The 72089-nt window shown below is 44.5% G+C and overlaps 1 protein-coding gene across 2 annotated transcripts; it reads left to right on the forward strand.

Annotated features, from left to right (window-relative positions):
- Positions 1-9646: 9646 nt before the first annotated feature.
- On the forward strand, positions 9647-47800 carry smfn (small fragment nuclease). 2 transcript variants are annotated; one of them, XM_080483469.1, is made up of 7 exons: positions 9647-10078; positions 12611-12694; positions 14660-14737; positions 14813-14924; positions 20252-20360; positions 20526-20579; positions 38797-39083. In XM_080483469.1, the coding sequence occupies exons 1-7, from the start codon at positions 9830-9832 to the stop codon at positions 38894-38896; spliced, it is 786 nt and encodes a 261-aa protein (XP_080339595.1). In that variant the 5' UTR covers positions 9647-9829; the 3' UTR covers positions 38897-39083. The 2 variants fall into 2 exon arrangements, with proteins under 2 accessions (XP_080339595.1, XP_080339596.1); XM_080483470.1 differs by lacking the exon at positions 38797-39083 and adding an exon at positions 47707-47800 and having other exon boundaries at positions 9817-10078.
- Positions 47801-72089: the final 24289 nt, after the last annotated feature.

A 72089-nucleotide genomic window follows, 5' to 3' on the forward strand; every position in this document is an offset into this window, starting at 1 on the left:
TGTATGCTGCATATTAACACACACTGAACAAAGTGTATATCGCACATTAACACACTAAACAAAGTGTATACTGCACAACACACTAAACAAAGTGTGTACTGCACATTAACACACACTAAACAAAGTGTATACTGCGCATTAACACACTAAACAAAGTGTATACTGCACATTAACACACTAAACAAAGTGTATACTGCACATTAACACACACTGAACAAAGTGTATACTGCACAGCTATGCACACAAATTAAGTGTATACTGCATATTAACACACACTAAACAAAGTGAATACCGCACATTAACACACTAAACAAAGTGTATACTGCACATTAACACACTAAACAAAGTGTATACTGCACATTAACACATACTAAAAAAAGTGTATACTGCACATCAAGACACACTAAACAAAGTCTATACTGCACATTAACATACTAAACAAAGTCTATACTGCACATTAACACACACTAAACAAAGTGTACACTGCACATTAACATACTAAACAACGTCTATACTGAACATTAACACACTAAACAAAGTGTATACTGCACATTAACACACACTAAACAAAGTGTATACTGCACATTAACACACTAAACAAAGTGTATACTGTACATTAACACACACTAAACAAAGTGTATACTGCACATTAACACACACTAAACAAAGTGTATACTGCGCATTAACACACTAAACAAAGTGTATACTGCACATTATAATACACGAAAAAAAAGGGTATACTGCACATTAACACACACTAAACAAAGTGTATACTGCACATTAACACACTAAACAAAGTGTATACTGCACATCTATGCACACAAATTAAGTGTATTCTGCATATTAACACACACTAAACAAAGTGTATACTGCGCATTAACACACTAAACAAAGTGTATACTGCACATTAACACACTAAACAAAGTGTATACTGCACATCTATGCACAAAAATTAAGTGTATTCTGCATATTAACACACACTAAACAAAGTGTATACTGCGCATTAACACACTAAACAAAGCGTATACTGCACATTAACACATACTAAAAAAAAGTGTATACTGCACATCAAGACACACTAAACAAAGTGTATACTGCACATTAACACACTTAACAAAGTGTATACTGCACATTAACATACTAAACATAGTCTATACTGCACATCAAGACACACTAAACAAAATGTATACTGCACATTAACACACTAAACAAAGTGTATACTGCACATTAACATACTAAACAACGTCTATACTGAACATTAACACACTAAACAAAGTGTATACTGCACATTAACACACACTAAACAAAGTGTATACTGCACATTAACACACTAAAAAAAGTGTATACTGTACATTACCACACACTAAACAAAGTGTATACTGCACATTAACACACACTAAACAAAGTGTATACTGCATATTAACACACACTAAACAAAGTGTATACTGCGCATTAACACACACTAAACAAAGTGAATACTGCACATTAACACACTAAACAAAGTGTAAACTGCACATTAACACACTAAACAAAGTGTATACTGCACATTAACACACACTAAACAAAGTGTATACTGCACATTAACACACACAAAACAAAGTGTATAGTGCACATTAACACACACTGAACAAAGTGTAAACTGGACATTAACACACACTAAACAAAGTGTATACTGCACATTAACACACAAAAAACAAAGTGTAAAGTGCACATTAACACACACTGAACAAAGTGTAAACTGGACATTAACACACACTAAACAAAGTGTATACTGCACATTAACACACTAAACAAAGTGTATACTGCGCATTAACACACTAAACAAAGTCTACACTGCAAATTAACACACATTAAACAAAGTGTATACTGCACATTAACACACACTAAACAAAGTCTATACTGCACATTAACACACACTAAACAAAGTGTACACTGCACATTAACATACTAAACAACGTCTATACTGAACATTAACACACTAAACAAAGTGTATACTGCACATTAACACACACTAAACAAAGTGTATACTGCACATTGACACACTAAACAAAGTGTATACTGTACATTAACACACACTAAACAAAGTGTATACTGCACATTAACACACTAAACAAAGTGTATACTGTACATTAACACACACTAAACAAAGTGTATACTGCGCATTAACACACTAAACAAAGTGTATACTGCACATTATAATACACGAAACAAAGTGTATACTGCACATTAACACACATTAAACAAAGTGTATACTGCACATTAACACACTAAACAAAGTGTATACTGCACATCAATGCACACAAATTAAGTGTATTCTGCATATTAACACACACTAAACAAAGTGTATACTGCGCATTAACACACGAAACAAAGTGTATACTGCACATTAACACACACTGAACAAAGTGTATACTGCACAGCTATGCACACAAATTAAGTGTATACTGCATATTAACACACACTAAACAAAGTGAATACCGCACATTAACACACTAAACAAAGCGTATACTGCACATTAACACATACTAAAAAAAAGTGTATACTGCACATCAAGACACACTAAACAAAGTGTATACTGCACATTAACACACTTAACAAAGTGTATACTGCACATTAACATACTAAACAAAGTCTATACTGCACATCAAGACACACTAAACAAAATGTATACTGCACATTAACACACTAAACAAAGTGTATACTGCACATTAACATACTAAACAACGTCTATACTGAACATTAACACACTAAACAAAGTGTATACTGCTCATTAACACACACTAAACAAAGTGTATACTGCACATTAACACACTAAAAAAAGTGTATACTGTACATTACCACACACTAAACAAAGTGTATACTGCACATTAACACACACTAAACAAAGTGTATACTGCATATTAACACACACTAAACAAAGTGTATACTGCGCATTAACACACACTAAACAAAGTGAATACTGCACATCAACACACTAAACAAAGTGTAAACTGCACATTAACACACTAAACAAAGTGTATACTGCACATTAACACACACAAAACAAAGTGTATAGTGCACATTAACACACACTGAACAAAGTGTAAACTGGACATTAACACACACTAAACAAAGTGTATACTGCACATTAACACACTAAACAAAGTGTATACTGCGCATTAACACACTAAACAAAGTCTACACTGCACATTAACACACATTAAACAAAGTGTATACTGCACATTAACACACACTAAACAAAGTCTATACTGCACATTAACACACACTAAACAAAGTGTACACTGCACATTAACATACTAAACAACGTCTATACTGAACATTAACACACTAAACAAAGTGTATACTGCACATTAACACACACTAAACAAAGTGTATACTGTACATTAACACACACTAAACAAAGTGTATACTGCACATTAACACACACTAAACAAAGTGTATACTGCGCATTAACACACTAAACAAAGTGTATACTGCACATCTATGCACACAAATGAAGTGTATTCTGCATATTAACACACACTAAACAAAGTGTATACTGCGCATTAACACACGAAACAAAGTGTATACTGCACATTAACACACTAAACAAAGTGTATACTGCACATTAACACACACTGAACAAAGTGTATACTGCACAGCTATGCACACAAATTAAGTGTATACTGCATATTAACACACACTAAACAAAGTGAATACCGCACATTAACACACTAAACAAAGCGTATACTGCACATTAACACATACTAAAAAAAAGTGTATACTGCACATCAAGACACACTAAACAAAGTGTATACTGCACATTAACACACTAAACAAAGTGTATACTGCACATTAACATACTAAACAAAGTCTATACTGCACATCAAGACACACTAAACAAAATGTATACTGCACATTAACACACTAAACAAAGTGTATACTGCACATTAACATACTAAACAACGTCTATACTGAACATTAACACACTAAACAAAGTGTATACTGCACATTAACACACACTAAACAAAGTGTATACTGCACATTAACACACTAAACAAAGTGTATACTGTACATTAACACACACTAAACAAAGTGTATACTGCACATTAACACACACTAAACAAAGTGTATACTGCACATTAACACACTAAACAAAGTGTATACTGTACATTAACACACACTAAACAAAGTGTATACTGCGCATTAACACACTAAACAAAGTGTATACTGCACATTATAATACACGAAACAAAGTGTATACTGCACATTAACACACATTAAACAAAGTGTATACTGCACATTAACACACTAAACAAAGTGTATACTGCACATCAATGCACACAAATTAAGTGTATTCTGCATATTAACACACACTAAACAAAGTGTATACTGCGCATTAACACACGAAACAAAGTGTATACTGCATATTAACACACACTGAACAAAGTGTATACTGCACAGCTATGCACACAAATTAAGTGTATACTGCATATTAACACACACTAAACAAAGTGAATACCGCACATTAACACACTAAACAAAGCGTATACTGCACATTAACACATACTAAAAAAAAGTGTATACTGCACATCAAGACACACTAAACAAAGTGTATACTGCACATTAACACACTTAACAAAGTGTATACTGCACATTAACATACTAAACAAAGTCTATACTGCACATCAAGACACACTAAACAAAATGTATACTGCACATTAACACACTAAACAAAGTGTATACTGCACATTAACATACTAAACAACGTCTATACTGAACATTAACACACTAAACAAAGTGTATACTGCTCATTAACACACACTAAACAAAGTGTATACTGCACATTAACACACTAAAAAAAGTGTATACTGTACATTACCACACACTAAACAAAGTGTATACTGCACATTAACACACACTAAACAAAGTGTATACTGCATATTAACACACACTAAACAAAGTGTATACTGCGCATTAACACACACTAAACAAAGTGAATACTGCACATCAACACACTAAACAAAGTGTAAACTGCACATTAACACACTAAACAAAGTGTATACTGCACATTAACACACACAAAACAAAGTGTATAGTGCACATTAACACACACTGAACAAAGTGTAAACTGGACATTAACACACACTAAACAAAGTGTATACTGCACATTAACACACTAAATAAAGTGTATACTGCGCATTAACACACTAAACAAAGTCTACACTGCACATTAACACACATTAAACAAAGTGTATACTGCACATTAACACACACTAAACAAAGTCTATACTGCACATTAACACACACTAAACAAAGTGTACACTGCACATTAACATACTAAACAACGTCTATACTGAACATTAACACACTAAACAAAGTGTATACTGCACATTAACACACACTAAACAAAGTGTATACTGTACATTAACACACACTAAACAAAGTGTATACTGCACATTAACACACACTAAACAAAGTGTATACTGCGCATTAACACACTAAACAAAGTGTATACTGCACATTATAATACACGAAACAAAGTGTATACTGCACATTAACACACATTAAACAAAGTGTATACTGCACATTAACACACTAAACAAAGTGTATACTGCACATCTATGCACACAAATTAAGTGTATTCTGCATATTAACACACACTAAACAAAGTGTATACTGCGCATTAACACACGAAACAAAGTGTATACTGCACATTAACACACTAAACAAAGTGTATACTGCACATTAACACACACTGAACAAAGTGTATACTGCACAGCTATGCACACAAATTAAGTGTATACTGCATATTAACACACACTAAACAAAGTGAATACCGCACATTAACACACTAAACAAAGCGTATACTGCACATTAACACATACTAAAAAAAAGTGTATACTGCACATCAAGACACACTAAACAAAGTGTATACTGCACATTAACACACTAAACAAAGTGTATACTGCACATTAACATACTAAACAAAGTCTATACTGCACATCAAGACACACTAAACAAAATGTATACTGCACATTAACACACTAAACAAAGTGTATACTGCACATTAACATACTAAACAACGTCTATACTGAACATTAACACACTAAACAAAGTGTATACTGCACATTAACACACACTAAACAAAGTGTATACTGCACATTAACACACTAAACAAAGTGTATACTGTACATTAACACACACTAAACAAAGTGTATACTGCACATTAACACACACTAAACAAAGTGTATACTGCATATTAACACACACTAAACAAAGTGTATACTGCGCATTAACACACACTAAACAAAGTGAATACTGCACATTAACACACTAAACAAAGTGTAAACTGCACATCAAGACACACTAAACAAAGTGTATACTGCACATTAACACACACTAAACAAAGTGTATACTGCACATTAACACACACAAAACAAAGTGTATAGTGCACATTAACACACACTGAACAAAGTGTAAACTGGACATTAACACACACTAAACAAAGTGTATACTGCACATTAACACACACAAAACAAAGTGTAAAGTGCACATTAACACACACTGAACAAAGTGTAAACTGGACATTAACACACACTAAACAAAGTGTATACTGCACATTAACACACTAAACAAAGTGTATACTGCGCATTAACACACTAAACAAAGTCTACACTGCACATTAACACACATTAAACAAAGTGTATACTGCACATTAACACACACTAAACAAAGTGTATACTGCTCATTAACACACACTGAACAAAGTGTATACTGCACATCTATACACACAAATTAAGTTTATACTGCATATTAACACACACTAAACAAAGTGTATACCGCACATTAACACACACTAAACAAAGTGTATACTGCACATTAACACACACTAAACAAAGTGTATACTGCACATTAACACACTAAACAAAGTGTATACTGTGCATTAACACACTAAACAAAGTGTATACTGCACATTAACACACACTGAACAAAGTGTATACTGCACATCTATGCACACAAATTAAGTGTATGCTGCATATTAACACACACTGAACAAAGTGTATATCGCACATTAACACACTAAACAAAGTGTATACTGCACATTAACACACACTTAACAAAGTGTATACCGCACATTAACACACTAAACAAAGTGTATGCTGCATATTAACACACACTGAACAAAGTGTATATCGCACATTAACACACTAAACAAAGTGTATACTGCACATTAATACACACTTAACAAAGTGTATACTGCACATTAACACACACTGAACAAAGTGTATACTGCACATCTATGCACACAAATTAAGTGTATGCTGCATATTAACACACACTAAACAAAGTGTATACCGCACATTAACACACTAAACAAAGTGTATACTGCACATCAACACACTAAACAAAGTGTATACTGCACATTAACACACTAAATAAAGTGTATACTGCACATCAACACACTAAACAAAGTGTATTCTGCATATTAACATACACGAAACAAAGTGTATACTGCACATTAACACACTAAACAAAGTGTATACTGCACATTGAAGGAAAAGCAGTCATTAATGTGTTCTTAAAATTGATGAAGGAACAGAAACGATATTCATCACAATGGGTTTATTAATATTTACCTTCAGGCAGTGTACAGGAAATACGGCGAGATCTCGGGCTCAAACATCAGATAGTCTGGGAGAATCAGGCGTCAGAGTGCAAGAGCCCCGAGTTCCCCAAAACATTGGTTTTTAAAGCATTTTCTTTCACCCCTCCTTTCATATATGATGTGGATGATGTCAGAGTTGTTTTTACCGAAGCTGAACACATCTCTATTGTTCTGTCCCGGGAAGATTTGTGATCTTATAATGGTACCAGGCTTTACCTCTTCCCGGCTTTAAACTAGCGACTTCTTGATTTACGACCTTCTCCAGCTGGTTTTCTTCTAACAGTCCCTAACTCCCCATTTCCAGCATGGCGTTATCTGCCTGTGAACCAAGGTCAGTTGTCTGCTTATTCCTAAGACTCAATAGTTCAATTATTCTGCCTCACACACCAAATGGTTCTTACATATATATAACAGTTCTAAACAGAAGAGATACAAACAGATTATACTGCTATACAAACTAATGTGTTGATCACTCATAACACTGGTTTCTTCCTTTAGCATTAACACACTAAACAAAGTGTATACTGCACATTAACACACACTAAACAAAGTGTATACTGCACATTAACACACACTGAAAAAAGTGTATACTGCACATCAGTGACGTGCGGTGAGGTTCATGGCTGGTGAGGCACTGACTTCATCACAGTCAGATTTACAAACATATGAACCCTAAAGAGGATCTTATTCACCATTTGATTGGCAGCAGTTAACGGGTTCTGTTTAAAAGCTCATACCAGCATTCTTTACACATACAACCTGGAGCACACAAAAAAGCACATTTAATAAAACAAAACGTTATTATGGTCTTACCTTTACTTATAAATGAAGTCGAGAGGAAAAAATAAACGATCGCTGCCGCTGCACTTGACTTGCTAACTGTAGCTTGTTGTCACTTATTCTGCAGCCGAGGAGTCGCAAGAAGGATCCCTGGGATCACTAGCGCCCTCTACCATGAGGCAGGAGAACTGTGTGCCTCACCCAGTGCGTCTTCGGAGCCGTTTTATGATTGCTCAGCACAAGAAACACGTTACACACATACAGTTGTTGACAAAATACACTGTACATTGTATACCTCAGTTAACTAAACTATGGAAATTTATAATATAATTCATATAGCAAAAGTGTTTGAACATTTTAACAGCGACATACAGAGAGATAGCAATCCGGTCTCACTGCACAGTAGGCCAGCAGTTAGCCGAGCCATTGGTAATCCATGGTGAGGCTCAGCTGGCTGCTACCTCACCGCAAGTCTCTTCTCAGTATTTGAACGGTAAATGTGAAAATTCAGCGATTTTGAATGAAAATAATCTAAAACTGGTGAAGTTAAATGGAAAATAACTTTATAGTATAATCACTGGATACATACGTATAACAATTAAAAAAAATTTTCTTTTTACATTTTTTTTCTTTCCATGATGGCAGGTGAGGCACTGCCTCCCCTGACTGCACGTCACTGCTGCACATCTATGCACACAAATTAAGTGTATACTGCATATTAACACACTAAACAAAGTGTATACTGCACATTAACACACACTAAACAAAGTCTATACTGCACATTAACATACTAAACAAAGTGTATACTGCACATTAACACACACTAAACAAAGTCTATACTGCACATTAACACACTAAACAAAGTGTATACTGCACATTAACATACTAAACAAAGTGTATACTGCGCATTAACATACACGAAACAAAGTGTATACTGCACATTAACATACTAAACAAAGTGTATACTGCACATTAACACACACTAAACAAAGTGTATACTGCACATTAACATACACGAAACAAAGTGTATACTGCACATTAACATACACTAAACAAAGTGTATACTGCACATTAAGACACACTGAACAAAGTGTATACCGCACATTACCACTACCGGTTCAAGATGGCGGCGCTATTGACGTGTCCCTGCCCAGTATGAGGCGTCTACTCCTTAGTATGTCTATGTTTAAGATACTGCCAGATTTACGTCTTTTATTCTACCAGCTTTTCGGATTAAATTCAACCAACTTTACAGCTATTATTCTTCCAGCTTCAAGGCATGATTCTACCAGCTTCATGTCAATGAATGTTCTAGATAGTTTATGATTCTATTTGGTATACGTCTATGATTAGACGTGCCTTACGTTAACGTAAGCGTCTTTACGGCAGCCACCCTGCAGCATGCCGGTGTGTTGGCACGGCTGTGTCCGCTCTGTCTGCACCTCTCTGCGGCTCTCCAGGACGAAACTGTCCGTGGTTCCGTTCTGGCCTCTCGGTGGAGCTGTGCAGCCCGCCTCCAAGCTTCGGTCAGCGGGGAACTTTGGAGATATCGGCCCGGGACCGGGTCCAGGGAGGGACGTCCGGAGGCGCAGAGCGAGCAGCATGTGTTCCTCCGAGCTGAACGGCAGGATGGTGTGGGTGGACCTGGAGGCGAGTCCGGCTGACATTTCTCTGTTTGGAGGTTCTCTTCGTGTGGAGGTTCTCTCTGTGTGGAGGTTCTGTCCCTCTGGAGGTTCTCTCTGTGTGGAGGTTCTCTCTGTGTGGAGGTTCTGTCCCTCTGGAGGTTCTCTCTGTGTGGAGGTTCTGTCCCTCTGGAGGTTCTCTCTGTGTGGAGGTTCTCTCTGTGTGGAGGTTCTCTCTGTGTGGAGGTTCTGTCCCTCTGGAGGTTCTCTCTGTGTGGAGGTTCTCTCTGTGTGGAGGTTCTCTCTGTGTGGAGGTTCGGTCTGTCTCGTTTTTCTCTCGGTGTGGAGGTTCTCTCTGTGTGGAGGTTCTCTCCGTGTGGAGGTTCTCTTTAGCTCCGTTTCCACAGTGCCCCTTGGTACCGGTGCCGGTCAGGTGGGGGTTGACTATCCGTAACCAGACCCGTATCAGTGCCGCGTTTCCATTACACGGGGAACGGTTTGAAATGTAGGCGGGGTTATGAAAGGTGGTGTAATCATGCAGGATGTGACGCCATAACGGGACATTTTCAAAAAAGTTTCCTGATTGCTGCAGAAGAAGTGATTGGAAATGGCTGCTTGCTGGGAGAACAGGTCGTCACGGACCAATGAGCAGACGGCAGTGTTGAAGCTCCTCCCACTCATATCCGGCACATTGTCCCTGGTACCCCAAGTGGAGGGGTAGCGAGAAATGGTTACCAATGGTACCGGTTGGGAACGGTTCTGAGTCAGTGGAAACGCACAACAACCGGTTCTGACCTGACCCGTACCGGCACCAAGGGGCACTGTGGAAATGGGGCTTTAGTGTGGAGGTTCTCTTTGTGTGGAGGTTCTTTCCGAGTGGAGGTTCTCTCCGTGTGGAGGTTCTCTCGGTCTAGAAGTATTTATGTCTCAAATAAATACCTCTAATACTTTAGCAGAGTAGATGAGGCTTCTTAGTCACCATGTTTATCTTCATCATATGTTGTAGCTAGCGCCGCGGTTAGCTCGCTGGACTAGGTCTTTCCTTACCTTGTTAGCGGTGGAGGTATTCTTCATGGAAGAACTTCTACTCCTGTTCAAGTGTATTTGTTCGTGTATTCGCCACTGCGATGGCCTCCGCATCAGCCAATGAAAAAGCTGGAGAGTTCAGGAGCGTTGGTGAAAAGATTGGGTCCATTATAATGAGACACAAACAGGAAGTGACCTGCTCCAGGAGACGCTACTTCCTGTTGTCATGAAAAAGGTCTATAGAGGTGGAAATTTGAAATGTTTTTTTTATCCGATTAATCGATTAATCGAAAAAAATAATCGACCGATTAATTCATTATTAAAATAGTCGTCAGTCGCAGTCCGAACATGCACACAACAAAATACACACATCATACTAAATGTAGTGTATTGTTGTTTTGTTAATGTCATTTTGTTGTGTCGACAGGTGCTGTGTGATATAACTTCCTGTGTCAGGGAAGTTATATCCTCCCCCACTCTGCTCACCCCACATGACCCCGTCCCCCGTTGTGCTCACCCCACATGACCCTCTCCCCCGCTCTGCTCACCCCACATGACCCTCTCCCCTGCTCTGCTCACCCCACATGACCCTCTCCCCTAACTTTGTTCACCCCACATGACCCTCTCCCCCGCTCTGCTAACCCCACATGACCCTCTCCCCCGCTCTGCTCACCCCACATGACCCTTTCCCCTGCTCTGCTCACCCCACATGATCTCCTCACCCTCCCCCACTCTGCTCACCCCACATGATCCTGTCTCCCACTCTGCTCACCCCACATGACCCCCTCCCCCACTCTGCTCACCCCACATGTTCCCTCCCCCACTCTGCTCACCCCACATGACCCTCTCAACCACTCTGCTCACCCCGCATGTTCCCCTCCCCCTCCCCCACTCTGCTCACCCCACATGACCCTCTCAACCACTCTGCTCACCCCGCATGTTCCCCTCCCCCTCCCCCACTCTGCTCACCCCACATGACCCTCTCAACCACTCTGCTCACCCCGCATGTTCCCCTCCCCCTCCCCCACTCTGCTCACCCCGCATGTTCCCCTCCCCCTCCCCCACTCTGCTCACCCCGCATGTTCCCCTCCCCCTCCCCCACTCTACTCACCCCGCATGTTCCCCTCCCCCGCTCTGCTCACCCCACATGTTCCCCTCCCCCTCCCCCGCTCTGCTCACCCCACATGTTCCCCTCCCCCTCCCCCGCTCTGCTCACCCCGCATGTTCCCCTCCCCCACTCTGCTCACCCCACATCTTCCCGTCCCCCGCTCTGCTCACCCCACATGTTCCCCTCCCCCTCCCCCGCTCTGCTTGCCCCACATGGCCCTAGAGGAGCTGCCTCACAGGAGCTCTACAAATGTCACATGACACACCAGAGGTGTGACATCACTGCAGTTCAATATTACATCTACTTGTTAATGAGCCCTGATTCGTCACTCCATCCCTCCGTTCCTCTATCCCACCATCACTCAATCAATGCATTCCCTATCATCCATCCCTCCATTCACCCCCTCTGTGTTCTCTTCTTTTCTAGATGACCGGTCTGGACATTGACAAGGACCAGATCATTGAAATGGCCTGTATCATCACAGACGCTAAGCTGAATGTAGTGGCTGAGGTAATGGATGAATGAATGTAGTGGCTGAGGTAATGGATGATTGAATGTAGTGGCTGAGGTAATGAATGTAGTGGCTGAGGTAATGGATGAATGAATGTAGTGGCTGAGGTAATGGATGATTGAATGTAGTGGCTGAGGTAATGAATGTAGTGGCTGAGGTAATGGATGAATGAATGTAGTGGCTGAGGTAATGGATGATTGAATGTAGTGGCTGAGGTAATGGATGAATGAATGTAGTGGCTGAGGTAATGGATAAATGATTGTAGTGGCTGAGGTAATGAATGTAGTGGCTGAGGTAAAGGATGAATGAATGTAGTGGCTGAGGTAATGAATGTTGTGGCTGAGGTAATGAATGTAGTGCCTGAGGTAATGAGTGAATGAATGTAGTGGCTGAGGTAATGAATGAAGGAATGTAGTGGCTGAGGTAATGGATGAATAAATGTAATGGATGAATGAATGTAATGGATGAATGAATGTAGTGGCTGAGGTAATGAATCTAGTGGCTGAGGTAATGAATGTTGTGGCTGAGGTAATGGATGAATGAATGTAGTGGCTGAGGTAATGAATGTAGTGGCTGAGGTAATGAGTGAATAAATGTAGTGGCTGAGGTAATGGATGAATGAATGTAGTGGCTGAGGTAATGAATGTTGTGGCTGAGGTAATGAGTGAATGAATGTAGTGGCTGAGGTAATGAATGTAGTGCCTGAGGTAATGAGTGAATGAATGTTGTGGCTGAGGTAATGAGTGAATGAATGTAGTGGCTGAGGTAATGAATGTAGTGGCTGAGGTAATGAGTGAATGAATGTAGTGGCTGAGGTAATGAATGTAGTGCCTGAGGTAATGAATATATGAATGTAATGCCTGAGGTAATGAATGTAGTGCCTGAGGTAATGAGTGAATGAATGTAGTGGCTGAGGTAATGAATGTAGTGCCTGAGGTAATGAGTGAATGAATGTAGTGGCTGAGGTAATGAATGAAGGAATGTAGTGGCTGAGGTAATGAGTGAATGAATGTAGTGCCTGAGGTAATGAATGTAGTGCCTGAGGTAATGAATGTAGTGGCTGAGGTAATGAATGAATGAATGTAGTGCCCGAGGTCATGAATGTTGTGCCCGAGGTAATGAGTGAATGAATGTAGTGCCTGAGGTAATGAATGTAGTGGCTGAGGTAATGAATGTAGTGCCTTAGGTAATGAATGTAGTGGCTGAGGTAATGAATGTAGTGCCCGAGGTAATGAATGTTGTGCCCGAGGTAATGAGTGAATGAATGTAGTGGCTGAGGTAATGAGTGAATGAATGTAGTGGCTGAGGTAATGAATGTAGTGCCTGAGGTAATGAATATATGAATGTAATGCCTGAGGTAATGAATGTAGTGCCTGAGGTAATGAGTGAATGAATGTAGTGGCTGAGGTAATGAATGTAGTGCCTGAGGTAATGAGTGAATGAATGTAGTGGCTGAGGTAATGAATGTAGTGCCTGAGGTAATGAGTGAATGAATGTAGTGGCTGAGGTAATGAATGAAGGAATGTAGTGGCTGAGGTAATGAGTGAATGAATGTAGTGCCTGAGGTAATGAATGTAGTGCCTGAGGTAATGAATGTAGTGGCTGAGGTAATGAATGAATGAATGTAGTGCCTGAGGTCATGAATGTTGTGCCCGAGGTAATGAGGTAATGAATGTAGTGGCTGAGGTAATGAATGTAGTGGCTGAGGTAATGAATGTAGTGCCTGAGGTAATGAATGTAGTGGCTGAGGTAATGAATGTAGTGCCCGAGGTAATGAATGTTGTGCCCGAGGTAATGAGTGAATGAATGTAGTGGCTGAGGTAATGAGTGAATGAATGTAGTGCCTGAGGTAATGAATGTAGTCACTGAGGTAATGAATGTAGTGGCTGAGGTAATGAATGTAGTCACTGAGGTAATGAATGTAGTGGCTGAGGTAATGAGTGAATGAATGTGCTCGTCACCAGGGACCCAACCTAGTCATCAAGCAGCCGGACCAGCTGCTGGACGGGATGTCGGACTGGTGTAAAGAGCATCACGGACAGGTGTGTATGTGGCTGACTGGTTCGTTGATTGATTGGTTGGTTGATTGGTTGATTGATTGATTGATTGGGTTCCAGTCAGGACTGGTCCAGGCTGTGAGGGACAGTCTTATCACGCTGGACCAAGCGGAGTACGAGTTCCTGTCCTTCGTCAGACAGCACACTGCTCCTGGACAGTGTCCGCTGGCCGGTGAGCTTCTGCATTCAACACATTTCTACCAGCATCAATTTCTTTCTTGTTTATTTTCTTTAATTTGGCACCACTTAACAACAAATACAACTTTTATATTAAATACAAACATTAGAAGTGAATGAATAAAATGAATAGAGCAAAAGCAGAACATGGGGTGTTTCACACTAAATAGAAAATCAAAGGAGGGTTGCACATCGCACACTTACACATCAAGCAAGTAGAACAAAAGAGCAATCACAATTAGAAGTGTTGCAACAACAAAGAAAGTTAAGCAGTGATGGTGGTGTTCACCAGAGCCCCGGCCAACAGGCTGCCAGTGGGGAATCCAAAATGGCCGACTATATGGCTGCTTTCTAGCGATTGCCGCCATATTGTTCTGCCATTTTTGTTCTGAATCACCACCACAGCGCCACCCTCGGTGGGAGGCGGTAGTACATGAGATATGGCCACTTCCTGCAAGTTGCCGGCATTTTGTTCCAAAGCACAATCACAGCGCCACTGTCGGTGGGAGGCGGTAGTACATGATCCGCAGTGCGACCTTGCTTCTCCAGAATTGAAACCCCGCCAGTGCGGTATGGTGGCTGGCGGGCGCTGACATACTTGTTAGCAGTCGCTGCCATAATGGCACACGGTCAGCGCCATACTACTCTCAAAATTGAAACCCCGCCAGTGCGTTATCAAATAATGGCGGCGTCTGGGCGCCGTCATACTTGTTTGTGGTTTCCGACTTGCTTGTTTACGGTCACCGCCATACTTGTATGTGGTCGCCGCCATATTTAAAAGACAGAATGACGTCAGTGGCTAAAGTTACGTCATGGCTTATGTTCAGTTCTGGGAAGCAGAAGTACACTGGAAGGTACATCCAAGTAGATTTTATCTGAATAAAGCTCAGAGAGTATTTCTAAGGTCCAGAGCCAAGTGGATTGAGGAAGAACAAACCATCATATTCCACATTTAATTTATAAAAACAGCCTAGAAAGAAAAGATTCACTCTCATGATGAAGAGGGAAGAATACTTAGAACCAAAAAGTATAGTGAAGGAGATCCTGAATTTCTTTAGATACTGTATGATTCTTCTTATTCTAAACAAAATGCTGAATTACTTTAAATCATTTATTACTGTAAATGATGAAACCTTTATGTGAGGAGGATTTAAATTGAAGAATCATGATGAAAACAGCCTCTGACTGATCTCCAGGCTCAGATAGAATCACTACAAACTTTCTGAAAAGAAATGAAAACGTTGCTTTTTGAGGCAATAATGTTTTAATGGAAATGAATTATTGTTAAAGAAACAAGGTAGAATTAGTTCAGGATGTCTATTTGTCATATTTCCTTACCTTCAGGACAAAATAAGAAAAGTGTCTCATCTGACTCCTCTCTGCTCGATTCTAAATTCTGCTTTACATTTACATTTCACTTCACTGACCCTGCGTCATTTTATATCCCAAAATATCAGTGAGCCATGTAACAGAAGTTTATTCCGTTTTACACCTGCTGCCTACATGATTGACTAAGTTGTCTAACTCTGCTGCAGCTGTAACCACAGTGAAGCTCAGGGTCAGAGGTCAGAGGTCAGCTGTAACCACAGTGAGGGTCAGAGGTCAGAGGTCAGCTGTAACCACAGTGAGGCTCAGGGTCAGAGGTCAGTCAGCTGTAACCACAGTGAAGCTCAGGGTCAGAGGTCAGCTGTAACCACAGTGAGGCTCTGGGTCAGAGGTCAGAGGTCAGCTGTAACCACAGTGAGGCTCAGGGTCAGAGGTCAGCTCTAAGCACAGTGAGGCTCAGGGTCAGAGGTCAGCTGTAACCACAGTGAAGCTCAGGGTCAGAGGTCAGCTGTAACCACAGTGAAGCTCAGGGTCAGAGGTCAGCTATAACCACAGTGAAGCTCAGGGTCAGAGGTCAGCTATAACCACAGTGAAGCTCAGGGTCAGAGGTCAGCTCTAACCACAGTGAAGCTCAGGATCAGAGGTCAGCTGTAACCACAGTGAAGCTCAGGGTCAGAGGTCAGAGGTCAGCTATAACCACAGTGAAGCTCAGGGTCAGAGGTCAGAGGTCAGCTGTAACCACAGTGAAGCTCAGGGTCAGAGGTCAGCTGTAACCACAGTGAAGCTCAGGGTCAGAGGTCAGAGGTCAGCTGTAACCACAGTGAAGCTCAGGGTCAGAGGTCAGAGGTCAGCTGTAACCACAGTGAAGCTCAGGGTCAGAGGTCAGAGGTCAGCTACTAAACTGATCTGCCTCCTTCATTCATCCAGTGACAATGTGGCTGCATGAAGCAAAACATAGGACCAGGATGGAGAATAACTGTAGTTTCTTCAGCAGGAAGGAGGAAATGTCCATGACAAACCTTCAACCAATACCTATGACAACTTTAAAAGAATCAAACCATCATAAATCATGTCATTGTTCTTTATTATATAAACAATCACAGGGTACTTTAATAGAGAAAACCCAACTAATCCACATGAGCGACGGTGGAAAGGAAGAAGTCCCTCTAACAGGAAGAGACCTGCAGAAAGCAGACTCAGAGGTGGAGGCTTCCTGCTGGCCGGGTGGGGGGAGAGGACAGAGGACAGAAGACAGAAGAGAGGACAGACAGATAGATAAGAGAGAGATCCACTCTGTGAAGACTGATCAGGACAGGAGGCTTCAATCCACCTTCAGCTCCACTGTCAGACATCCAGCAGGGAGGTTGAGAGACAGACTACAGGAGAGAAAGGTAAATGTTAGTGACATGTAATAGTGACATGTAATAGTGACATGTAATAGTGACATGTAACAGTGACATGTAACAGTGACATGTAATAGTGACATGTAACAGTGACATGTAACAGTGACATGTAACAGTGACATGTAACGGTGACATGTAATAGTGACGTGTAATAGTGACGTGTAATAGTGACATGTAATAGTGACATGTAATAGTGACGTGTAATAGTGACGTGTAATAGTGACGTGTAATAGTGACGTGTAATAGTGACATGTAATAGTGACATGTAATAGTGACGTGTAATAGTGACGTGTAATAGTGACATGTAATAGAGGTGAATAAAAAGGACAGAAGCTCAGTTTCGGTCCTCCAGCAGTCTGAACCTCTGGCAGCTTCACTAGAAAATGGTCTCAGGTGTCCTGAAGCAGCTCTCACTGGAAACTTTAATAGAAAAGTCTTCATCCTAACCTGAACATGAGAGGCTGTGTCAGACTCTTTAACTGAAACTGGATCTGGTTCCACATCAGAGGAACCTGAAAGCTGAAAGCTCTGCCTCCATTCTACTTTTAGAAAAGCTAGGAACCTCCAGTAAGCCAGCACTCTGAGAACCAAGAGTTCTTCTGGGGAGATCTGGGACCAGCAGGTCTTTAAGATCTTTAGATTTAGTTGAAGACTTTTTAAGCAGTGACTTGGACCCCCTGATAATAGGGAGGTACAATAGTTACTCTGGAAGTAAATACATGGATTAACTTCTCAGTGTCACTCTATCAATATATTCTGGATTTTAGAGACATTATGTAAATATAATGTACAGATTCCAATAGATAAGATAGTGATGAGCAACAGCAGTGCAGCTTCACTCTACTATCAGATGAACACAGGAAGATATAGGATTACTACTACATCACCGGATGTAGTAGGAAGATATAGGATTACTACTACATCACCAGATGTAGTAGGAAGATATAGGATTACTACTACATCACTGGATGTAGTAGGAAGATATAGGATTACTACTACATCACCGGAGGTAGTAGGAAGATATAGGATGACTACTACATCCGGTGATGTAGTAGGAAGATATAGGATTACTACTACCTCCCCTGAGGCCTTCAGACTCTCTTCATCATGTCCGGTCGGTTCCCCTGTGAGAACATGTTAGAACGTTCTCCCTCTGGCTATGATGACCTCTGCCTCAGGCCTTGTAGGACCTTCATCAGGATGATGATGAGGATCTGAAAGACCTTGACAAGGTGCAGGTAGAGAGGTTTACAAAGACTCACAGTATTGAGTACTCTACTTCTCTGATGTCCTCCATTCCATTGATCATCTTACTTCTGGGAGCAAAACATCAAAAGGTAACGGACGAGTCTCTGGTCCTCCTTCGGATTCCTGGGACTTCCTCCATCTCCTTCAGCATCTCCAACATCTGCTGCAACACAGAGGAAGACAAGTAGACAAATCCAGCTTATGTTAGGTAGAAACTGAAAGGAAACCTCCTCAGTTTGAGCTGCTGCTTCAGGGAAAGTGATGCTGACGACATCTTCCAGAGGTTTATTCTGTCTGAACAGACCCTCGACTCCATGACATCATCATGGAAGATCTGAAGACAAAGAGCAAAGACAGAACATAGAGCAGCTCTAGAGAATAGAACCACTAACAGCACAGTTAGTTTCACTCTCCTTGATCTGCTCTCTGGAGAATCCAGTCAGGATCTCCACCCTTCTACACCTCAATCATCCTGCAGATTAAAATGAGTTAAAATGAGATAAAAAGCAGCTCCAACTGTGACATTTACACTTTGATTAAAGTCAAAACTACTGGAGTTTATTTGTTCCTGTCATTTAACAACAGGAATCAGCTGACATGTTGAATCAGCTGACATGTTGTTTTCACAAGGTGATCATCAAACTGTTCTAGTCAACATAAAGGAGAGCAGCTCAATATGTCACCAGGTGTTTCTCTCATTCTGCCGTACCTCCTGCATCTATTGAAGTACTGAACCAACTACTGGAGGACCTGGACTCTCTGTTTGGGGGTTGATCCACAGCTGAATGATGCTTTGGGAACATTGGTGGATTTTCCAGCACAATGGACATGAAGCCAGCCTCTGCAAACTGTGACCTCCACCCATTCTCCACCCAATCTCCACCCATTCCACAATGTCAACATGTGGATATAAAATCCTGCAAAACAAAAGACGTGTTCACGTAATTTAAATTTTTTTTTTTCTTTATGACTTATAAATAAAGAAATAGACAAAATATGAATGGATGAAAAGGAGAGAAGAACAATTTTATAATTATCTGAACCCCCCCCCCCCCCCCCCCCCCAACACACACACACACACACACACACACACACACACACACACACACAGTCATTATGAACCAATGGCTGGAGACAAAGCAACACTCTAACTTTTTGATTGACCCTGATGTTTTGATTGACCCTGATGTTTTGATTGATCCTGATGTTTTGATTGATCCTGATGTTTTGATTGACCCTGATGTTTTGATTAATCCTGATGTTTTGATTGATCCTGATGTTTTGATTGATCCTGATGTTTTGATTGATCCTGATGTTTTCATTGACCCTGATGTTTTACCTGCAGGTAACTCTGTGCACGCAGACAAGAGGTTCCTGGATAAATACATGCCACAGTTCATGTTCCATCTTCACTACAGAATCATCGACGTCAGCACCATCAAGGAGCTCAGCAGGTCAGTGTGAGAACCTGGATCATTTCAGTCTGCTTGGCTCTGGTTCTGTTCTCAGCTCAGGTTCATGCTGACGAGGTTCTAGTTCTGCTCTGTGGAAAAGCTTAGAGAGAGATGGAGAGGGATAGATAGAGGGATTATTAATAATCAATCACTGTGCTTATTCAGACGGTGGTTTCCAGAAGAATACAAGATGGTTCCTCACAAGAAGACAAGCCACAGGTACACGACATGAACCCTCCACCTCCTGTGGTTCTTTACTGGCCAAACCTTCGTGCTTGAGAACGGTTCCACTCTTGTTTCATATTTATTCAGAACCACCATAAACAACGTGCTGATGGGGACAAAAGAGAAAAGCACTCTATTCATTTCCCCGGAGCGTGACAGATTGATAACCAAACAGGAAATAAGACACGAACTCCACACTTGTGACTTAACGTGGCGCCACCGAGTCAGACGGAGGCTAATAAAGAAAAGCTATTGTGCAGTGCTTTATTAGTTTATCATTTCCTTGTGTTGCTTTGTATATAAACCCTCTCCAGACCGAAGAACCACAGATTGTTCCCTTCAAAATAAAAGCCCTTCCCCATAACACAGGAAATAAGGTCAAAGCTCCATCTTAAAGGCATTAAAAACATCAGCGATATCAATTAAGATATTTTGTGAAAGGTGAATCATAAACTGGGTTCTTTACACGTCGCTCGTCTACATGAAGGAAGCCGGTAAAAATTTAGTACAATTTTCAGTTTAGAGTGTTTTCACATTATCCCTGAAGTCTATTGTGTGTATTCAGATATAATCTCCTTTAATCCCAATCTTCAACAACTATTAGCGGTACAGTACGGTAAGGCAAAGCGCACCCAGAACCAACTGAATTGCATCGGTCCACTACAGAGAGTACGGCAAAATGTAGTGAGCGACACAGGGATGTAACGTCATCATGCAACAATAATGAGGTGAGGAGTGAGGAGTGAGGAGTGCAGCTCATAGCAGCTCAGCGGTCATCCGAAGCCGTGAGCTTCTTTATCTGTGACACAACCTGAACTGCAGTGTCCATCTCCTGCTGGATCTCCTCTCCTGCTACTGAGAGGAGCGTCTGAACCTCGTCAGGAGACCGCGATGCTGTGGAGCATCGACGTTTCAATAAACCCAGTCAGCAGAACCATCAGCGTGCAAAGAGATGCATGTGAACAATAACAGGAGGGTTTAAGGCAGATGAGATTTTGATATTGCAGAGTGACTTTTTGAGAGTGACAGTCATCACTACCAGTCAGCAGAGTGTGGAGCAACAACGCTTCATGCTCACTGCCTCAGATAGCGGCGATATTCACTTAATGATAAATAATCCTGAATGACATTGAAAGCCACACCACTCAGTCATGGTTCTAAAGCTCTGGTCTCAAGTATATACAGTGCCTTGCGAAAGTATTCGGCCCCCTTGAACCTTTCAACCTTTCGCCACATTTCAGGCTTCAAACATAAAGATATAAAATTAAAATTTTTTGTCAAGAATCAACAAGTGGGACACAATCGTGAAGTGGAACGAAATTTATTGGATAATTTAAACTTTTTTAACAAATAAAAAACTGAAAAATGGGGCGTGCAATATTATTCGGCCCCTTTACTTTCGGTGCAGCAAACTCAGTCCAGAAGTTCAGTGAGGATCTCTGAATGATCCAATGTTGTCCTAAATGACTGACGATGATAAATAGAATCCACCTGTGTGTAGTCAAGTCTCCGTATAAATGCAGCTGTTCTTTGATAGTCTCAGGGTTCTGTTTAAAGCGCAGAGAGCATCATGAAGACCAAGGAACACACCAGGCAGGTCCGAGACACTGTTGTGGAAAAGTTTAAAGCCGGATTTGGATACAAAAAGATTTCCCAAGCTTTAAACATCTCAAGGAGCACTGTGCAAGCAATCATATTGAAATGGAAGGAGTATGAAATTTCCCCGAGGGGCGCATACCAAGATGGCAGCATAGAGCGGCGCTCCCAAGTCAATTAGGTGAATAATCCCCCAAAACTTAGATAAAACTTGAAAAACACGAATATTTGATCAGCGCGAAATGAGCGGGGGACGAGGAAAGAAAGGTTCAAGAAAGAAAACCATGTCCAATGACCCAGAAGAACCCGACCACGAGGTCGAACCAATGGAAGGGGAAAACGTGAGTGTCGAACAGCCTCATTTATTAATGGAGAGTCTCGGTGTTATTACAACAGAAATACGAAACTTGAAGAAAGAGCTGAAAGAGGACCTTACGAAATTCGGAGATGATTTCAAAGCAGAAGTCAGACAAGAATTCGCCGGGTTCAAAGAGGAAATTAATAAAAAAATTGAACGAAACGCCGAAGAAATTAAACAGCAGCGGAAGGATCTTAATGAGATGCAGGAGCGGGTAATTGAGTCTGAAGAGTGGAGCGTGTAGGCGAAATATACAATCCTCACGTTACTACAACAAAAGAAACTACAGGAAAAGTTGACCGAGGTGGAGGGACACGGAAGACGCTGCAACTTGAGGATTTATAATGTCGCTGAAAAGGACGGTGAATCCATGCCTGGGCTGGTTGACGCGCTCCTTCACCGGGAACTCGAGTTACCAGAAAGTTCAGAGTTACATATTCAACGAGCGCACAGGAGCTTTGGCAAAAAACCACCAGCGGGAGCGACTCCGAGATCTGTTGTGGTCAATTTCCTGAAATACCAGACAAAAGAGGATATTCTGGCCAAAGCATGGAAAAAGAAGATTGAAATCGACAGGAGACGCATATTTTTTGACCACGATTATCCGACGGAGGTGATGAAGAGACGCAAATCATACGCAGCGATTAAAAAGATCCTCTACGGAAAGAAGATCCGCTTCCAAACACCGCTGGACAAGATGAGGGTCCACTGGCCTGAAGGACCAAAGACGTATAACAACGCCGAGGACGTGCTACAAGACATGAGGAAACGAGGGATGGAGACACCTGAAAGACGTGATGGCGCGGCCCACACCGGAGCGCCGCTCGAGGAGCGCCATCTCGAGGAGCGCCATCTCGAGGAGCGCCTGGAGGCGCTTCAATGGCGACGCGTCGGAGAGAAACGGGGGCAGAGCGGATCCGCTGCAGCATTAGAGGATCTGAGTCAGGACGCGGGAAACCGAGCAAAGGAAAGACTAGAAGAGTTTAAAAGATAAAGCAGTGATATCTACCTGGTAAACAGAGAAAAGGTTTGGTTTCTTTTCTCTTGTTTGTGTTTTATTCACTGAACCTTTTGTGTTTTGGACAATAATCGACAGAGAGAGTTACTAAATTAATAACTGTTGGACTTTTCTGGTGACATGGGAAGACCTACATCAGGTCTTCCCCCGAACACTAGGGGGGGCCCTTTTTTGTTTCCAGAAGGTTATCCCCCACTCCTACCAACGGGGAGATGGGGTCGGTGTTGTGAGCGGCCCCTGTTTGCTGTGGAGTTCAGGTTCTGTGTTTGACCTCTTTGTGTTCTCAGGGCTGTGTTTTTTGATTTTGTTGATGAAGTTACAGTTGAGGGGCCGAGGATCATTTCAAGGGATTTAAATGATGCAACATAGAGATATAAAGGTGGTGTCATTAAATGTTAACGGCTTGAAGAATGTCAAAAAAAGAGATAAAACTCTAACCAAGCTCAGAAAGGAAAAGATGCAGGTCATCTTCCTTCAGGAGACGCGTCCGTCACGGGAGGAGCAGGCTGAGTTTAAAAAGTTCGGCTATAAGAACTCGTTTGCCAGCTCATTTGGAGAAAATCATAGAAGAGGAGTGGCAATATTGATTTCTAACGCTCTGGGGTTTGAGATGATCAAAGAAATAAACGACAAGGAAGGGAGATATGTCATGGTCAAGGGTACTCTGGAAAACGAACTGGTTCCACTGTTTAATGTGTACGCACCCCCAGGATGTGGGAAAAGATTCTATAAAACAATATTCGATCTTTTGAACTCAGAAACAGAAGGGACATTGATATGTGGAGGGGATTTTAATGTGGTACTGGATTATAGGTTGGATACGACAAGTACAAAAGGAAGCAAAAAGAAAATGAGTAGTTATGTAAACATGTTGGTGTCAGAGATGGACATGTTGGATGTATGGAGGGAACTCCACCCACTTGATCGAGATTATACCCACTATTCAGTCCCTCATGCCATGTACTCCAGGATTGATTATTTCTTGTTGAATAAGAGTGACATACACAGAATAAAGGAGTGTCGGATAGGGGTAGCTGATATATCAGATCACAGTGCAGTTTATCTAAAAATTTATTTGAATAATAAGAGGAAAAATACAATATGGAGACTCAACGAAGGTATTCTAAACAATAAGGGGCTGATTACAGAATTGAAGGGAGAAATTATGAGATACAGAGAAGAAACTGATAATGGGGAAGTAGATCTGACAATTTTATGGGACGCCCTGAAGGCCGTGATGAGAGGGAAGCTGATATCATACACAGCTTTTGCCAAAAAAAACAGATTAGAGACGTATCAAAAGCAAATTGGTAAATTAAAAGAATTGGAACAGTCAAAGGACTCGGAGGTATATACTCAGATTCAGGAAGTAAGGAAAGAAATAGATGATATACTGTTAGAAGAGGTGGAAAGGAAGGCAAGATTTTGTAAACAAACGTACTATGAGGGAGGAGCAAGAGCCACAAAAAACATTGCCAGACGTATAAGGAAACAGCAAGCCTCAACAAACGTACATAAAATAAGGGACCCCATCACAAATGTAACTCTATATAAACCGGAAGAAATAGAGAAGGCTTTTGAGGAATATTATAGTAAACTGTATTCACGGCTTGCTTCTGTAGGAGGAGAACATCTGACAGAGTTCTTAGAAGGATTGGATTTGTCATCTATAGGCGCAAAACAAAATAAGATGCTGACCTCAGAAATCACACTAAAAGAGATAGAAGAAGCAATTAGCCGGGCAAAACCGGGGAAATCACCTGGAGCAGATGGATTTGGGGTCTCATTTTATAAAACCTTCAAGGGGGAGTTAACTCAGTATTTATGTGACTCATTCAATTGTACCCTCAGGTCAGGTAGGACCCCTCCCTCATGGAAGGAGACCATCATCTCCATAATCCCAAAGGAGGGCAAGGATAGAGAATGCTGCAGTAACTACAGACCCATATCACTCTGAAATGTGGATTATAAGCTGAACACCTCCATTATAGCCAAAAGATTAGAGACATTTATGCAGGACCTGATCGATGAAGACCAATGTGGGTTTATCAAAGAAAGGCAAACACAAGATAATATCAGACGGTCTGCATATTGTGGATTATGTCCAAAGAAAGGGGGAAAATGCAATTTTGGTTAGTATTGATGCCGAAAAGGCTTTTTATAGTGTAGATTGGGAATTTTTATATACGGTACTGGCAAAATTTGGATTCAATGAACAATCAGTCAATTGTATTAAATCACTATATCAGCAGCCTAAAGCAAGGGTCCAAATAAATGGAAGCCTGACAAAACAATTCAGATTAGAGAGGGGGACCAGACAGGGATGTAGTCTCTCTCCCACTCTTTTTGCACTGTTTATGGAGCCACTGGCCCAGATGATCCGGCAGGAGGACGGAGTAGAAGGAGTGAGATTAGGAGGGCTAGAACATAAAATAGGATTGTTTGCCGACGATAGATTGTTTTTCCTAAAGCATCCTGACAAAAGTTTTCCAAAAGCAATGAGACTATTGGAATGTTATGGTGGATATTCAGGATTCAAAATTAATGTTAAAAAAAACACAGATTTTGACGATAAATTACTCGGCATCGTAAGAACTAAAGGACGTATATAAACTCAAATGGGATGCTAAAATAATCAAATACCTGGGAGTCAACATTACGAACAGAATAGACAAGCTATATGAAGCAAATTACACCAAAGGGAACCATGATATTAGGAGGGACCTGGACATATGGTCGGCTATTTGTTTGGATTTCAGCTCAAGAATAGAGATAATCAAGTTTAACATTTTACCAAGACTTCTGTACCCGTTCCAATCTCTGCCGGTGAAAATCCCACAAAAACAGTTGATGGAATGGGATAAGTGGATATCAAGGTTCATATGGGAGGGAAGAAACCTGGGGTTCCTTATAAAACCCTGCAGCTGCCTAAAGAGAAAGGAGGTCTTGCTTTGCCAAACCTGAAAGAATATTTCTATGCAGCACAAATCCGACCTCTGGTGTTTTGGTGCAACAATGCTTTTGTCGCAAGATGGAAAGATCTAGAACTGGGCACAATGGACACAGAGGTACGGAACTTAATAGCAGACAAAGGACTGTTGAGAAAACTGGATATAATAACTAAAACTACAGTAGAAATTTGGAATGTAGTGGTGGAAAAGTATAAATTGGAGGAGGAGATAAAGACGCAGAGTTGGTTTGCATTTGACCTCAGGTTTAAACCAGGGACGATTGATCGAGGATTTGAGCAATGGACAAACAAAGGAATCACAGCAGTATGCACCATAATGGAATGGGGGAAGCTGCAGGGTTTGGAGAGACTCAAGGAAACATTTGGACTAAAGGAAAATGAACGCTATCGATATCTACAACTAAAACACTATTTGGAGAAGGAGATTAAGATTGACAGAGATGATGGAATAGTGGAGATATTCCAGAAAGCTTATGAAGGGAAAAAGTGTAGAGTGATCTCAGCTTTATACCAGAACCTGGTGTGGAACAGGGACGATTCCTCTCTATATATTAAAGAAAAATGTGAAGGAGAGCTAAATGAACAAATAACAGAAGAAGAATGGTTTGTTCTGTGTAAATCACAGTGCACGGCCACCAGCTCCAGGGTTTGGCGGGAATTTAGCTGGAAAAATAGTTAGATTTTTCATAACTCCAAAAATAAGGACAAAAGTGGTGTCGGCACAACAGCCATGTTGGAGATTGTGTGGACACGTTGATGCAGATCACACACACATATTTTGGTCCTGTCACAAATTGCAGGTGTATTGGGAACAAATATGGCAGAGTTTACAAAAAGTAAGAGGATATCAGTTCCCCAAAACTTGTAAGATGCTGTATTTGGGAAACATAACTCATAATGTGATACAAAGAGATGACGTATATCTGTTTAAGATATTACTAACAGCAAGCAAGAAAGTGATGACCAGATTGTGGTACAAAGTGGAGCCGCCGACCCGGGAGCGGTGGTTACGTGTTGAGGGATTATTAGTAATGGAGAGACTCACTCACAAACTAAGATTACAGGAGTCTCAATATGAAGAAAAGTGGGAAAAATGGACTGACTTCAGGAGGACAGAAGAGGACACCGCCACCACTGGACAATAGACACTTTGGTTGATGAAAGATGGATAGATTTTGTATATTTGTTTTGCCCCGACACTGGAACTGTGAAAACTGAAAACATTTCAATAAAAATTAAGTTAAAAAAAAAAAAAAAAAAAAAGAAATGGAAGGAGTATCAGACCACTGCAAATCTACCAAGACCCGGCCGTCCCTCCAAACTTTCATCTGGAGGAAGGAGAAGACTGATCAGAGATGCAGCCAAGAGGCCCATGTTCACTCTGGATGAACTGCAGAGATCTACAGCTGAGGTGGGAGAGTCTGTTCATAGGACAACAATCAGTCGTGCACTGCACAAATCTGGCCTTTATGGAAGAGTGGCAAGAAGAAAGCCATTTCTCAAAGATATCCATAAAAAGTCTGGTTTAAAGTTTGCCACAAGCCACCTGGGAGACTCACCAAACGTGTGGAGGAAGGTGCTCTGGTCAGATGAAACCAAAATCGAACTTTTTGGCCACAATGCAAAATGATATGTTTGCCCAGAACACTCCATCCCCACTGTCAAACATGGTGGTGGCAGCATCATGGTTTGGGCCTGCTTTTCTTCAGCAGGGACAGGGAAGATGGTTAAAATTGATGGGAAGATGGATGGAGCCAAATACAGGACCGTTCTGGAAGAAAACCTGTTGGAGTCTGCAAAAGACCTGAGACTGGGACGGAGATTTATCTTCCAACAGGACAATGATCCAAAACATAAAGCCAAATCTACAATGGAATGGTTCATAAAGAAACGGATCCAGGTGTTAGACTGGCCCAGTCAAAGTCCAGACCTGAATCCAATCCAGAATATGTGGAAAGAGCTGAAAATTGCTGTTCACAAACGCTCTCCATCCAACCTCACTGAGCTCCAGCTGTTTTCCAAGGAACAATGGGCAAGGATTCCAGTCTCTCCATGTGCAAAACTGATAGACATACCCCGAGCCACTTGCAGCTGTAATTGCAGCAAAAGGTGGCGCTACGAAGTATTAACGCAAGGGGGCCGAATAATATTGCACGCCCCACTTTTCAGTTTTTTATTTGTTAAAAAAGTTTAAATTATCCAATAAATTTCGTTCCACTTCACAATTGTGTCCCACTTGTTGTTGATCTTTGACAACATTTTTGAATTTTATATCTTTATGTTTGAAGCCTGAAAGGTTGAAAGGTTCAAGGGGCCCGAATACTTTCGCAAGGCACTGTATGTGCTGATTTATTAATATTATAGCGACAATGTGGAGGACGGTGTGTGTTGTGTTGTGTTCAGTGGGAAAGGACTCCAAATGGCTCCCTGAGTGAAGGTTGCCGACCCCTGCTCAGTGGTTCGGAATCAAACCTCCATGAAAGAGGTCTGGGTTCAATCCCAGGTGGCATCACTTTTTTTTTTTTTTTTTTCAATGCGTCATGTCATCCAGACGTCTTGTTTGGACGTTTATATGACGTCCAGACAGGACGTCCACGCGGTGTCCAGGAAAGACATACAAAAACTTTCATTCTGGCCTCCCTGAAGACGTCTTAAAGACGTCCTCTGGACCACAACTCTTTGCTCAGTGGGAAGTTGGCATCTTCTGTATTTTAAAACTGTTTGTAAATTATATGAAGAGGCACTGGTGAGCCCCCCCCCCCCACACACACACACAAACACACACAGACACAGACACCTGTACTGATCACATGTATTGATCTGTTAACACCTTACTGTTTTTTCCATAACATATTTGGTGTTTGGCTTGTTCAATATCAACTGGTACGACAATTTATTACAATGTAGTATTTAGTAGTCCACAACATTGTACTTAGTAGTCCACAAGGTAGTATTAAAAAGTCCAGAATGCACCATTTGTCTACCCCCCCCCCCCCCCCCCCCCCGCCCCCCCAACCCAAGGCTGAATTGAAATGAATGAAATTTTCAATTTAGTTATTTGTTTTAGGTAAAAAGGCAGATCACTACGCCTTTGGACTAACTGTGCTATGCTAAATGCTAAAGGTACGTTCACAGTGCATTAGTGAATTGATACAACACGGCTACGCTCTCTAGCTAATTAGCGGGTTAACAGGCAGGATGGCAGCTCTAGAGATGATGAGGACATTTTCACTACTTTCTTTAGAGGACAAACAACAGCTTTAAAAGATGAGAGACCAACACCTGAGCTCCAGACCTCCAGCAACGGACAGATCAGAACATTCTTCTACTTTCATGTCAATCTGGGGAGCAAACCTGCACTGTGTAAGGGACTTGCGGAGGCGGGACTTGCGGGGGCGGGACTTGCAGAGGCAGGGTGTGGCAGTCGAGCATGCCACCGCCGGGTTCCCCCACAGAGACGCAGAGTCAAGGCTCTCTAAAATCATACTTCTTTTATTAAATCAGATTGCCAACAAACAAAAACCTCCAACTCACACACAGGCTTTTCAGCCTGTCCTCCTCCATCCTTCCCGAGTGTCTGGTGGCTCCTCCTTTATGGGCAGAGAGGTGGGGCAGCGCACCTGGTTCCTATCAGGTTAACCACCTGTCTGCCACACGGTGGTTGAACAAAGGATATGGGGAAGACGCCTCTCCTCTCTGGCTGCCCCTCTATATCCACTCTGCTCCCAAAGCTCTGAAAGAAGAGCTGTCATGTTTCCAAATCATCTAAAACCAACAAAAGAAAACTGAAACTTTAAAAAAATATCTATTACTTGTGAAAAACAGTGTTTAAATGGTTCACATTAGCAGAATGTCATTACAATAAAATACATGTAAAACAATTTAACATAATAAAAAATCTACAGTATATATAAGGCCAGAGACAGAGAGTCAGGACTGGAACCCCTGGCAGTGGGTTCAAAACCTGGGCCTCCTCTCTGACGGAGCTGGATTTGATTCCCCACATTAAGAACAGTACAAAAACAGGATTTTTTTGGTCCACCCATTCCTCTCTCTTGCCAGCAGGAGGTGCTGATGCTTCTATTTCCATTGGCTTAGATGATTGTAATGCCTTGCTGTCTGGTCTGGTTCTCCAGAAAACTCCCAGCAGCCTTCAGCTGCTCCAGAACTCAGCAGTACGAGTGACGAGGACCAGAAGACGAGCTATTACATCTGTTTTAAAGTCACTGCATCGGCTCCCTGGTTCAGGATTGATTTTAACATCTTATTAGTAGTTTTTAAATTTCTTGGGCCTTCTGGTTTTTCTGACTTGCTTTTATGATACGAGCCCCTGCGGTCCTCTGGCTCCGGCCTGTTGAGGGTTCCTAGTGTGGGCCCGGCCACCATGCTCACCCCTCCAGACAAAGGAGGGGGAGGGGGGGGGGGGTGGCCACGTTTCTTTGAGAACAAAGAAACATGTGGTCACCACTGGAAAAATTCACCATTGGTCACGTGACCCCCACCAGGGGCCCCCCACCTCTGAAGCTGCATCCCTGCAGCTCACCACTAGGGGGATCCAACAACTCCGCCACACCTCATGGAAACCTGAGACCAGACCAAGGAGATTAGCTGAGACGCACCCTGACCACAGCAGGGGTCCAACCATGACGCACAAGTATTAAAAGTCCAACACACTGTAGGGCTGAAGATTCCATTGAACTCCTCCAGAGCATTCTCCCCCGAAGGAGAATCACCAGGGACAATGAACAGGCCATAAAACAGCAGGGGAGCGAGCCAGTTTTACGACCCCCCCGGTTGATAACCAATGAGGATGATCGAACTCGACCCAAACACCACAGGGGTCCAAAATTCAAGCCTTGGTGAAACTTTCCAACCAAAACTCTCTGCTTCTCAATCTGACCATCGAGGGAGACACAAGTCTCTGCTTGCCTCAGGATGGTAAAGAGAGCAAAAGAACAGAAGAAACATCCAGACCAGTCCGCTGGACAAGCAGGACCCAGTTTGGACTACCTCCTCTGTTTCCTCTATTTTTCCTGTTTTTGTGGGATTCTGGAGACCAGAGCCATCGTCTCCTTTCCAAAATCATCCCCTCAGCTGTCCACTCCTGCAGCTGAAGCACCCGGTAACAACCAGTTACCAACGCCTCACAGAACCAACAGAACCGGACGGTGAGAGAGCTTTTGTCTGGGCAGAGAATAGTTAGAATTCTATTGTATTTGTACTTATCTGGCCTGTCTGCCACTCTCTCTCTCCCTCTTCTATTCCTCTCTCTCTCCCTCTTCTATTCCTCTCTCTCTCTCCCTCTTCTATTCCTCTCTCTCTCCCTCTTCTATTCCTCTCTCTCTCCCTCTTCTATTCCTCTCTCTCTCCCTCTTCTATTCCTCTCTCTCTCTCCCTCTTCTATTCCTCTCTCTCTCCCTCTTCTTTTCCTCTCTCTCTCCCTCTTCTATTCCTCTCTCTCTCCCTCTTCTATTCCTCTCTCTCCCTCTTCTATTCCTCTCTCTCCCTCTTCTATTCCTCTCTCTCCCTCTTCTATTCCTCTCTCTCCCTCTTCTATTCCTCTCTCTCTCCCTCTTCTATTCCTCTCTCTCTCTCTCTCTCTCTCTTCTATTCCTCTCTCTCTCCCTCTTCTATTCCTCTCTCTCTCCCTCTTCTATTCCTCTCTCTCCCTCTTCTATTCTTCTCTCTCCCTGTCCTATCCCATGTACTTCTCCCCCCAACCGGTCAAGGTGGATGCCCCCCCCCCCCCCTTCCAGAGTCTAGGCTCCGCCCCCTTTCTTCCTGAAGAGGGACTTCTTATGAACTGTTCTTCCTGAGAGGGAGTTCTTCCTGGTTTCCACTGTTGCTTGTTCCATCTGCTGCTCTGGAAGGTTTAGTTGGGTTCTGTTGTTCTCTATCATTGTAAGAGGTTCTGGAAGGTTTAGTTGGGTTCTGTTGTTCTCTATCATTGTAAGAGGTTCTGGAAGGTTTAGTTGGGTTCTGTTGTTCTCTATCATTGTAAGAGGTTCTGGAAGGTTTAGTTGGGTTCTGTTGTTCTCTATCATTGTAAGAGGCTCCGGAAGGTTTAGTTGGGTTCTGTTGTTCTCTATCATTCTAAGAGGTTCTGGAACGTTTAGTTGGGTTCTGTTGTTCTCTATCATTGTAAGAGGTTCTGGAACGTTTAGTTGGGTTCTGTTGTTCTCTATCATTGTAAGAGGTTCTGGAAGGTTTAGTTGGGTTCTGTTGTTCTCTATCATTGTAAGAGGTTCTGGAAGGTTTAGTTGGGTTCTGTTGTTCTCTATCATTGTAAGAGGTTCTGGAAGGTTTAGTTGGGTTCTGTTGTTCTCTATCATTGTAAGAGGTTCTGGAAGGTTTAGTTGGGTTCTGTTGTTCTCTATCATTGTAAGAGGCTTTGAGATGTTTGTTGATGTGATTTAGCGCTTTACAAATAAAATTGAATTGAATTGAATTAGAATGATGTTCTGTTGAAAATGCAATGTGTTTCAATGTGCCGCTCAGAAGGCCGCAGCATCTCATATGTTTCTGTACGCGCGTTCACGTGCACCAACCAAGTCCAGGACTCTGGTTTTCCACCTCAGAACCAGAGGTCCAAGTGAGCTCCAGGCCCACTGGGAGGTCTGTGTGGAGGAACCAGGGTTCAGAACCAAGCGTCGTCAGAATTCTCTGTCGTTCTTTTCTCTCTCCCTCTTCCACTAACCCGCAGCTACGCGCCCCCCCTTAACCGATCAAGATAAGCTCACACACAACTGCATGTAACACCCATGTGTTATCTGCTGCAGAGCAGATCTCCACTTAGGACTTCGGTGCTCAGAAACAGGCCAACAGAACCGCCCGTTCGTTACGCCCTCGGTAGACTGCCTCGCTCCGAGACCGCCCTCGCGCAAGTGCGCTCGACGGACGTCTTGTTTATCTGGCCGCTAAGCAACCGCCGCGTCCCCAGAAAGAGCGAGTCAAACACCTCTAGTGGTCACGTGGGTCATCACACCCACTCACACTCACACTCATCACTCCAGACCACACACACACACACACACACACACACACACACACACACACACACACACACACACACACACACACACACATGTTTAATAGATTAGATCTCCATGTTAGATGTCGTTTGCTACTTGAATGTGTTGATTTATGAGATGATTTCAGAATTATTTATGAATTAATACATTTTTATTAATAAACGCCTGTTAGCTGAATTGAATGCTTCTTGGTGATTATTGTGTATTTATTGTTGACAATTCACTGGTTTGTAACAGTCGGTGCTCGGATCTGTCCCCCCCACCTTCTGACCAAGTAGGAGGCTGTGTCTGGGCAGAAGAGGTAGAATAACCTGCTGCTGAGATCGCTGGGTGTTGATTTAGTGCTTGTGAGACTCTGGGATGCTGATTGCACGAGCACCCAGGAGTTATCCCGCGGCTATCAGAAGCTGTGACGGTCTGAGCCGCTGACCCAGCTCCTGTTGATAACTACCGGACTCTCGTGTTAGCAGAACCTCGCCAGAACTCTTCTCTCCTTCTCTTTCTCTCTCTGTCATTAACCCCGTTCACGCGCGTCCGCTGCCGCTCGTCTTATCTGCTCCAGATAAGCTCACACACACATAGCCACATTTAGCAGCCAAACCGCTAACTGCTGCCGCTAAACCACATCCACACGCTCACTGGGAGCTCTGACTGGGAGCTCTGTCACCTAATAACCACAACGTCACCTAATAACCACAACGTCCCCTAATAACCACTACGTCACCTAATAACCACAACGTCACCTAATAACCACAACGTCCCCTAATAACCACTACGTCACCTAATAACCACTACGTCCCCTAATAACCACAACGTCCCCTAATAACCACTATGTCCCCTAATAACCACAACGTCCCCTAATAACCACTACGTCACCTAATAACCACAACGTCACCTAATAACCACTACGTCCCCTAATAACCACTACGTCCCCTAATAACCACAACGTCCCCTAATAACCACTACGTCCCCTAATAACCACTACGTCCCCTAATAACCACAACGTCCCCTAATAACCACTACGTCACCTAATAACCACAACGTCCCCTAATAACCACTACGTCACCTAATAACCACTACGTCCCCTAATAACCACTACGTCCCCTAATAACCACAACGTCCCCTAATAACCACTACGTCACCTAATAACCACAACGTCCCCTAATAACCACTACGTCCCCTAATAACCACTACGTCCCCTAATAACCACTACGTCCCCTAATAACCACTACGTCCCCTAATAACCACAATGTCCCCTAATAACCACAACGTCCCCTAATAACCACTACGTCCCCTAATAACCACTACGTCCCCGAATAACCACTACGTCCCCTAATAACCACTACGTCACCTAATAACCACAACGTCCCCTAATAACCACTACGTCCCCTAATAACCACTACGTCCCCTAATAACCACAACGTCACCTAATAACCACAACGTCCCCTAATAACCACTACGTCCCCTAATAACCACTACGTCCCCTAATAACCACTACGTCACCTAATAACCACAACGTCACCTAATAACCACAACGTCACCTAATAACCACTACGTCACCTAATAACCACTACGTCACCTAATAACCACTACGTCACCTAATAACCACTACGTCACCTAATAACCACTACGTCCCCTAATAACCACTACGTCACCTAATAACCACTACGTCCCCTAATAACCACTACGTCACCTAATAACCACTACGTCCCCTAATAACCACTACGTCACCTAATAACCACTACGTCACCTAATAACCACAACGTCCCCTAATAACCACTACGTCACCTAATAACCAGAACAATCAGGGACTAGAAGCTCGGGTGGAGCTGCAGAAGCTAGAAGCAGGCGGAGCGGGGCCATAGACCTATAAAACTAGAGTGATATATAGTGGTTTATGTGTTTATGTGCAGAAGTCTACTTCTAAATTTCTATGTGGTCTGTCTTCTTCTGTGTTTTTGTTGTGTTTGGTGAGTCACAGCGCCCCTAAAGGCCTGGCATGTGTACTACATGCCCTGAAGCCTGGTGTTGAGCCGTGTTCATAGTGAGGTGAGGACGGAGGTTTGGGAGAAGGTCAGGGAGGACAAAGATCGTGGTGTGGATGTTCCTCAGTTTACAACAACAACTAAAGAGAGAGAGAAGAATTTTGATTCAATAAGTGAGTTTTACAATAAGTTCTAGGTAAACAAAGCTTCTGCCAGTAGTACTTTTAGCTTCAGACATCTTAGTTGATCCAAAAATACACTATTGAGTATCTTTGCAGTAGCAATGTGAGTATTGGATGGGGAAAGTATCGGTATCGGCCGATACTCAATTCTGAAAAATCGGATCGGTATCGGGGACAAAAAAGTGTGATCGGGACGTCCCTAATATATATATATATATTAGTGCTGTCAGTCGATTGGAAAAAATTAAGGAATTGCACAATTTTCTGTAATTAATTGCAATTAATCACATTGTTTTTCTACTGAAGGCTGAAGCTTGTAATGGATATTTATTCAGGGAAACCACAGTATTAATGTTGACTCAACACACAGAGACTATATTTAAATTCAAAGACTATTTTTATAGCTTCATTTTAGCATTAAGAATTACTTCTGTGGTAGTTAAATTCGGCTTATCAAAGTAAAACTAATGACTTTCACTTTCACAATCAGCCGTCAGGAAACTTTTAAAGTGAAACTTTCTACCTTAATATTATTCCACTGGGTACTATGCTGCTCTGGAGTCACGGTTCTACGCCCGGAGACGCTGCAGCTGCTCCGGTGAGGGAGGAAAAAAACAAAACAAAAACAAAATGGAAGTAAACAAAACTATATATATATATATATAGATTGATTGATTTGACATATATTTTAATATCTGGCATATTCGTGTGCAGCTGTCTTCACACCAATAGACAAAATACATAACTGAGCTGTTGCATCACGCATCAGCATGACGAGACGACAAAGTACTGCTTGAACAGTCTCCTGCGTATCTGCAGAGTCCGCGTCCACCCTGTGTGCCACGGTTTCCCAGCGCTCCGACTGCGCATAGTCCACATTGCTCCGACTGCGCATAGTCCACATTGCTCCGACTGCGCATAGTCCACAGAGCTCCGACTGCACGTAGTCCACATTGCTCCGACTGCACGTAGTCCACAGAGCTCCGACTGCACGTAGTTTACAGAGCTCCGACTGCACGTAGTACACATTGCTCCAACTGCACGTAGTGTACAGAGCTCCGACTGCACGTAGTCCACAGAGCTCCGACTGCACGTAGTCCACATTGCTCCGACTGCACGTAGTCCACATTGCTCCGACTGCACGTAGTCCACAGAGCTCCGACTGCACGTGGTCCACAGAGCTCCGACTGCACGTAGTCCACATTGCTCCGACTGCACGTAGTCCACAGAGCTCCGACTGCACGTAGTCCACAGAGCTCCGACTGCACGTAGTCCACATTGCTCCGACTGCACGTAGTCCACGGAGCTCCGACTGCACGTAGTCCACAGAGCTCCGACTGCACGTAGTCCACATTGCTCCGACTGCACGTAGTCCACAGAGCTCCGACTGCACGTAGTACACATTGCTCCGACTGCACGTAGTACACATTGCTCCGACTGCACGTAGTACACATTGCTCCGACTGCACGTAGTCCACATTGCTCCGACTGCACGTAGTACACATTGCTCCGACTGCACGTAGTCCACATTGCTCCGACTGCACGTAGTCCACATTGCTCCGACTGCACGTAGTCCACAGAGCTCCGACTGCACGTGGTCCACAGAGCTCCGACTGCACGTAGTCCACATTGCTCCGACTGCACGTAGTCCACATTGCTCCGACTGCACGTAGTCCACAGAGCTCCGACTGCACGTAGTCCACAGAGCTCCGACTGCACGTAGTCCACATTGCTCCGACTGCACGTAGTCCACGGAGCTCCGACTGCACGTAGTCCACAGAGCTCCGACTGCACGTAGTCCACATTGCTCCGACTGCACGTAGTCCACAGAGCTCCGACTGCACGTAGTCCACATTGCTCCGACTGCACGTAGTCCACATTGCTCCGACTGCACGTAGTCCACATTGCTCCGACTGCACGTAGTAAACATTGCTCCGACTGCACGTAGTCCACATTGCTCCGACTGCACGTAGTCCACATTGCTCCGACTGCACGTAGTCCACAGAGCTCCGACTGCACGTAGTCCACATTGCTCCGACTGCACGTAGTCCACAGAGCTCCGACTGCACGTAGTCCACATTGCTCAGACTGCACGTAGTCCACAGAGCTCCGACTGCACGTAGTCCACAGAGCTCCGACTGCACGTAGTCCACATTGCTCCGACTGCACGTAGTCCACAGAGCTCCGACTGCACGTGGTCCACAGAGCTCCGACTGCACGTAGTCCACATTGCTCCGACTGCACGTAGTCCACAGAGCTCCGACTGCACGTAGTCCACAGAGCTCCGACTGCACGTAGTCCACATTGCTCCGACTGCACGTAGTCCACGGAGCTCCGACTGCACGTAGTCCACAGAGCTCCGACTGCACGTAGTCCACATTGCTCCGACTGCAAGTAGTCCACAGAGCTCCGACTGCACGTAGTACACATTGCTCCGACTGCACGTAGTACACATTGTTCCGACTGCACGTAGTACACATTGCTCCAACTGCTCGTAGTCCACATTGCTCCGACTGCACGTAGTACACATTGCTCCGACTGCACGTAGTCCACATTGCTCCGACTGCACGTAGTCCACATTGCTCCGACTGCACGTAGTCCACAGAGCTCCGACTGCACGTGGTCCACAGAGCTCCGACTGCACGTAGTCCACATTGCTCCGACTGCACGTAGTCCACATTGCTCCGACTGCACGTAGTCCACAGAGCTCCGACTGCACGTAGTCCACAGAGCTCCGACTGCACGTAGTCCACAGAGCTCCGACTGCACGTAGTACACATTGCTCCGACTGCACGTAGTCCACATTGCTCCGACTGCACGTAGTCCACAGAGCTCCGACTGCACGTAGTACACATTGCTCCGACTGCACGTAGTACACATTGCTCCGACTGCACGTAGTCCACATTGCTCCGACTGCACGTAGTAGTCCACAGTCTGTCTGATGCCCAGAAAGAGTAAGAGTCCACCTCTGCTGATGAAGCACCATACGTCATACTTTCATCAACATTGTGATCTGTTTTGTCTGCTCAGGTGTGACATTTAAAGGCTGAACCTTTTACTTTGTCCTGCAGAGCCTTGGATGACATCCGGGAGAGCATCAAGGAGCTGCAGTACTACAGAGCCGCCGTCTTCAAAGCATCGACACTCTGCAATAAGAACTCAAATGCATGAGGCAACATCTGCACCTTTGTTGTGCACAGTTTGATTCTTTCTGTCAATCGTGGCTCTGGCCTTAGTTTTGTCATATTTGATTGTTTGACCATAGACAGTGTTCAGTTTTAATGTCTTCATTCTGGATCAATACTGGTCTTTTGTTTTGAAAGTGAATCCAACTAAAGAAATAAAGGGCTTGCCTTTAGTGTGAAGTGTCCGTCTGTCCGACAGGCCACACCCATAATTAACTACTTTTGCTACAACAACAACTGATGCTCCATGCAGATGGTGAGTCACAGCGCCCCTAAATGCCACACCTCTAATTACAGCTTAACTGTAGACCGAGCCAGTTGACCTTGTTATGCTCCGCCCACTTTCAATTCTCCGTTCTTCCTTGTTTTGGATCAGTAATTCTGGTTACAAATGACATTGTGTTGGACGGCAGCGCAGTGTTTCTATCTGCTCTGTAGAACCTCCATAAAACAAACTACGCTGCTACCAGGATGAAGCAGCCAAAGACCTTGTGAAAAGAGGATGCGTGATTACAACGAAGCCAGCACCGCCACCGGCATCACTGACGGAGCGGATAAAGCAGCTGTCCTGGACCCCAGTGAACCGGCCCACTACGAGGGCGACTCCAGACCCCAGCTACAAAGAGAGGCTCCGCACGTTCCGGAGGAATACCCCAGGCACAACAGCGGACGAAGTTGGAGGGAAGTGAAGTGGAAAACTTCCAAGTGATTTTTGTTTCTATGAAGACGGTGTGGTGAGCAGAAAGTGAACTTAGAGTAGACGGGTTCTGTAGGTAGAACTTTCAAGATGCTGTGAACCAACAAGGACCCCCTTCACTGACGCCAGTTGAAGGGTTGTGCCTTAGAGCGCCCCCTTGGGCCTATTAGGGTCTAAAGCATAGACCCCTACATAGGAAGTCACCTTTTTGTACCATGTCTATTTCTTTGGTCAAATATTGATCAAGTCACATGTTAAAGCTGGGAGCTGACTTGGAGCAGAGAAATGGCGGCGAGTGCTGCGGCTTTAGGCTCTCGCTTTAGGCTCTCGCTTTAGGCTCTCGTTCTTGCTTTAGGCTCTCACTCTCGCTTTAGGCTCTCGCTCTTGCTTTAGGCTCTCGCTTTAGGCTCTCGCTTTAGGCTCTCGTTCTTGCTTTAGGCTCTCGCTCTCGCTTTAGGCTCTCGCTCTCGCTTTAGGCTCTCGCTTTTTGTGCTTTTCTCCTTGTCTTGCCTTTTTAACGAGTCAATATAGCCGATCTGTCCTAATCGATATTGGATTCCGATATAAACTGACCATCTCCAGCAACTTTCCCCGCACTTTCAACATCCCGGACGGGATAGAGTGACCAGCGGGATCTCCAGGGATTGTTGTCAGGTCTGGCCAGGAGGAACAGAGCTGCCCCGGCTGCCCTCTACCTCAACGGAGAATGTGTAGAGAGGGTGGAGTCTTTCAGGTGTCTCGGCGTTCCACATCGCAGCAGACCTTTCTTGGACTATGAACACTGCCGCAGTGGTGAAGAAGGCCCAGCAGCGGCTCCACTTCCTGAGAGTTCTCAGGAGGGAGAACCTGAACACTCAGCTGCTGGTAACCTTCTACCGCTCCAGCATAGAGTGTGCTGACCTACACCATCAGGGTGTAGTACTCCAGCTGCACCGAGGCAGAGAGGGTAGTGAGGACAGCTGCCCTCTGCGCTCCCTCCTAGATATCTACAACTCCCGCTGCCTCAGTAGAGGCAGTAGAGAATATTGTCAAGGACTCCTCTCACCCCGGCCATCATCTCTTTGACTTGTTGCCCTCTGGCAGGCGCTACAGGTCACTAGGAACCAGAACTAATAGACTGAGGGACAGCTTCTATCCAAGAGCTGTCACTGCACTCAACTCAAACTAATCCTGGATTCAGAAACACTCCCTTCCTCTATGCACTTCATTGGTGACTTTCTCTACAGCCACAGATCTCCCTCTTTTAATCTTTTATCTTTTTAAATTTGCATTTATTCTGTGTTTTGGTTTTGTATTTATTCTGTGTTTGTCACCAGGGAGCTGCCACTCAATCTCATTGTTCATTTTTTATGACAATGACAATAAAGGCTTTTAACTTTGACTTTGAACTTTTGAATTAATAGACTTGTAAAACTTGTATCGCTTAATATAAATGTCATACTTAATCCTTTTTTTTTTGTTTGTTCATTTTTTTCCCTTGTCCTGTTGGGCAGCTTGACCAAACAATATGATGTGATGAGAACCTTTTTGCTCTTGACCTGTAGACAACATACAATACCCTAGGTAGTGCTCCAAATATTATTTGCAGTTATCATACTGATCCAAATACTTTCCAACTGTTATTAGATTAAACCAGCCTGAGCAGCTCTATCTAGAGCAGCTCTATCTAGACAGTAACATGATCCAAAACACTTCCCAATAAAGAAAACACTCCCCAGGAGAGAAAACACTTCCCAATAGAGAAAACACTCCCAATAAAGAAAACACTCCCCAGGAGAGAAAACACTTCCCAATAGAGAAAACACTCCCCAGGAGAGAAAACACTTCCCAATAGAGAAAACACTTCCCAATAAAGAAAACACTCCCCAGGAGAGAAAACACTTCCCAATAGAGAAAACACTCCCAATAAAGAAAACACTCCCCAGGAGAGAAAACACTCCCCAATAGAGAAAACACTCCCAATAGAGAAAACACTCCCCAATAGAGAAAACACTCCTCAATAGAGAAAACACTCCTCTAGTTTTATTTCACTGAGGCTTTACTGAAGTCTCACTCTGTGAAGGCTTCGTCTGGGATCTTGCCCTCCGTCTGTTAAGAAAGGATCAAGTGTTTCAGAGTTTTGGCACTACAACAATGTTTATAAAACAAGTTAAGAGGAAACAATGGAGATATTAATGTCACCTTTAAATGAGTGAAGTCCTGTGCTGCCCTGTGGAAGTCCCACTGGTTTTCCTGCAGACACCTGCCAGAGGAAACAAGTGGGGAGATATTCACAGCTCATCTTGCCTCATCCAGGCCAAGTGGGCAAAAAAAGAGGACCTACTGTTGGGACCACTCCAGTTTCATCCCCGCCTTCTGTGAGAAGACGGCGAGCATCTCCTGCTGCAGGGCAGTGAGGGTGGGGACGGAAGTGGAAGATGGAGTCGGGGCAGGAGCCACAGACGCTCGGGGGATCTCCTCAGTGGCCATTGGAATGGAAAGCTGGTCATTGGTGATGCGCAGACTGTCAGGAGGAACACAGAAGACCATCAATGAGGAGGATTTGAAGGGTTTTTTAACCACTTGTCCGCTAGAAGTTTACAAATTCCACAAACTGCCTCATTGTTGGGTCACAATGTCCTGCTCTGTCAGGGTGACTTGGATTAGGGCAAAAGGAAGTGTGGAGTACAATCACACCTCATTTAGCTGCTGGAGTTACTGAGCAGTGACTGATGGTAAAGTCAAGGAGATCAAATGTCTTTTCACTGCAGTTCAAAACATGAACACTGTAGCAAATATAAAACTATCAGTTCTATTTGGAGTCACACAAGCTAAAATAATAACACAAATATGTTTCTATCTGGAACCAAATGAAAGAACTTTGGGCCCGAGTCTTTGAGTGAATAGTTGATCGTTGCCATCACTGTTAGCTGATGTTAAATGTGTATTAAATGCATTTTACAGAGCTATTTTGCTTAAATTGACTTGAATCAAATATATTTCTCCATCCGACTGCAGACATTCTATGAAGCCACAAAGCTGTGTTCTCTGTATTTCAGAGACTAGACCCTTCCTGCATTGGTTTGATGAAGAAAAACAAATAAATTACAAGTCTCATCACTGTATGTTCACTACAAAGAGCTTCTTGTTCAAAGCTGAAACAGAGAAAATGAGTTTGTCCTTCACAGTTAAATTGACGGAGGACAATGCAAGCAGGTGGGAGCTCTGTACTTACCCAGAATTCTCAGCTGGGACTGTGATGAAAGCTCGAGAAAAGGCCATGGTGGTATCCCGAGCTTTACCATCAACAGCAACTGAAATACAGACATGAGCAACAATGATGAAGTGAAACAGCCCCAGAGGGAGAGAATGGAAATGACTCCTGATAAATGGGTTGAAATGACGCACCTTCTTTGAAGACTCCACTGACAGTGAACGATAGTAAGGTGTTCTGTGGGTAGAAAAGATGGAAGCAGAGTAAGAACAAAGACATCAAAGAGTGACAGGGACACGTGGCGCTCTGCAGAATGAAGCGTGGACTCACCGTGCAGGTGTTCACGGCCACGGTGAAAGAAGCCATGTCATGTTGAGTTTTGGGCAACTCATTGAGGAAGGCCACCACGTTCTGCCGTGTGTGTTTCAGCACCTGCTGCTGCATCACTAAAGGCAGGCGCAGTTCAAAGAGGGAAACATTCGAGATCTTCTCACACAGAATGACTGAACAAAGACATGATGAAGGCAAACTCACTCTGGGTGGAGTACGGCGTGGTGAGGGAGAAGGATGCTCCATCATGGTAGGCACCCAGGAGAGGCTGTCTGTCCCCCGAGTCGTAAATACTGTAGTACCTGTGACACACATCACAAAGTACTGAGTAACTGCTGTTCACTCCTATCATTCCTATTTAGTGTGGGATGCTTTTCTACACTTTAAAGTGCATTCAAATTGACGCAAACACAATAAAACACTATTTTCTACATGAAAGAGGCAGAAACGTACTGCTGCAGGAACTGCTGGATGAACTCTTTGATTCCATCGGTGCAGACGTCGCTGTCCTGGAAGTTCACAGTGGAAAGATTTGTCAGGTGTTAGAGAGAAAAGAGAAATGTCTTCCTCTAACCAGGAAGAAGTCAACACAGCTTAAAGCGTTGCAGAAAAAGCTCAGCAGGAGTGGAAAGAACACACCCAGTCAAAATACTTAGGGAACAGTGCGTCAGTTCTAAAGTACAAACACTACTACAACTACATTCAAAATGGCCGATGGATTTCACTTAGAAAGAGCTTTTCCAAACTTTAGTCAACTGACCTTGCATTGGGGGATGGTGGTGGGCGTTTCCACGTCAGAGCCGGTGGGTGGAGGAAGGTCATTACCATCCTGAAAACAAACATCACAGAGAAACAACATAAGAAAAACGTATTCTGGGGATTTGTGTTTTACTCATGTATGTGTATGTTACTGCATTTACTTTGTCATCCTTTATTGTTTCATTTACTTTTCCTTACTTTCATCAACAGACAAACCAAATGAAATCTGTCAGCTGAAAGTGGAAACGTCTTTGTGGGATCTGAGAGTTTTTCCTGAACATTCAGTCACAGTAGAATATTTCCAGACTTTGTCAAACTCACCTTCAGATGCTCCAAGTCGTCAGGCTTCAGGTCAGAGCGCAGAAATGAGCGGGGAGCGCCGGGGTTCAGGTGCATTTTCAGCTGGAAGAACCAAACAAAGACAGATCAGGCACTCATGATACAGCTCAGTCGTTTCAGTCAAAAGGGATTCATAGCAGTGAGTTCAATATAGAGAAACGAGAGGCCAAACTGCAGCTGCAGGAGTTTGTGATGCATTAAAGTACCAAAACACCCCAACGAAAACCTTCATATCATCATATTGAAAAGGCAAATTTGTTGCTCTTATATTCAAACTCACCTTACAACGTCGGTGGTTGCTGCCTCCTCCACCTCCTCCGCCTCTGGCACCTCCACCTCCTCCCACCTTGCCTCTCCGGCCTCTCCGGCCTCTTCGGCCACCACCTTTCTGCGCTCGTCTTACATCTGGGTCGCTACAGAAGACAAAGAGAATTCACCTTAAAACCTAGAAGCCAAGACGACAAGTCAAGTGTCGAAGCGCTTTTCATACTTTCAGCTGCTTCAGAGCTCTTGACATGCAAGGTGAGCAACTGATGCTTTTCCTCAAATAGACTTCAAGCTTTTGTTGCGTTTCACATGTCCGATTACACGACAACGGCGCTGGAAGCCACTGAAATCACAACTTTTTGAAGATGGCTTCCAAGGTGGAAGATTTCAAAACGTCTTGGACTCCATTGCTGTGTACAAGGGGGAACCATACCTATCTGTGAATGTGTGTCGTTTCATTAGAAACATAATAGCAGCCACTAGCGGCCCAACAGGAATGTTGAATGAAGTAAAGGGACGTCATTTTCAGAACCACGCCGTGTAAATGTGAAACTTTTCTGAAACAAAAACCTGAAAACTCTGAGTTTTCACTTGACACTTGTCATGTAACCAGGGCCTTGTTCTGTGTTCAAGGGAGGAGTATTCAATAGTTTTCCAGTGAGTTCTTAGCATCTGGTCCAGAAAAACATCTACAGAAAAGCATATATTTATCCTTTCTTCAGCTCAGAGCTCATTTCTCATGTAAATCCACAGCTTTTGGTTTGCTTAGCGTTTGTTAAAGGAAAATAAGTTCTACATGTCTTCAGTCAGCAAGTAAGCAAACAAGACCTTTGGTAGAAAGGTTCCACTTTTGGAAATCTTGAAGCAAAAAGATGTCTGTGGTAACCTGTGATGAAACCTGTAAGAGATGGTGAGGTGTGAAGGAATTCTAATTGGTCTTGTTATCATGGGGCAGAGCAATGACACAAACACAAAGGAGTTCAAACCACATGAAACTGTTGTTAGTCAAATCACAAACGACAGCAACTGTTTACATACAAGAAGGATAATCAAGGTTTCTGGAAGTATAAACAGGATTTATGGAGGACTAAAACAATCGTAGTTGTGTAGATGTTTACACTGCAATAAAGTGAGGCCTTAAGGCTGAAGGTACCTCAGGGCTTTAATCATTAGGTCACCTATTTAGAGACAAAAGACACTTTTCTTTCAACAGTAACCATGGTGACTTGGCTGGTTGCCATTTCTGAAGTACATCCTGGACTCAAAGAAACCAAAGGCAAAATACTAAATGTCAGGATCTTTTGAAATTGAGGCTGTATTCAAAGTCTTTGTCACAAAGTCAAAGTTTCTCTGAACATGTCGTCACACATCTGATGTCTTGAAGAAAAGTCAATGTGATTATATCTCCAGTTTCCTCGTCCTTTTCTTGAAACTGGGAACTGTTCCAATAACACACATTTCACACCTCATGTCATTACACAACATTTAGCTCAAGAGTATGAACAACACACCAAAAAATACAAACTCTTTGTACAAAGTACAAGTGACAAATTCAGTGGAGATTGTTTTTGATGAATAAAGTGAATCAAGTCTTAATTCCTTCCCAATCTAACACAATGGCAGTAATTCAAATGCACCATTTCTATAAGAAACCTAAAGAACAATAACTGTATTGTGACAAATGAGAAAGCTAACCCAGTTCTAATCACACTTTCATTTGAGATGAGGGGCTTTATTTTACAAGAAGAAAGACTCGTCAGTGATGTTCTACTTTCTTCTGTTCAAACCAACAGCTGCACCTCTTGCACCACCAGCTGCCAAGAGGTTCAACCAGATCCTCATTGAATACTTTCATACATATTTTAAAGAAGGCTTTTCATCTCATACCAGGAAGTAGAGTATTGAATTGAAATCACAAGGGAATCTTCCAACACTTACTGTTTCCGCTGGAAGTTTTGAGAGCTGTTACTCATGATGGCGTCTCCATCACCATCAATGAGCCTGGAACGCTGTCCAGGACGGTCTCTGTGGGCCCTGTCAGACCTGGGGCTTGAATATGCTAAAAAAAATGACAAACATTCATCCTCAAGAACAAAACAATGAGATTTCTAATGATTTTCAAGTTTCAAGCTGCTTTGATTTGCAAAGGATAAGCTGAGGGATAATGAAGCCTGACACTTTCATATACATTCTCTTGGTTTGAACAATTATTTGGACGAATGTACTCAAAGTCGGTTTTGCATCTTTGGCTCTTAAAAATTAAACATTTCAACTGAATCATCCTCTTCTTTTACAATTACCTTTCCTGTTTAGAAGGTTTCAGCTGCTATTTGGCAGCGATTTATTTTTCTCCACGTTCCCTGAGGTGGAAGTTTGGTTCTGAATTCCTAAGCCTGTAGTCACAGTCGTGAATTAAAACATTGGGCTGTCCTAACATAAGCATTAAGCACTCATGAGATTTAAAATAAAATCTTAGCACTAAGGTAATCTACAAATGGAGGTAAAAATGAGAAGGGCTGTTAAATATATAATTTCCCCAAAAATAATGGAAATGGTGATGGTTCCAATAAAGCCCAAGATTAAACATGAAAACAGATTTTCTCTTTCTGGCCTCAGCCTTTTGTTTCTTCTCATTATCAAACTGAGCATCTGATCACCAAACAGCCATTTTCTATTGTGACTGTCAAGCATGGAGCTCATTAGGTGACATAATGAGATGGCAGAGTCCTGGACACAATGTTACTTACCTCTTCGAGTCATGATATCGGTGCTGCTGACTTCTGTTCTCACAGTGAAGTCAATTAATATGTTGAGTCCAAGCAGGGAGAACTTTTCTTCTGCTTCAATACACAAAATATCCTCCTCTAGCTTGGTTTTGCAAACGCATGTGGCATTAACAAAGGTATTTCTGAGTTATATAGCACTCAGCGATCAAAGAGATCAAATGCAAGCAAATGAGCTCAAAGGATATCAAATGAGATTAAAGGAGAGCAAAGGGGAGCAAATGAGTTATAATTTGATCAAAGGAGAGCAAAGCAGATCAAAGGAGAGCAAATGAGTGAACATGTGTTTAAAGGAGATCAAAGGGGAGTGAAGGAGATCAAAGGAGAGGCTCTTTACTCAATGTTTGACCTACCTCAAATGTATTAGGGACATGTTGAAAGACCATAATCTATGAAAGAACTCTGTCTTGTGTCTTTTCTGTCAATAGACTACAAGTGCCATTAACCCCGATCACGAGACTTTGCACCTCTTGAGCCTCCTCTCTTAAGACTGCACGACAAAGTAAATGGAGTCTCCGTTTGGCCATCCCGCAGTCTCAACATCATCCCAGAAGCCTTCCTCAGCTTTAACATGGAATGGAACTCAGTATCTGCCTGCATCACCAGCACCCAGCCCGCCCTCCTCCAGGCCCTGTCAGCCTGATCACCTGCTCAGGCAGAGCGTCCAACGCTCCCTCACACACATCCTGTTTGAAAGCTGAGAATAACTTTACACACTTGTATGAAACCCACAGCCTGTTACCTTTTGATTATCTACATAGTCTAATTTAAGGTGTTTCTTCCAAAAAGATATTGGCATACACACAATAGAATTTTACGATCAAGTCATAATATGCAACAGGAGATGAGATGCTAAATACCTACATAAAGATATTTACTTTAAACATAAATATGGTTTCATGGAAAAACCCTTTTGTGTTCACTGTCAAAGTAACATTATTGTTCTTATATTTAGGTTACATGCATTTTGTAGAATACAATTAGGGGTATATAATATGTCAGAATTTAAGAGTTTTGACCCTATTTGATGGCCTTTTTTATGGTTTTATGGTGTATGGTACACTTGGAAGTTTCCTTATTTAGGTTAGATGCATTTTATAGTTAATTATTTTGTTGACTCAGCTCGATTTGCAATGTGCTTTATTATGCTTTATTGTTATTTTCATTCACATTTGCATATTGATGATAATTCGCTTCATAAATAATGACACATTGCTCTCCCCTACATTAAAGTAGATGCTTTTCTAAGTAAAACGTATCTGCAATACTGGCTGTGTACTTCAAACACTCCTTTCCTATGGAGCTCTATACTATCCGTACGTTCCCCTTCACCTGCTCCCCATATCTCAATGCTGTTTCATACTGACACCTACTGGACTTAAGAGGAACTGCATGTCAGTATTTCCATTGCATCCTCCTGATTTTTGGGGTTTTAAGCAGAAGGTGTCAGAAAAGTTCCCACAGGGAGAACTGGCTTGTGGCGGCCAAGCGTTCATAGTGATGTCGACTCTTCCTCTCATTGTGAAGCAGAATTCACCAAGGGTTGGATTGTTCACCACTAATAGTGAACGTAAGCTGGTTCAGACCGCCGTGAGACAGGTTCGTTTTACCCTACTCATGATGTGTTGGTGCAATAGTAAATTAATAATAAATTCTAATTTATAATTGAATAATTATTTGAGACGAGGAAATCATTGCATGTTTCCACTGAAAGGTTTTACTTTCATGATATGTACTTCAGCACATGCTGCAGGTAAACAGTAGTTTTTCCTACGAAGTGTAAAAGGAGTGAAAAATGAAATTACAACTCATTCATGTTAAATAAAAACAGTGAATAACAAAAGCCATTGGATTCACGTCAACATTTTACTTCCATTTCTTCAAAGTTCACATCTGCTCATACAAGATTTTTAACCTCACATTTTCCAAAACACAGAAAGCAGCATTGTTAGAACTACTAATGAAAAGTGCTTCTTTAACCTTCATTATCAAGCAGGGACCTTTTGTCAGCCTCTGTGCAGTTCAACACAAATGGAAACCAAACTGATTGAAATCTTCTCATTTTGGTGACAAAGCAGAAACTAAATGATTTCCTGAAGCGTCTCAACAGGGTTTAAATCAGCAATGTTGACTTCAAACTGGAGGAGACCTTGTGATTCTGGGCTCAAGCTGGACTTCCTGAACCAGATCTGTTGGAGCTCCATTCCCATCTCCACCTGTCCACATGTCCTTGAGCAAGACACTGAACCCCAAACTGCTCCCAGTGGATGGACTGAGTGCCTTGCCATTGGTGTGTGAATGAATGGGTGAATGTGATGAACAGTGTAAAGCACTTTGGGGCCTGCTAAAGGCCTCTGCATCCTCCCATAAGAAGAAGAAGAAAAGTTCAGCGCTGACGTCAGCCAGCTGCTGGAAAAAATGCTTGTTCAGCAGGAGAGTTCATACTGAGAAGAAGCTGTCCAACTTTCAGGCCACGCCCCCTCACAGCAGACACTTCTGGAAAACGTTTTAACTTTTCAACTGCAGCTTATTTCTCATTTAAATGTTTTCAGAAATACATTTCTCTGAACTGTTTCAGTAATTAAAGAGAAGGTTTGTGTCCAGGACTTGATGTTGGTCTGGTTTTAACTGCAGGAAGTGACAGTCCTGAGTGATGTGTTCAGGTGCATCACGTAACTCCGACAATGCTACATGCTACATGTTAATGGATTTTGATGCTTACACAGTAACGAGGCTACATGCTAAACATGATTAAAATATGACTGATACAGTATAATTAGTAAGCTGGAAGGTACATGAGCAGCACACAGCAGAGCGGCACCAAGAGACTTCAGCCTGGACGGTTGGTCCTGCTGAACAAAATGTCTCTGGCCAGAAGGAGCTGGCTGAAGAACATGACATCATTTTCTTCTTCTTATGGAGGATGTATCAGCATGGAAACGCGTTATATAAGTGAAATCCATTCACACATCTTCCATAGATGATTTATTTTCTTTGTGAGTTTTCATGTGGTGCCGCAGTGAACTACGATGTCTGAAATCTCTCCTATATGTTTCACAAGAATACGGCTTCTCACCTGTGTGAGTTCTCTTGTGACTCATCAAATGACTCTGTAGACTGAAACTTTTCCCACGTTTCACAAGAAAATGGCTTCTAACCTGTGTGAGTTCTCTTGTGATACATCAAAGCACCCCGTCGACTGAAACTTCTCCCACATATTTCACAAGAAAATGGCTTCTCACCTGTGTGAATTTTCTTGTGTCTCACCAAAGTACTACGATCAATGAAACTTCTCCCACATGCTTCACAAGAAAATGGCTTCTCACCTGTGAGAGTTCTCTTCTGCACCAACAAACCATCCTGTCCGGTGTAACTTTTAACAAAGATTTCACCAATTTTCTTCTTATCATTGAAAGTTGTTAAATTCTGAGATAATTGACATTTTTTCTGGACAATATTTCCATGTTTCCTCACAAAGAAGCTTTTCACATTCAGCCTGCTTCTCTGACACAGGGAACTTGTCCACACAATCACTCTGAAACATGCTTCTCCTTTTCATCTCTGCATTTCTAGTTGATTCTGAGTCAACCTGTTTTTTCACATCGTGGACTTCAGAGTCATGAGAGAGGAACTGCTCAGTGTCTGGTACTTCTTCTGGTTCACTCAGGGAACTTTGCTCCTCAATAGAAGGAACCATAAAGGTATCACCTTCAAAATTCAGTATAAGCTGCTCTCCCTCGTGGCTGGTACCGAGTTCCTGGTGCTCCTCAATCTGTGGAGGTTCTGGTTCTACTGGTTCCTCTTTGATCTGTAGAGGTTCTGGTTCCTCTTTGATCTGTGGAGGTTCTGGTTCCTCTTTGATCTGTGGAGGTTCTGGTTCTTCTGGTTCCTCTGGTTCCTCTTTGATCTGTGGAGGTTCTGATTCTATTGGTTCATCTTTGATCTGTGGAGGTTCTGGTTCCTCTTTGATCTGTGGAGGTCCTGGTTCTTCTGGTTCCTCTTTGATCTGTAGAGGTTCTGGTTCTCCGAGTTCATCTTTAGCCTCGTTTCTACAGTGCCCCTTGGTGCTGGTGCGGGTCGGGTGAGGGTTGGCTATCCGTAACTAGACCCATATCAGTGCCGCGTTTCCATTGCATGGGGAACAGTTTGAAATGTAGGTGGGGTTATGAACGGCAGCGTAATCACGCAGGATGTGACGCCATTACGCAGCGGTCAACGCGGGAGAAATCGAGGAACAAACATGGAGGACTATGCAATCGTCGTGTTCTTTCTTTTGGCCTTTTGCTTCCTTGCAAAGAAGAGACAGGCTGTTTTGCAGAGAAGGCTCCAGGCATTAGATGAGAAGAGCTCCGAGTGTCTGGTACTTCTTCTGGTTCACTCAGGGAACTTTGCTCCTCAATAGAAGGAACCTTAAAGTAATTATCTTCAAACTTCAGTATAAGCTGCTCTCCCTGCTGGCAGGTACCGAGTTCCTGGTGCTCCTCAATCTGTAGAGGTTTTGGTTATTCTGGTTCTTCTTTGATCTGTAGAGTTTCTGGTTCTCCTTTGATCTGTGGAAGTTCTGGTTCTTCAGGTTCCTCTTTGATCTGTGGAGGTTGTGGTTCGCTGTTGATCTGTGGAGGTTCTGGTTCTTCCTGCTCTAGACTGGAGTTGGTTCCTGGTTTAAAGAGCTGCTCCACCCGACAGTCACGGTGCAGTTGGAGCTCTGGAGGGACAAAAAAGTACAAAATAAAAGTTACATTACTTCTACATTTCCCGCTTTTAAATGACTCAGACTAGTAATTTGATTACACTAAAATCACTACAGGCAATTATGGCATTAAAGGCAGATCTTATAAATCCCGACTGGCAGGACCTTTTTGTAGACGCTACTAATTGTTAGAGAAATCTTGTTTCGTCTCATAAAGAATGACGTGTAATTTTGCAGTCTGTGTTCTAGGATGACCTGTGTCAGCACTTTTGAAACCCCTGTGCTACTTTTGGTGACCTTCAATGCAGACTCAGAACAGTTCAGCCTTTAAGAAGGAGCTGTCTGACTTCAGAGTGAGAATAACTCTTGGACAATCATGCAAAGATTCTACTGTGACTTTGTCTCTTCTTGCCAGAATAATGTAATAAAATCCTCCTTAACGTTTTCAAATGTCTGTCAGTGGGATTCCTGTGTATTCTGTCTCCCTGAGGTTTTTTACGAGGAAATTCTCCTGACACTAATCCATCATATAAATCATGTTCAGATACATTCTTGTTTCTTTATAAACGCCATTGCCCATTGAAAGAACTTAGACAAAATCCAAAAGACAAGGGAAAACCATGGTTTCCAGAAGATTTCAAATCTCTGTCTGATGAGATGGAATATTCTGCAGTTGTCATTAGAGGAAGAACTGAAACAATCCGGATGAAGGTTTTGCCAAGGCGGCCATTTTTGTTCCAATCCTTACCAATTCAGCTCCCAAAAGAAACATTTAAAAGAATAGATTAAATGATGTCAAAATGTATTTGGAGAAATAGAAAGCCAAGAGTAAGGTATACACTATTACACTGCCCGAAAGAAAAAGGTTTGAATTTACCTAAAGTAAAAAAATATTACTGGGCAGCACAATTATGAATCATAAATAAGTATGAGGAGACAGGATGGAGGGATATGGAACAAATCTCATGCCCTAACGTAATATTAGAACGTTGAACTTTTCATTACAAAAAAATGAATGACTGAATTAAAGATCAAAAACAAATGGGTTAAAGGAACAATGAAAATATGAGCAGCAATAAAAAAGACAATGAAAATGTCCAGTTCAATCTGCAGGGCGACTAAAATAGGAAAGAATTTAGATTTTGTTCCTTCAACCATAAACGGGGGATTTCATAGGAGGGAATCCAAAGGGCTCGTCTATATTTCAGTTTTTCAAAAAGGGAAAATATGAAATCATTTGAGCAGCTAAAAACTGAATTTGATCTGCCAACACAAGACTTTGATCAATTCTTACAAATGAGAAGCCGTCTTATAAAACACAAAGGATGGGAATTCTTAGGTAAAGAACCATATGAAGTAGAGAAAGTACTAATGACCAAGCTGGAGCAGAATCAGAAAGTCATTTCAAAGCTTTAGAAAGCAGCTGAACAAGACAACAACATGAACTTTAAATAGAAATGGCAAACTGAAAGAAAGAAGAATTTAAAGAAGGACATCTAATGTTTAGTAGCATCATATGGAAAGAATGTGAATGGAAATTAAAATGCTGGAGGGGTTGTGGTCCAGTAGGAGACTAGTGAGACTAGTAATATTCTGGGACTGTCACAAACTCAGAGAATATTGGAAAAATATACAGAAAGAGATCAAAAGAATCTTTTTTTAGACCTGAAAGGATTTTTATTGGGTTTTAAACCCAAAGATGTCTCAACAAAGAATCAAAAAATGATTAGAACGTTGCTTATTATAGAAAGTAAAGGATTAGAGTGTGCTGGCTGTTTGTATGGAGGGACGGGACGGCTGTTTGTATGGAGGGACGGCTGTTAGTATGGAGGGACGGCTTTTTGTATGGAGGGACGGCTGTTAGTATGGAGGGACGGCTGTTAGTATGGAGGGACGGCTGTTTGTATGGAGGGACGGCTGTTAGTATGGAGGGACGGCTTTTTGTATGGAGGGACGGCTGTTAGTATGGAGGGACGGCTGTTTGTATGGAGGGACGGCTGTTAGTATGGGGGGACGGCTTTTTGTATGGAGGGACGACTGTTAGTATGGAGGGACGGCTGTTTGTATGGAGGGACGGCTGTTAGTATGGAGGGACGGGACCACTGTTAATATGGAGGGACGACTGTTAGTATGGAGGGATGGGACGGCTGTTTGTATGGAGGGATGGGACGGCTGTTTGTATGGAGGGACGGCTGTTAGTATGGAGGGACGGCTTTTTGTATGGAGGGACGGCTGTTAGTATGGAGGGACGGCTGTTAGTATGGAGGGACGGGACCACTGTTAATATGGAGGGACGACTGTTAGTATGGAGGGATGGGACGGCTGTTTGTATGGAGGGACGGCTGTTAGTATGGAGGGATGGGACGGCTGTTTGTATGGAGGGACGGCTGTTAGTATGGAGGGACGGCTGTTTGTATGGAGGGACGGCTGTTAGTATGGAGGGACGACTGTTTGTATGGAGGGACGACTGTTAGTATGGAGGGACGGCTGTTTGTATGGAGGGACGGCTGTTAGTTTGGAGGAACGGCTGTGAGTATGGAGGGATGGGACCACTGTTAATATGGAGGGACGACTGTTAGTATGGAGGGATGGGACGCGTGTTAGTATGGAGGGACGGGACCACTGTTAATATGGAGGGACGACTGTTAGTATGGAGGGATGGGACGGCTGTTAGTATGGAGGGACTGCTGTTAGTATGGAGGGATGGGACGGCTGTTTGTATGGAGGGATGGGACGGCTGTTAGTATGGAGGGATGGGACGGCTGTTAGTATGGAGGGACGGCTGTTAGTATGGAGGGATGGGACGGCTGTTAGTATGGAGGGACGGGACGGCTGTTAGTATGGAGGGACGGGACGGCTGTTTGTATGGAGGGATGGGACGGCTGTTTGTATGGAGGGACGGCTGTTTGTATGGAGGGATGGGATGGCTGTTTGTATGGAGGGACGGCTGTTTGTATGGAGGGATGGGATGGCTGTTTGTATGGAGGGACGGCTGTTTGTATGGAGGGACGGCTGTTTGTTTGGAGGGACGGCTGTTAGTATGGAGGGACGGGACGGCTGTTTGTATGGAGGGACGGCTGTTTGTATGGAGGGATGGGACGGCTGTTTGTATGGAGGGACGACTGTTTGTATGGAGGGACGGCTGTTTGTACGGAGGGACAGGATGGCTGTTTGTATGGAGGGACGGCTGTTAGTATGGAGGGACGGCTGTTTGTATGGAGGGACGGCTGTTTGTATGGAGGGATGGCTGTTTGTATGGAGGGACGGCTGTTAGTATGGAGGGATGGGACGGCTGTTTGTATGGAGGGACGGCTGTTTGTATGGAGGGACGGCTGTTTGTATGGAGGGACGGCTGTTTGTATGGAGGGACGGCTGTTTGTATGGAGGGATGGCTGTTTGTATGGAGGGACGGCTGTTAGTATGGAGGGATGGGACGGCTGTTTGTATGGAGGGACGGCTGTTAGTATGGAGGGACGGCTGTTTGTATGGAGGGACGGCTGTTTGTTTGGAGGGACGGCTGTTAGTATGGAGGGACGGGACGGCTGTTTGTATGGAGGGACGGCTGTTTATATGGAGGGATGGGACGGCTGTTTGTATGGAGGGACGAATGTTTGTATGGAGGGACGGCTGTTTGTACGGAGGGACGGGACGGCTGTTTGTATGGAGGGACGGCTGTTAGTATGGAGGGACGGGACGGCTGTTTGTATGGAGGGACGGCTGTTTGTATGGAGGGATGGGACGGCTGTTTGTATGGAGGGACGACTGTTTGTATGGAGGGACGGCTGTTTGTACGGAGGGACGGGACGGCTGTTTGTACGGAGGGACGGCTGTTTGTATGGAGGGACGGCTGTTTGTATGGAGGGACGGCTGTTTGTATGGAGGGACGGCTGTTTGTACGGAGGGACGGGACGGCTAAATTCCCACTTCCATCCACAATAAACACTTGGAGGACCGGCTTCAAGACCTGAGTTACATTCCACTGCCCTTTTAGGTTTGCTTCATGAATCTGAAGACATACAGACATTATGCTAATTCATCAGGATTCTGACTCTGAAGTCAAAATGCTGAATCTCTGATCACTTACCAGATCCATGCTCTGGAACGTGACTCCCTCAGATGGACCACCAATCTGCTTGTGCAAATATTAAAAATGTTAGCTCAGTTGAAACCTTTCAAAGTTTCACTAAGGTACTCAGATTACATCTGTGTGTTTTCTCTTCCATGATATTTAGTGTTTGAAGGAGGATAAAGCTGAGCTGAGCTCAGCCACACTGGGCCTGGACTTCTACATGGAGGTCAGAGTGATCGGCTGGAATCACTCCTTTCATTCATTGTGCATCGTCCAATCAGCTCCCAGACCAAACCACACTGTGTCCTCTCATGCTGGACTGGACACAAGTTGATTCCAAGAAAATATGTCAACACATGTCCACAGTTCTGTAACGGGGAAACAATCTTTTTTTAAATGCTGGTGTGAATCTCTATTTTAAGAACAGAAATATGTGTGAATCAAGGTGACTCTGCTGTCGCCAATAATACTAGCTGTATTAAAGTAATACTCTCACTGCTTATTGGGAAGAACACTTCTTTTTGTGACTAACTTTTTTTGAGAACAAAGAACATGTGGTCACCTCTGGAAAAATTCACCATTGGTCACGTGACCCCCAGCAGGGGGTCCCCGGCAATCTCTGTGTGGAGGAACCGGGGTTCAGAACCGAACCTCGCCAGAACTCTGTCCTTCTCTTCTCTCCCCGGCTCCCTCGCTCCGTCCTTCACTAACCCGACTTCTGCCTCCCTCTGGTGGACGTTTGAGGTCATTACATCCATTCACCCTCATCACTCCAGACCCCCTACCCACACACACACACACACACACACACACACACACACACACACACACACACACACACACACACACACACACACACACACACACACACACACACAGTCCACTACTACGTGTTCTTCTAATCAGGGTGTAGGAAGGACTTAACCATGGGGGGACATATTGGAAACCTGACAGATCCGTTGATAGTTGGAGCAGAAATATGTCCTGAGTGAACTTTTGTATAAAGACGCGTTCCTCTGCAGGACTCCTTCAGTCCACGCTGGACGCTGGAGCCAGAGCTGCTCTGAGAGCGACGGCCAAATGAAGCTTCATGAAGCACTGGCTTTACTTTCTGGAGCCACTGGATGGCGCTGTCTGTTCAACAAACCAACAGTGCCATCTAGTGGCACTCTGCACCATCAGCAACAAGCACCACCCACTCACTCACACTGCATTCAGCCAGGCAGGTTGGGGTTCAGTGTTCTGCCCAAGGACACTTGGGCATGTTGGCAGGCAGAGATGGGAATTGGAACCTTCCAGTTGGGAGAGGAGCGCTGTACCAGCCGAGCCACATTGTTTACAGACGTTTAGGTGACCATGACACAGGAAGTAAAGGCAGAATCCTCCCAGCGGGAGATTCCAGCTGATCCTGGACCCCCCAGCAGGGAACCCAAAGCAGGTAAATATGTGTCAGGAGAACTAGACTTATTATACAAGGATAACTTTAAAAAACAAAGTTTCTGTGATACTTGATTCACTTCTATATTTATAAGATTTTAGAAAAGTCTTGAGGAATTATTACCATGAAATGTGACCGTAGACCATGAACCCTGGCACATTGGTGGAAGAACGCTCCTTCACCTAACGCCACAGAAGAACCGTGGAGAACTTTAGCACACAAACACACACGTCACGGTAACAGCATTGTTTGTTGTTGACAGTGTTTACAGGGGAAGGCTTTCCTTTCTTCTTTTAACAATACATGCTTTTACACTTCATGTTGTTTTAATAGACCTCGTGAGCTTTTATTTCTACGGTTTCTACCGGATGTTTGATGGTTCCTCTCCATCATCTCATGTCACTAGATCTTCTGGTTCCTTCAGAACGTCCACGGTGCTGGAACCCTGTCAATCAGTCTTGTTGACAGACAGGAACATCTGACTTGCTGGCAGGTGCAGTGGACCAACTGCAACACACCTTGAGGAGCAGGACTTGTAGTCCTCCAGGTCCCTGGTAACTCCCCATCCTCAATGTGCCATCCACTACTAATGGGTGAGGGTGGACACATGGTACTTTTCAGACAAGAACTCATTATTGCTGCTTGGTACTTTGTCCTTTGCAGTGTTGGTGTAGAGCGTCACATGTTGGGAGGCGTGGACGGTTCTGACCAAGCTGAAGATGACACACAGAACGCTCTGGGACTTACATTGTTCACATCTTCAGCAGACGACTTGATGTACAGGTGGGACACATATTTGTATAGTACTTCAAAGGTGGACTGGTCCAGATAAAAACTTCTACTCAGATTTGTAAATGCAGTGAGGTCAAACTGGCTTCAGTCAACCATTCTTGTTTTGTTGGAAACTCCAGTGTGAAAGTAGAACTCCATGGTAGATCATGTCCAGACTGAAAGCAACGACTGCCACATGAGTACCAGGGCTCCGACTGACCGCAGTGAGATGGTCCTGTTGTCTCAAAGACAACGGTGGTATTTCACTTCCAGACCAGGACCAGAGGAAACAATAGGTAGACGCAACCACACCAGGACCAGAGGACACAATAGGTAGACCCAACCAGACCAGGACCAGAGGACACAATAGGTAGACCCAACAAGACCAGGACCAGAGGAAACAATAGGTAGACCCAACCAGACCAGGACCAGAGGACACAATAGGTAGAACCAACCAGACCAGGACCAGAGGAAACAATAGGTAGACCCAACAAGACCAGGACCAGAGGACACAATAGGTAGACCCAACAACACCAGGACCAGAGGACACAATAGGTAGGCCCAACCAGACCAGGACAAGAAGAAACAATAGGTAGACCCAACCTGACCGGGACAAGAGGAAACAATAGGTAGAACCAACCAGACAAGGACCAAAGGAATAAATAGGTGGACCCAACAACACCAGGACCAGAGGACACAATAGGTAGACACAACCAGACCAGGACCAGAGGAAACAATAGGTAGACCCAACAAGTCCAGGACCAGAGGACACAATAGGTAGACCCAACCAGACCAGGACCAGAGGACACAATAGGTAGACCCAACCACACCAGGACAAGAGGACACAATAGGTAGACCCAACAAGTCCAGGACCAGAGGACACAATAGGTAGACCCAACCAGACCAGGACCAGAGGACACAATAGGTAGACCCAACCACACCAGGACAAGAGGACACAATAGGTAGACCCAACCAGACCAGGACCAGAGGACACAATAGGTAGACCAAACAAGACCAGGACCAGAGGACACAATAGGTAGACCCAACAACACCAGGACCAGAGGACACAATAGGTAGACCCAACCAGACAAGGACCAGAGGACACAATAGGTGGACCCAGCAACACCAGGACCAGAGGACACAATAGGTAGACCAAACCAGACCCAACCAGACCAGGACCAGAGGAAACAATAGGTAGACCAAACCAGACCCAACCAGACCAGGACCAGAGGAAACAATAGGTAGACCAAACCACACCAGGACCAGAGGACACAATAGGTAGACCCAACCAGACCAGGACAAGAGGAAAAAATAGGTAGACCCAACCAGACCAGGACCAGAGGAAACAATAGGTAGACCCAACCAGACCAGGACCAGAGGAAACAATAGGTAGACCCAACCACACCAGAACCATAGAAAACAATAGGTAGACCCAACCAGAACCCACCAGACCACGACCAGAGGAAACAATAGGTAGACAGAACATGACCCAACAAGACCAGGACCAGAGGAAACAATAGGTACACCAAACCAGACCAGGACCAGAGGATACAATAGGTAGACCCAACCAGACCAGGACCAGAGGACACAATAGTTATTCCCAACCAGACCAGGACCAGAGGAAACAATAGTTATTCCCAACCAGAACAGGACCAGAGGACACAATAGGTAGACCCAACCAGACCAGGACCAGAGGACACAATAGTTATTCCCAACCAGACCAGGACCAGAGGACACAATAGGTAGACCCAACCAGACCAGGACCAGAGGAAACAATAGTTATTCCCAACCAGACTAGGACCAGAGGACACAATAGGTAGACCCAACCAGACCAGGACCAGAGGACACAATAGTTATTCCCAACCAGACCAGGACAAAATGATACAATAGGTAGACCCAACCACACCAGAACCATAGAAAACAATAGGTAGACCCAACCAGAACCCACCAGACCACGACCAGAGGAAACAATAGGTAGACAGAACATGACCCAACAAGACCAGGACCAGAGGAAACAATAGGTACACCAAACCAGACCAGGACCAGAGGACACAATAGGTAGACCCAACCAGACCAGGACCAGAGGACACAATATTTATTCCCAACCAGACCAGGACCAGAGGAAACAATAGTTATTCCCAACCAGAACAGGACCAGAGGACACAATAGGTAGACCCAACCAGACCAGGACCAGAGGACACAATAGTTATTCCCAACCAGACCAGGACCAGAGGACACAATAGGTAGACCCAACCAGACCAGGACCAGAGGAAACAATAGTTATTCCCAACCAGACCAGGACCAGAGGACACAATAGGTAGACCCAACCAGACCAGGACCAGAGGACACAATAGGTGGACCCAGCAACGCCAGGACCAGAGGACACAATAGGTAGACCAAACCAGACCCAACCAGACCAGGACCAGAGGAAACAATAGGTAGACCAAACCAGACCCAACCAGACCAGGACCAGAGGAAACAATAGGTAGACCAAACCACACCAGGACCAGAGGACACAATAGGTAGACCCAACCAGACCAGGACAAGAGGAAACAATAGGTAGACCCAACAAGACCAGGACCAGAGGACACAATAGGTAGACCCAACAACACCAGGACCAGAGGACACAATAGGTAGGCCCAACCAGACCAGGACAAGAAGAAACAATAGGTAGACCCAACCTGACCGGGACAAGAGGAAACAATAGGTAGAACCAACCAGACAAGGACCAAAGGAATAAATAGGTGGACCCAACAACACCAGGACCAGAGGACACAATAGGTAGACACAACCAGACCAGGACCAGAGGAAACAATAGGTAGACCCAACAAGTCCAGGACCAGAGGACACAATAGGTAGACCCAACCAGACCAGGACCAGAGGACACAATAGGTAGACCCAACCACACCAGGACAAGAGGACACAATAGGTAGACCCAACAAGTCCAGGACCAGAGGACACAATAGGTAGACCCAACCAGACCAGGACCAGAGGACACAATAGGTAGACCCAACCACACCAGGACAAGAGGACACAATAGGTAGACCCAACCAGACCAGGACCAGAGGACACAATAGGTAGACCAAACAAGACCAGGACCAGAGGACACAATAGGTAGACCCAACAACACCAGGACCAGAGGACACAATAGGTAGACCCAACCAGACAAGGACCAGAGGACACAATAGGTGGACCCAGCAACACCAGGACCAGAGGACACAATAGGTAGACCAAACCAGACCCAACCAGACCAGGACCAGAGGAAACAATAGGTAGACCAAACCAGACCCAACCAGACCAGGACCAGAGGAAACAATAGGTAGACCAAACCACACCAGGACCAGAGGACACAATAGGTAGACCCAACCAGACCAGGACAAGAGGAAAAAATAGGTAGACCCAACCAGACCAGGACCAGAGGAAACAATAGGTAGACCCAACCAGACCAGGACCAGAGGAAACAATAGGTAGACCCAACCACACCAGAACCATAGAAAACAATAGGTAGACCCAACCAGAACCCACCAGACCACGACCAGAGGAAACAATAGGTAGACAGAACATGACCCAACAAGACCAGGACCAGAGGAAACAATAGGTACACCAAACCAGACCAGGACCAGAGGACACAATAGGTAGACCCAACCAGACCAGGACCAGAGGACACAATATTTATTCCCAACCAGACCAGGACCAGAGGAAACAATAGTTATTCCCAACCAGAACAGGACCAGAGGACACAATAGGTAGACCCAACCAGACCAGGACCAGAGGACACAATAGTTATTCCCAACCAGACCAGGACCAGAGGACACAATAGGTAGACCCAACCAGACCAGGACCAGAGGAAACAATAGTTATTCCCAACCAGACCAGGACCAGAGGACACAATAGGTAGACCCAACCAGACCAGGACCAGAGGACACAATAGGTAGACCCAACCATACCAGGACCAGAGGACACAATAGTTATTCCCAACCAGACCAGGACCAGATGATACAATAGGTAGACCCAACCAGACCAGGACCAGAGGAAACAATAGGTAGACCCAACCAGACCAGGACCAGAGGACACAATAGGTAGAACCAACCAGACCAGGACCAGAGGAAACAATAGGTAGGCCCAAGCAGACCAGGACAAGAAGAAACAATAGGTAGACCCAACCTGACCGGGACAAGAGGAAACAATAGGTAGAACCAACCAGACAAGGACCAAAGGAATAAATAGGTGGACCTAACAACACCAGGACCAGAGGACACAATAGGTAGACCCAACCAGACCAGGACCAGAGGACACAATAGGTGGACCCAGCAACGCCAGGACCAGAGGACACAATAGGTAGACCAAACCAGACCCAACCAGACCAGGACCAGAGGAAACAATAGGTAGACCAAACCAGACCCAACCAGACCAGGACCAGAGGAAACAATAGGTAGACCAAACCACACCAGGACCAGAGGACACAATAGGTAGACCCAACCAGACCAGGACAAGAGGAAAAAATAGGTAGACCTAACCAGACCAGGACCAGAGGAAACAATAGGTAGACCCAAACAGACCCAAAAACACCAGGACCAAAGGACACAATAGGTAGACCCAAACAGACCAGGACCAGAGGAAACAATAGGTACACCCAACCAGACCCAAAAAGACCAGGACCAGAGGAAACAATAGGTAGACCCAACAAGACCAGGACAAGAGGACACAATAAGTAGACCCAACCAGACCAGGACCAGAGGAAACAATACGTAGACCGAACCAGACCCCGACCAGATGACACAATAGGTAGACCCAACCAGACCAGATCCAGAGGAAACAATAGTAAGACCCAACCAGACCAGGACCAGATTACACATTAGGTAGGCCCAGCCAGACCCAACCAGACCAGAACAAGAGGAAACAATAGTTAATCCCAACCAGACCAGGACCAGAGGACACAATAGGTCGACTCAACTAGATCCAGGACCAGAGGACACAATAGGAAGGCCCAATTACACCAGGACCAGAGGACACAATAGGTAGACCCAACCAGACCAGGACCAGAGGAAACAATAGGTAGGCCCAACCAGACCAGGACCAGAGGAAACAATAGATAAACTCAACCACACCAAAACCATAGAAAACAATAGGTAGACCCAACCAGAACCCACCAGACCACGACCAGAGGAAACAATAGGTACACCCAACAAGACCAGGACCAGAGGACACAATAGTTATTCCCAACCAGACCAGGACCGGAGGACACAATAGGTAGACCCAACTAGATCCAGCACCAGAGGACACAATAGGTAGACCCAACCAGACCAGGACCAGAGGACACAATAAGTAGGCCCAACCAGACCAGGACCAGAGGAAACAATAGGTAGACCCAACAAGACCAGGACCAGAGGACACAATAGGTAGACCCAACAACACCAGGACCAGAGGACACAATATGTAGACCCAACCAGACCAGGACAAGATGAAACAATAGGTAGACCCAACCAGACAAGGACCAGAGGACACAATAGGTGGACCCAACAACACCAGGACCAGAGGACACAATAGGTAGACCCAACCAGACCAGGACCAGAGGAAACAATAGGTAGACCAAACCTGAACAGGACCATAGCACACAATAGGTAGACCCAACCTGACCAGGACCAGAGGACACAATAGGTGGACCCAACAACACCACGACCAGAGGACACAATAGGTAGACCCAACCAGACCAGGACAAGAGGAAACAATAGTTATTCCCAACCAGACCAGGACCGGAGGACACAATAGGTAGACCCAACTAGATCCAGGACCAGAGGACACAATAGGTAGACCCAACCACACCAGGACCAGAAGACACAATAAGTAGACCCAACCAGACCAGGACAAGATGAAACAATAGGTAGACCCAACCAGACAAGGACCAGAGGACACAATAGGTGGACCCAACAACACCAGGACCAGAGGACACAATAGGTAGACCCAACCAGACCAGGACCAGAGGAAACAATAGGTAGATCAAACCTGACCAGGACCAGAGGAAACAATAGGAAGACCCAACCAGAACAGGACCAGAGGACACAATAGGTAGACCCAACCAGACCAGGACCAGAGGACACAATAGTTATTCCCAACCAGACCAGGACCAGATGATACAATAGGTAGACCCAACCAGACCAGGACCAGAGGAAACAATAGGTAGACCCAACCAGACCAGGACCAGAGGACACAATAGGTAGAACCAACCAGACCAGGACCAGAGGAAACAATAGGTAGACCCAACAAGACCAGGACCAGAGGACACAATAGGTAGACCCAACAACACCAGGACCAGAGGACACAATAGGTAGGCCCAAGCAGACCAGGACAAGAAGAAACAATAGGTAGACCCAACCTGACCGGGACAAGAGGAAACAATAGGTAGAACCAACCAGACAAGGACCAAAGGAATAAATAGGTGGACCCAACAACACCAGGACCAGAGGACACAATAGGTAGACCCAACCAGACCAGGACCAGAGGACACAATAGGTGGACCCAGCAACACCAGGACCAGAAGACACAATAGGTAGACCAAACCAGATCCAACCAGACCAGAACCAGAGGAAACAATAGGTACACCAAACCAGACCCAACCAGACCAGGACCAGAGGAAACAATAGGTAGACCAAACCCCACCAGGACCAGAGGACACAATAGGTAGACCCAACCAGACCAGGACAAGAGGAAAAAATAGGTAGACCTAACCAGACCAGGACCAGAGGAAACAATAGGTAGACCCAAACAGACCCAAAAACACCAGGACCAAAGGACACAATAGGTAGACCCAAACAGACCAGGACCAGAGGAAACAATAGGTAGACCCAACCAGACCCAACCAGACCAGGACCAGAGGACACAACAGGTACACCCAATAACACCAAGACCAGAGGACACAATAGGTGGACCCAACAACACCAGGACCAGAGGACACAATAGGTAGAACCAACCAGACCAGGACCAGAGGAAACAATAGGTAGGCCCAACCAGACCAGGACCAGAGGAAACAATAGGTAGACTCAACCACACCAAAACCATAGAAAACAATAGGTAGACCCAACCAGAACCCACCAGACCACGACCAGAGGAAACAATAGGTACACCCAACAAGACCAGGACCAGAGGACACAATAGGTAGACCCAACCAGACCAGGACAAGAGGAAAACATAGTTATTCCCAACCAGACCAGGACCGGAGGACACAATAGGTAGACCCAACTAGATCCAGGACCAGAGGACACAATAGGTAGACCCAACCACACCACTACCAGAGGACACAATAAGTAGACCCAACCAGACCAGGACAAGATGAAACAATAGGTAGACCCAACCAGACAAGGACCAGAGGACACAATAGGTGGACCCAACAACACCAGGACCAGAGGACACAATAGGTAGACCCAACCAGACCAGGACCAGAGGAAACAATAGGTAGATCAAACCTGACCAGGACCAGAGGAAACAATAGGTAGACCCAACCTGACCAGGATCAGAGGACACAATAGGTAGACCCAACCACACCAGGACCAGAGGAAACAATAGGTAGACCAAACCAGTCCAGGAACAGAGGACACAGTAGGTAGACCCAACCAGACTTAACCAGACCAGGACCAGAGGACACAACAGGTACACCCAATAACACCAGGACCAGTGGACAAAATAGGTAGACCCAACAAAACCAGGACCAGAGGACACAATAGGTAGACCCAATAATACCAGGACCAGAGGACACAATAGGTAGACCCAACCAGACCAGGACAAGAGGACACAATAGATAGACCCAACCACACCATAACCAGAGGAAACGATAGGTACACCCAAACAGACCAGGACCAGAGGAAAAGATTGGTATGCCCAACAAGACCAGGACCAGAGGACACAATAGGTAGACTCAACAACACCAGGACCAGAGGACACATTAGGTAGACCCAACTAGACCAGGACCAGAGGAAACAATAGGTAGTCCCAACCAGACCAGGACCAGAGGACACAATAGGTAGACCCAAACAGACCAGGACCAGAGGAAACAATAGGTAGACCAAACCAGACAAGGACCAGACGACACAATAGTAGGACCCAACAAAACCAGGACCAGAGGACACAATAGGTAGACCCAACCACACCAGGACATGAGGACACAATAGGTAGACACAACAAGACCAAGACCAGAGGAAACAATAGGTAGACCCAACCAGACCCAACCACACCAGGACCAGAGGAAACAATAGGCAGACCCAACTAGATCAAACCAGACGATGATAAGAAGAAAGAATAGGTAGACCCAACCAGACCAGGACCAGAGGAAACAATAGGTAGACCCAACCACACCATAACCAGAGGAAACGATAGGTACACCCAAACAGACCAGGACCAGAGGAAAAGATTGGTATGCCCAACAAGACCAGGACCAGAGGACACAATAGGTAGACTCAACAACACCAGGACCAGAGGACACATTAGGTAGACCCAACTAGACCAGGACCAGAGGAAACAATAGGTAGACCTAACCTGAACAGGACCAGAGCACACAATAGGTAGACCCAACCTGACCAGGACCAGAGGACACAATAGGTGGACCCAACAACACCAGGACCAGAGGACACAATAGGTAGACCCAACCAGACCAGGACCAGAGGAAACAATAGGTAGGCCCAACCAGACCAGGACCAGAGGAAACAATAGGTAGACTCAACCACACCAAAACCATAGAAAACAATAGGTAGACCCAACCAGAACAAACCAGACCACGACCAGAGGAAACAATAGGTAGACCCAACAAGACCAGGACCAGAGGACACAATAGGTAGACCCAACCAGACCAGGACAAGAGGAAACAATAGTTATTCCCAACCAGACCAGGACCAGAGGAAACAATAGGTAGACCGAACCAGACCAGGACCAGATTACAAATTAGGTAGGCCCAACCAGACCCAACCAGACCAGAACAAGAGGAAACAATAGTTAATCCCAACCAGACCAGGACCAGAGGACACAATAGGTGGACCCAGCAACACCAGGACCAGAGGACACAATAGGTAGACCAAACCAGACCCAACCAGACCATGACCAGAGGAAACAATAGGTAGACCAAACCAGACCCAACCAGACCAGGACCAGAGGAAACAATAGGTAGACCAAACCACACCAGGACCAGAGGACACAATAGGTAGACCCAACCAGACCAGGACAAGAGGAAAAAATAGGTAGACCCAACCAGACCAGGACCAGAGGAAACAATAGGTAGACCCAACCAGACCCAAAAACACCAGGACCAGAGGAAACAATAGGTAGACCCAACAAGACCAGGACCAGAGAAAATAATAGGTAGACCCAACCAGACCAGGACCAGAGGAAACAATAGGTAGACCCAACCAGACCCAAAAACACCAGGACCAGAGGAAACAATAGGTAGACCCAACAAGACCAGGACCAGAGAAAATAATAGGTAGACCCAACCAGACCAGGACCAGAGGAAACAATAGGTGGACCCAGCAACACCAGGACCAGAGGACACAATAGGTAGACCAAACCAGACCCAACCAGACCAGGACCAGAGGAAACAATAGGTAGACAAAACCAGACCCAACCAGACCAGGACCAGAGGACACAATATGTAGACCCAACCAGACCAGGACAAGAGGAAAAAATAGGTAGACCCAACCAGACCAGGACCAGAGGAAACAATAGGTAGACCCAACCAGGCCCAAAAACTCCAGGACAAGAGGAAACAATAGGTAGACCCAACAAGACCAGGACCAGAGAAAATAATAGGTAGACCCAACCAGACCAGGACCAGAGGAAACAATAGGTAGACCGAACCAGACCAGGACCAGATTACAAATTAGGTAGGCCCAACCAGACCCAACCAGACCAGAACAAGAGGAAACAATAGGTAGACCAAACCAGTCCAGGAACAGAGGACACAGTAGGTAGACCCAACCAGACCCAACCAGACCAGGACCAGAGGACACAACAGGTACACCCAATAACACCAGGACCAGGGGACAAAATAGGTAGACCCAACAAGACCAGGACCAGAGGACACAATAGGTAGACCCAATAATACCAGGACCAGAGGACACAATAGGTAGACCCAACCAGACCGGGACAAGAGGACACAATAGATAGACCCAACCACACCATAACCAGAGGAAACGATAGGTACACCCAAACAGACCAGGACCAGAGGAAAAGATTGGTATGCCCAACAAGACCAGGACCAGAGGACACAATAGGTAGACTCAACAACACCAGGACCAGAGGACACATTAGGTAGACCCAACTAGACCAGGACCAGAGGAAAAAATAGGTAGACCCAACCAGACCAGGACCAGAGGACACAATAGGTAGACCCAAACAGACCAGGACCAGAGGAAACAATAGGTAGACCAAACCAGACAAGGACCAGACGACACAATAGTAGGACCCAACAAAACCAGGACCAGAGGACACAATAGGTAGACCCAACCACACCAGGACATGAGGACACAATAGGTAGACACAACAAGACCAAGACCAGAGGAAACAATAGGTAGACCCAACCAGACCCAACCACACCAGGACCAGAGGAAACAATAGGCAGACCCAACTAGATCAAACCAGACAATGATAAGAAGAAAGAATAGGTAGACCCAACCAGACCAGGACCAGAGGAAACAATAGGTAGACCAAACCAGACCAGGACCAGAGGACACAATAGGTAGACCCAACCAGACCAGGACCAGAGGAAACAATAGGTAGACCTAACCTGAACAGGACCAGAGCACACAATAGGTAGACCCAACCTGACCAGGACCAGAGGACACAATAGGTGGACCCAACAACACCAGGACCAGAGGACACAATAGGTAGACCCAACCAGACCAGGACCAGAGGAAACAATAGGTAGGCCCAACCAGACCAGGACCAGAGGAAACAATAGGTAGACTCAACCACACCAAAACCATAGAAAACAATAGGTAGACCCAACCAGAACCCACCAGACCACGACCAGAGGAAACAATAGGTAGACCCAACAAGACCAGGACCAGAGGACACAATAGGTAGACCCAACCAGACCAGGACAAGAGGAAACAATAGTTATTCCCAACCAGACCAGGACCAGAGGAAACAATAGGTAGAACGAACCAGACCAGGACCAGATTACAAATTAGGTAGGCCCAACCAGACCCAACCAGACCAGAACAAGAGGAAACAATAGTTAATCCCAACCAGACCAGGACCAGAGGACACAATAGGTGGACCCAGCAACACCAGGACCAGAGGACACAATAGGTAGACCAAACCAGACCCAACCAGACCAGGACCAGAGGAAACAATAGGTAGACCAAACCAGACCCAACCAGACCAGGACCAGAGAAAACACAAGGTAGACCAAACCACACCAGGACCAGAGGACACAATAGGTAGACCCAACCAGACCAGGACAAGAGGAAAAAATAGGTAGACCCAACCAGACCAGGACCAGAGGAAACAATAGGTAGACCCAACCAGACCCAAAAACACCAGGACCAGAGGAAACAATAGGTAGACCCAACAAGACCAGGACCAGAGAAAATAATAGGTAGACCCAACCAGACCAGGACCAGAGGAAACAATAGGTAGACCCAACCAGACCCAAAAACACCAGGACCAGAGGAAACAATAGGTAGACCCAACAAGACCAGGACCAGAGAAAATAATAGGTAGACCCAACCAGACCAGGACCAGAGGAAACAATAGGTAGACCGAACCAGACCAGGACCAGATTACAAATTAGGTAGGCCCAACCAGACCCAACCAGACCAGAACAAGAGGAAACAATAGTTAATCCCAACCAGACCAGGACCAGAGGACACAATAGGTGGACCCAGCAACACCAGGACCAGAGGACACAATAGGTAGACCAAACCAGACCCAACCAGACCAGGACCAGAGGAAACAATAGGTAGACAAAACCAGACCCAACCAGACCAGGACCAGAGGACACAATAGGTAGACCCAACCAGACAAGGACAAGAGGGAAAAATAGGTAGACCCAACCAGACCAGGACCAGAGGAAACAATAGGTAGACCCAACCAGACCCAAAAACTCCAGGACAAGAGGAAACAATAGGTAGACCCAACAAGACCAGGACCAGAGAAAATAATAGGTAGACCCAACCAGACCAGGACCAGAGGAAACAATAGGTAGACCGAACCAGACCAGGACCAGATTACAAATTAGGTAGGCCCAACCAGACCCAACCAGACCAGAACAAGAGGAAACAATAGTTAATCCCAACCAGACCAGGACCAGAGGACACAATAGGACGACCCAACCAGACCAGGACCAAAGGAAACAATAGGTAGGCCCAACCAGATCAGGACCAGAGGAAAAAAATAGGTAGACCCAACCACACCAGAACCATAGAAAACAATAGGTAGACCCAACCAGAACCCACCAGACCACGACCAGAGGAAACAATAGGTAGACAGAACATGACCCAACAAGACCAGGACCAGAGGAAACAATAGGTACAACCAACAAGACCAGGACCAGAGGACACAATAGGTAGACCCAACCAGACCAGGACAAGAGGAAACAATAGTTATTCCCAACCAGACCAGGACCGGAGGACACAATAGGTAGACCCAACTAGATCCAGGACCAGAGGACACAATAGGTAGACCCAACCACACCAGGACCAGAGGACACAATAGGTAGACCCAACCTGACCAGGACCAGAGGAAACAATAGGTGGACCCAACAACACCAGGACCAGAGGACACAATAGGTAGACCTAACCAGACCAGGACCAGAGGAAACAATAGGCAGACCAAACCTGACCAGGACCAGAGGACACAATAGGTAGACCCAACCTGACCATGACTAGAGGACACAATAGGTAGACCCAACCACACCAGGACCAGAGGACATAATAGGTAGACCAAACCAGACCAGGACCAGAGGACACAATAGGTAGCCCTAAATAGACCCAACCAGACTAGGACCAGAGGAAACAATAGGTAGACCAAACCAGACAAGGACCAGAGGACACAATAGGTAGACCCAACCAGACCCAACCAGAGCAGGACCAGAGGACACAATAGGTAGACCCAACCAGACCAGGACCAGAGGACACAATAGGTGGACCCAACAACAACAGGAACAGAGGACACAATAGGTAGACCCAACCAGACCAGGACCAGAGGATACAGTATGTAGACCCAACCACACCAGAACATGAGGACACAAAAGGTAGACAATACCAGACAAAGACCAGAGGAATCAATAGGTAGACCCAACCAGACCCAACCAGACCAGGACCAGAGGAAACAATAGGTAGACCCAACCAGACCCAACCAAACCAGGACCAGAGGAAACAATAGGTAGACCAGACCAGACCAGGACCAGAGGAAACAATAGGTTGACCCAACCAGACCAGGACCTGAGGACACAATAGGTAGACCCAACCACACCAGGACCTGAGGAAAAAATAGGTAGACACAACCAGACCAAGACCAGAGGAAACAATAGGTGGACCCAACAACACCAGGACCAGAGGACACAATAGGTAGACCCAACCAGACCAGGACCAGAGGAAACAATAGGTAGGCCCAACCACACCAGGACCAGAGGAAACAATAGGTAGACTCAACCACACCAAAACCATAGAAAAATATAGGTAGACCCAACCAGAACCCACCAGACCACGACCAGAGGAAACAATAGGTACACCCAACAAGACCAGGACCAGAGGACACAATAGGTATACCCAACCAGACCAGGACAAGAGGAAACAATAGTTATTCCCAACCAGACCAGGACCGGAGGACACAATAGGTAGACCCAACCACACCAGGA

Source organism: Lipophrys pholis, assembly GCF_963383615.2.
Source record: "Lipophrys pholis genome assembly, chromosome: 16".
In the NCBI taxonomy this organism is placed as follows: Eukaryota; Metazoa; Chordata; class Actinopteri; order Blenniiformes; family Blenniidae; genus Lipophrys; species Lipophrys pholis.

What these genes read in the sequence shown, in the direction of transcription:
- smfn (XM_080483469.1), top strand. Translation starts at nt 9,830, where the DNA reads ATGCCGGTGTGTTGGCACGGCTGTGTCCGCTCTGTCTGCACCTCTCTG. An exon ending in ACCATCAAGGAGCTCAGCAG is followed by an intron (nt 20,361 to 20,525) that starts GTCAGTGTGAGA and finishes GTGCTTATTCAG; the next exon opens with ACGGTGGTTTCCAGAAGAAT. An exon ending in CACAAGAAGACAAGCCACAG is followed by an intron (nt 20,580 to 38,796) that starts GTACACGACATG and finishes TTTGTCCTGCAG; the next exon opens with AGCCTTGGATGACATCCGGG.